The sequence below is a fragment of the Callorhinus ursinus genome, unplaced genomic scaffold (assembly GCF_003265705.2).
Source record: "Callorhinus ursinus isolate GAN/ISIS: 27379988/994484 unplaced genomic scaffold, GSC_fseal_2.0 scaffold30, whole genome shotgun sequence".
Taxonomy (NCBI): domain Eukaryota; kingdom Metazoa; phylum Chordata; class Mammalia; order Carnivora; family Otariidae; genus Callorhinus; species Callorhinus ursinus.
Genome location: NW_027397092.1, coordinates 8,071,729 through 8,143,817, shown reverse-complemented (window position 1 = coordinate 8,143,817; position 72,089 = coordinate 8,071,729). Strand labels below are relative to the sequence as shown.

Sequence of the window (72,089 nt, the reverse complement as noted above, 5' to 3'; positions counted from 1 at the left end):
TTTCCTCCCCAAGGGAAGGCACTCAGTACTTCTTTTGGGACACTTGAACACTTGAACCCAGAGGTCTACTTAATCCTAAAAACCCACATACTCCCTGGATTTTTTTTTTTCAATCACTACTCTTAATTCTAAAAACTCCCTTGAGAGGGAGATTTAATCCTCCCTATGAAAACACAGTAGGTCCCAAATCGCTTGTCACCAAAACCCAAGAATATTTAGAGGAGAGGAAGGTTAAAATACTCTGCCAAATTACTGTAACTGGTGTTTAGCAAGTGAGTGAGTTAGAAATGAATAATATATCAGTCCTTTCAGATTGCCCTCTGCAATCTCCTCTGCCTACCTGCTCTTTAACAACTGGATGTAAATTCTTCCAAGGTCGAGCGAGCGGGAGGCATTTCTCCCTCCGGCAAAGCCCGTCTAGAAGAAGGTGTCTAAGTTCGTTGGGAAATCCACCACCTACAGTTTACTTAACTAAACTCGTCCAAAGGTCCCAGGCCCGGGTCTTCACCCTCCCGACCCATTCTGCCACTCTCGAGATCAGGAGCCCCGTTTCTCAGTTCTCAGGGATCAGGCTTCGGGAGGGAACAGGTGCGCAGTAAGTACCTGATTATGCCACTTCATGGCCCACCAGAACTAGGCGAAAAAGAATAACTTTGGAAGCCATCTGAAAGCAACGCCCGTGTTCACTCTGGCTAATAAAGCGCTACAAATGATGATTTTTTTTAATTAGCATGCTTCCCATCTGAATGAATCGCACAGAACTTGGAAGCCAACATCGACGCGCCGCGCAGCCGCTCGGGTCTGGGCAGAGCGGGCAGCTGTGCCAGACGCGAACGCAGCCCACCCCGGGCTGCAGAGGGCGGGCGGCGGGGAGAATGGCGAGCGCCGCGAGCGAGGGCTTGACTCCCGCCGCTCCAGCCCCGAGGCCGGGAGCGCGGCCGGGAGGGGGAAGGGAGCGAACCGGAGGAGCCCCGGGCGCCCGCAGCCGCCGAGCCTGGGGGGGCTGGGGGGGCGTCTCCCTGACAACCGCGCCGGGGCGCAGCCCAGCCTCAGGCCCCGGGGCGCGGGGGAAGGGAGGGCAGCCAGGGGGACCCCCCCCCCGCGCAGGGCTGGCGACGGCCGGGGGCACCTCCGCCGCTCAGCAGCCGCGGTCCCGCCTCGGGGGCCCCGTCCGGCCGCGACCCGCGCCTACCGTGTATCCCCGCTCCAGGTCGCTCTCCTCGTAGCGAAAGGACGGGATGTAGACCTCCATGGCCGCGCCAGCCGGCCGGCGGAGGGCGAGCGGGGGGCGGGCTCGCGGCCGCAGCTCCGCCCCCGGCCGAGCGCCCCGCCTCCCTGCCCTGCGCCCCCGGGACCCGGACGCTGAGCCGCCGGGCCCGGGAGCCGCCTCCGCCCCCGCCGCGCGCCGCGCTCCCGGGGGCTCGGGGCGGGAGCCGGGAGCCGGGGGCCGGGGGCTGGGCGGCGGAGGGCGCGGGGCTCCGGGGACCTGGGTCCGGGCCCACAGGGCGGCGGAGCGGAGCTGGGCCCGGAGGAGGCGGGGCCTGAAAACCTGTGAGTCTGCAGAAAAGGGGTGTGCGCGCCTCCGCGCCAGGCGCCGGGGACCGGGCCGCACCCGGGCGCTCCCTGCCCTTCGGGCGCTGGCTGGCGCTGCGTTTGCATTTCGCCAGACACTGCTCTGAGCGATTGCAGGGCGGCGTGGAGCTGAAAAGCAGGGGAGGTCCTTGATGCTGTTCCCGATGTTTGCATTTTCGTCTTAACTCTCGGTTGGCATTCACAGCAGTGAACCCTCCCAACTTTTACCAAGACTTTTGTATTTCCCCTTGAGTCCAAGGTCAACGTCTCGTTCTCAGCAGACAAAGCTGGGAATGGTATTATCATATAGAACCCGAACGTCAGCGGGTCACGGAGACACACACTCTGGCTTCTTGCTCCAGTTTTAAAATGAGTAGCTGTTTGCGTGTTTTAACCGTAAGAGAAAACACACACACACACACAAACACACACGAAAAAGAAAAAAAGAAAGAAAAGAAAGGTGAGGGCCGGAATTTGCCTGTTGGGCCAGGACCAAATAACCTGAAAGTATCTAAAAGATGAAGTGATCCACTTAAGGAAACTTGATTATCAGGTTACCTTCGTAAACTCCGAGTTTCTTCCTTAGGTCAGAGCATGGAGAATAGAAACTTGGAGGTGACTTGTTTCACTTGGAGTGACTGGTCACTGCAAAGTGACCTCGGGCAGTGAGCTTTGGGGCTGCAGGCGCACAGAGGCTTCTAAATCAGTGTGCTCTTGAGGCCAGGGGGCATTGCAACTTGGTAGACTCTAAAGTTGATGCTGAGCCCCTAAGTCATGGAGAAGAGGAAGAATCAAGCCCTTCAAGAACTTACCTGATGGGGACCTGTGGAGCCTTCTGCCTTAGCCTCCTCTGAAGACCATCCTCCTCGCCCACACACTTGCAACTCCAGGATCTGCCACTCAAGAACTCCGTGCCTCGGCAGAAAGCTGTGCTGTGACCAGACCACCCTTCCTCTTCTGCGGGTCAGCACCATCTCACTAGGAAACAGCTCTAAGGACACCATGCTGTCTGAGTTCAGAGCCTGGCTTGTGGTTCTCTTAAGCCTCTGGTGACTATCACAATGTACTGTGTGATTTATTTATCTGCATGACCCAGGAGGTGTTAGGGTGTGTAGCTTAAAAAAAAAAAAAAAAAGTTTTTTTTTTATCCCCTGCTTGGCCTGTTGCCTGGCACATTGTTCTTGAAAGCTTTATAGAAGCATTTATTTATTTTTTTTAAAGATTTTATTTATTTATTTGACAGAGAGATAGCGAGAGCAGGAACACAAGCAGGGGGAGTGGGAGAGGGAGAAGCAGGCTTCCTGCCAAGCAGGGTGCCCTATGCAGGACTCGATCCAGTACCCCGGGATCATGACCTGAGCCGAAGGCAGACTCTTAAGGACTGAGCCACCCAGGTGCCCTTATAGAAGCATTTAAATATTCAATCTTTACAAATAGAGTAGAATGCAGCAGGTACTGTAGCAGATACTGTTACATACCATGTCTCAGTACTAAGCTTTTTAATAACCCCATGAGGAAGTGTTATGTGCAGTAGGACTTTAAAGACTAAGAATGAGTGTTTCTGAATATTGTTTTTAAAATAATAATGATGAGGCTCCTGGCTGGTTCAGTCAGAAGAGCATACACCTCTTGATCTCCGTGTCATCAGTTTGAGTCTCACACTGGGTGTAGAGGTTACTAAAAAAAAAAAATTAATAAAAAAAAATTGTGAGTCTTAAAGTTTAAAAAATAAATAAATAAAACAAAATAATAATGGCTGCTGATGGCAGAAGACCGAAACAATTTCCAGATTGGTTGAAACAACTTGTTTAAGTCTCAGTTTGTAGGAGTGCTGGCTGGCTCAGTCTGTAGAGCATGTGACTCTTGACCTCGGCCTCAGGGTTTGAGCCCCACGTTGGTACAGAGATTACTTAAACATAAAATCTTTAAAAAAAAAAAAAGTCTCAGTGGGTAATGTAACCCAGGACTATGTAATCATAAAGTCCTCGCGCTAGAGACTGCTGATCTAGCTTTTAAAATGTTTTCTATACCTTCCTTTCCCCAAAGCTTGCTAGTAGCCTGGCATATACCTTTTTGTCTGGCATGGCTCACCTATTTACCTGTTGAACTTAAAAGGCAGAAATGTGTGGATCCATGAAAATCTGACAGATGGTCGGGGTGCCTGGGTGGCTCAGATGGTTAAGCGTCTGCCTTCGGCTCAGGTCATGATCCCAGGGTCCTGGGATGGAGTCCTGCATCGGGCTCCCTGCTCAGCGGGGAGCCTGCTTCTCCCTCTGCCTCTCTCTCTGCCTCTTATGAATAAATAAATAAAATCTTAAAAAAAAATCTGACAGATGGTCCAAGTGAAGCCTATTTGTCGTATTCTACTAATTTTTGGAGTCTACTAATATTAATATTAATTACATTATTATATAATATATAATTATATCATATAATATATATGATATAATTGTAATATAAATATAGTATATAATATTTATAATATATATTATATAATATGTAATTATATAATATATAACAATGCATTAATATGAATATTAACATTATTTGTTGTATTCTACTAATAGCAGTGTATAATTTAATTTTGCCTTGCCGAAAATCTACATATCTCTCAATATGTGGGTGTGTTCTGGAGGGTTTATCAGCTCAGCCATAAGTGGGATTGATATTATTTCAATGTTATTCTTCCTAGTAATTCTTAGCAGGCTAGGGATAGCAAGAAACATTTTTAAGTTAATAAAGTTTAGCTACCATAATCCCACAGCAAATATTCCTACTCAGCGTCATATAAGGGAGTGTCCTAACAGTGCCAATAATTTCATTACAACTTTTTTTTTTAAAGATTTTATTTATTTATTTATTTATTTATTTATTTATTTACTAGAGATAGAGATTGAGCATGAGCAGGGGGCAGGGGCAGAGGGAGAGGGACTCTCAAGCAGACTCTGTGCTAAGCCCAATGCGGGCTCCATCTCACCACCCTGAGATCATGACCTGAGTCAAAATCAAGAGTCTGATGCTTAGCCAACTGAGCCTCCCCTTTATCACAACTATTCTTTCAAATTTTGCTGGAGGCCCTCACCTGTGAAGACTTTTGCTTAAGAGGTACAGATATTGGGTAGGAAGACAGAAAACTAAGGCTGTAGATGAAATGATCTACATAGAACTGAGTCAACTAAAAAATGATTAGAATTAATAAAAGAGTTTTGTAAGGTGCCATATACTAAATCAATGTATACTACTCAAAAGATTTCCTATAAAATAGCTTTCTTACACACCAACATTAATCAGTTAAAAAATAACATAGGGAAAACCAAAAGATTTCATTAATAACAGTATTTAAAACTGATAATGTCTAAGGATAAACTTTACAACAAACATTCAAGACCTTGTGAAGAAACCTAAAAAACTTTATTAAAGGATGTAAAAGAAGATCTGAAAATAGTTATATCATCTTCCTGAATGGGAAGAATCAATTTTTTATTTTAAAGATATGAGTTTTCACCAACATGATTTATTAAGTTAATACAATTAAAACCCCAACAAGTTAAGAAAGTGGCAAGCAGATTCTAAAATTCATTTAAAGAATGAATAGGTCAAGTTTGAACAAGAAGAAAAATGATTGAGGGGATAAGTTAATTTATACGACATCAAAACATATAAAGCCATAGTACAGATCTTCCTTGATTTACGATGGGGTTATGTCCTGATAAACCCATTGGAAGCTGAAAATAGCATCAAGTTAAAAATGCATTTAATAAACCTAACCTACTGAACATCGTGGCTTAGCCTAGCCAACCTCAGACATGCTCAGAACACTTCTGTTAGTCTCCATTTGGGCAAAATCATCAAACACAAAGCCTATTTTATAATCAAGTGTTGAATATCTCATGTAATTTATTGAATACTGTACTGAATGTAAAAAAAAAAAGATTGTTGTAAGTATAACAGTTGTTTACCCTTGTGATTGCCTGCAGCTGCCCAGCATCACCCAACAGTATTGGACTGCACATCCCTAGCCTGAGAGAAGATGCAAATTCAAAATTCGAAGAATAGTTTCTACTGAATTCATATCGCTTTCGCACCATCATAAGGTCAAAAAATCTTGAGTTAAACCATGGTAAGTCAGGAACAGTCTGTAATGAAATCAGTGTGATCCTGGAACAGAATGAGACAAATGATCAAAGGAACCAAGTAGTCCAGAAACATAACCCTGAATATATGGTGACATAATATGGAACAACAGTGTTATTTCAAACTCATGGGGGTTAAAAAAAAAAATTAAATATATGGTGTTTACATAGTTTTCATAAATGTTTAAATTGTAAAATTTTATTATATGTTAAAAATAAATGGTGTTTAAATAAAAAGTATAATATATAGTTTATGGATAACTGGCTATCCATTTGAAAGAAAAATAAAATAGGTTTTAAAAATGAATTCCATATATAGTAAAAATCTCTATGAAGAACCAAAGCTATAAAACCTTAATGTGGACAAAGTCTTCTTATTACAATATACAAAATGTCAAAGGCATTAATGGAAAGATATTTTAGACTATATAAGGATTTAAAATTACACTTGACCCTTGAATAGAAGTGGGGTTAGGGGCACTGACCCCTCCCTTGCAGTTGAAAATCCATGTATAACTTTTGACTCCCCCAAAACTTTACTAATAGCTTACTATTACCAGAAGGCTTACCCAGAACACAAACCTTCAGTTAACACACACTTGGTATGTTAGATGTATTATATACTGTATTCCTATAATAAAGTAAGCTACAGAAAAGAAAATGTCGTTAAAATCATAAAAGAAAATATACATACAGTACTATACTGTATTTATAAAAAAAAAATCCACATATAAGTGGACTTGCACAGTTCAAACCCATGTTATTCAAAGGTCAACTGCAATGTAAACCAAAGACCGCAAAGTTTAGAAAACATTTAATAAAATGAGAAAGATATTTCAACATGTATAACAAAGGATTAATGTGTATTTTATATGTTAAGAATACATAATTTTTTAAATGGCAGAATAGGAAATGGACACAGTTTGAATAGGCATTTCCCAGAAGATTGCAAATGGACCCAAAAGTCTGCATTAATTATCTATGAACACATAACAAATTACCCCCAAATTTAGCTGCTTAAAGCGATAAACACTTATTCTCTCCCACAGTTTCTGTGGGTCAGGAATCTTGGAGCTGCTTAGGCTACTGTCAAAATGTCCACAAAGGCTCAGTCATCTTTAGAGTCTACTTCCTGGGCCACAAGTTGGTTCACTCACATGCCTGGCAAGTTAACATTGGTTGTTGGCAGGAGACCTCTGCTCCTGACCACGTGGACCTCCCTATCAGCCCCTCTAAATGTCCTGAAGACATGGAGGCTGGCTTCCCCCAAGGCAAGAAATCCACAAGAGCTCAGGGCAGAGGTCACCATGATTTTCTATCGCTTACCCTCAGAAGTCATACTCCATCGTTTCTGTAATATGCTACTGGTTACCCAGGTTGACTTTATTCCATGTGGGAGGGGACTACACAATGGCTTAAGTCTCAGGAGGCAGGAATTAAATGGAGCCATTGTGGAGGCTAGCTACCCCGTAACTGAGAAGAGATGCTCAAATCCAGTGGTAATCGAGGCAATGCAAATTAAATAATGAGGTATCACTTTGCAACTTTTAGACTGGCAAAAATTTCAAAGGTTATTCCAGTATTGGCAAGGATGTGGGGAAATAAGTACTATTGGTAAGTCCGTAAACTGTTAAGTCTCTGAAAGACAAGCTGACAGGAGCTATTACAGTTCTAAAGGCACATAGTCAGTCTACAAACCTCACTTCTGTGTTAACTAACTAAAATTTATTTTTATTTTTTTAACTAACTAGAATTTAAATAAAAACTTAAAAAAAATTAAAAGATAAAGCATTATTTTAGTATTTATTTAAATATTTTATTTATTTATATTTAGAGACAGAGAGAGAGTGCGCATTAGCCAGCGGAAGGGCAGACGGAGAGGGAGAATCTCAAGCAGACTCCCTGCTGAGTGTGAAGCCTGACGTAGGGCTCCATCGCACGACCCTGAGATCATGACCTGAACTGAAACCGAGAGTCGGATGTTTAACCAACTGAGACACTCAGGAGCCCAGCATTATTTTAGCATTTAACAACAACAACAACAACAACAAATAAAAAAAAGAAAGAAAGAAAAGAAAAATAAAGAAAAAAGAAATTTCACTTCTGAAAGTAGTTCTCTATGTGCAGGGCAGGAAAAGTATGTACAAGAATTTGATGGCAAAAAATTGGAAACAAATTCTATCATATTATGGATTAAAAAATATGTTAGTGTATCTATACCATGAATACAATGTTGCTGTTAAAAAACCCCATGTAGAGATTGTTGAGTTAGGATAGCAAATTGAACATCCATAACTAATTTCACTTCTTCCTCCAGCCCCAATAAAAGACAAGGAGCTTTTCCTTTTTTTCAAACCCATAAAAATAGGGAAAACAGGAGAGAGGGAACAGCAACAAGATTTTTGTAAGCTAGAAAGCAGATGGATGAGAAGTAACTGTTTTAGCAAACAAGAAAAAGCCAAATTTAAATGGGAAAGCTGAAAACCAACCTCATTTACACAGCACAAGTCAAAAGACTCATCAACAGGGAAGAGGGAACAGCAGGTACCTCTAGAATGGGAGGTAGCTGGCTAAAATAAGGAAGATGGAGTGAAAGCTGACAATCAGGAAAATCCCTTAATCCCCTCCCTCCACCTCCACACTGTTCTGGAGGGTATGCCCTCAAGAAAGAGTAAAAGAGAGTCTTTGCATTGGAAGTTGATAGCCTGGCTGAGGACATGAAAACTTTTACCAAAAAATAGCTAAGGTCTGGGGTTTGGTGACGATATACGTATCAAATGACGAATGTTGAAAACTTACAGAGTCTTTCAGCTATACCTTTACCTTCCAGGCAGGAAACAGGAAAAGTAGTCTCTGGGAAATCTGAGCAGCCCAAGAGGAAAAATCTGGAAGCACCCACATTAGAAGTTCCCTACAAATTGCCCAATGATATCACTCTTCAGTGACACTCAAATTTCACAGGTCCCATGACTATGCTCAGAGCATCTAATCAGCTTTCACTTCCCACTGCTAAACAGGAAGTTATCCAAAAATTTTTTTTAAGATTTTATTTATTTATTTGACAGAGAGAGAGACAGCGAGAGAGGAAACATAAGCAGGGGGAGTGGTAGAGGGAGAGTAGTCTTCCCACGGAGCAGGGAGCCCGATGTGGGGCTCGATCCCAGGACCCCAGGACCACGACCCGAGCCGAAGGCAGACGCCCAACGACTGAGCCACCCAGGCGCCCGAGTTATCCAAAAATTAATAGATGTCCGAGGAAGCCGTCTAACATGGAAGAGAGACCAAAATAGGAAAATAATTTTGAGGAAACAGACACAGATAAGAAAATAATTTTAAAAGTAAACTGTCACTAATATCCTCAGAGAGATACAGGACTTACAAATAGGAATGGCCCAGAAAACAAAAAAGTACATTCAGAGAGTAGGAACAGGGATAGAATATAAGAAAAACAATGGCCCTAGTCCAGGACATCCAATATCCACATGATAGGTCTTACAGAAGGAGAAGACGAATACAGAAGGGAAGACATCATGAGCAAAACAACTCAAGCAAATTTCCAGAACTGAATGTCATGTTTCCAGATTAAAAGTACCCACACTGGATGAAAACAGACATACACAACAGCAAATCCCTGTAAGATTTCAGAACGCTGGCGATAAAAGAAGATCCTACAGACTCCAGAGGGTGGGCAGGGTGGGGGTGGGAAACAGCTTATACACAAAAGATCAGAAAACAGAATGGCTTTGGAATTCTCAACAGCAACACTGGAAGCTAGAAGACAATGAGGCAATGTCTTCAAAATTTTAGAGAAAGTCATTTTCTCTAAAAGTGATAAAAATTAGGTAAAATGAAGTCTCAAAAGTATGGCTTCTATGCATCCATTTTCAGGATACTCTGTATATCCACCAAAATGAGGGCTGAATCAAGAAAGAGGAGGGCATGAGACCCGGGACGTAGGGACTAAACCCCAGGAGAAAGCTAAAGACACTTCCAAAGCCAAAAGTAGGGGACATCCAAGAAGACAACAGGTCCAGAGAAAATAGAAGTCCCCAGGAGACTCTGCTTACAGAAAACAGTCAGGCTAGATTACCTGATGTGAGTGGTCTTGGGGGAAAATGGACTAAGAGACTATGTGAAGACATGTGAAAAATTAGCAATATATTTTAAAAAATGCACCAACCAAATGAAAAAAATCAAGGCATGTTTTACCTCAGGAAAAAAGCAGGAAGTCACTGAAAACAAGGGAAGTCTGAGAAGCTGTCACAACAAACAGGAACAGAAGGAGACAAGAAGACTAAATGTAATGTGGCATCCTGGATTGCATCTTGGAACAGAAAAAGGACACTTAAGGCAAAAGCTAAGAAATGTGAATAAAGTATGGACTCTAGTTAATAACAATGTAATTAATACATTAACAAATGTACTATACTAATGAAGATGTTAATGGGTGAAGGAGATGGAGAGTAGAGGGGAACTCTCTATATATTATCTTCACAAAATTCCATAAATCTAATACTGTTCTAAAAAATAAAGTTTAAGGGGCGCCTGGGTGGCTCAGTTGGTTAAGCGACTGCCTTCAGCTCAGGTCATGATCCTGGAGTCCCGGGATCGAGTCCCGCATCGGGCTCCCTGCTCAGCAGGGAGTCTGCTTCTCCCTGTGACCCTCTTCCCTCTCGTGCTCTCTGTCTCTCATTCTCTCTCTCTAATAAATAAATAAAATCTTTAAAAAAAAAATAAAGTTTAGGGAGGTGGGAGGGGGATGGGGTAACGTTGGGGAATGGGCATTAAGGAGGGCACTTGATGTAATGAGCACTGGGTGTTACATGCAACTGATGAATCACTAAATTCTACCCCGAAATTAATAATACACTGTATTTTAACTAACTTGAATTTAAATAAAACAAAAAAAACCACAAAGCAAACAAAAAAATTTATTTTTTTAAAAAAGAAAGAAAATCATGATTAGATATACTACAACTTTCCTTGACGAACAATATTCGTATAGGCACAATATTGCAAGTATTAAATACTGATTTAACTGGAAATTGTTAACCTAACTACACTTGAAGGGGGGGTGGCATGAGGGTGTGAGGCAGTCAGATGGCAGAGGAAGGGAACTAAACGTCCATTTGCCATAAAAAAGGTAAGTAGATGATGTCTAAAATTGACAACTCAAAAAATAGCAGGAAATGCACTTTACTTAGAAATAAACGGTAGAACAACAGCTAAAAATAGTTTATCTTTTCAGGAAAGAGACTGGGAGACTGGGGCCATGTGGGGCAAAGAAACAGTCTATTTTGTCATTTAACCTTTCCAATGCTAGTTTATTTTTTCCCCACTCATCGTTATATATAAAATTTGGTTTATACATATTTGTTGATTTTATTTTTAAGTAATCTCTACACCCAACATGAGGCTTGAATGTACAGCCCTGAGATCCAAGAGTCGCATGCTCTACTAACTGAGCCAGCCGGGCACCCCACAAAGACCTCTGCCCCTCTCCCCTGCTCATGCTCTGTCTCTCACTCAAATAAAATCTAAAAAAAGAAAAAATGCCCATACAACACTAACAATATCATTTTTGAAACTTAGGTTTCCTCTGACTACTTTCTTCTTTCAGTGTTATCATTGCATCTACATCTCTCAATTTGTGCCTGTCTCATTAGTCTTTTAAATTCTTATTTTGAAATCCCTTTCCCCTTGACTTTCTCTCACACCCGGCAACAATCCCTAGTTCTGAATGAACCCAACCATCTGTGTGAGGTCCTGCTTCCTCATGACTGAAGAAATGATACTTTCTTTGGTTGGCTTCTCTGTAAATTCATGATCTCCAGACTCATTCGAGTTGTTTTTGTTTTTGTTTTTTAAAGATTTTACTTATTTATTTGACAGAGAGAGACACAGCGAGAGCAGGAACACAAGCAGGGGGAGGGGGAGAGGGAGAAGCAGGCTTCCCGCTGAGCGGGGAGCCCGATGCGGGACTCGATCCCAGGACCCTGGGATCATGACCTGAGCCGAAGGCAGACGCTTAACGACTGAGCCACCCAGGCGCCCCCCGTGACCTCCTCTTGATGCAAATTTATCCTCTCCACAGGGAGCTTAGACGGGGACAGCTCCCCTGGTCTAAACCTCTCCCCTCTGGTGGGGAGCCTGCTCAAAAGGGCTTTTATCCTTGAGGTCTTTGGCCCCTAAGACCCAGCTATCTCTGAAGCCCAGCTGCTTTGCATAGGAACTGCCCAAGTTGGAGAGGAGCTTCCTGGTCTCATCATTCATTTTGGTTCCTGGGTCATCATGGGAGGCCCCTAGCACCAGCGTGCCCTCTGGGATTTCTTTTAAGGAATTTTACTCCAGACATTTCCTGTCAGCACTATTCCTGTGGTTCCGTTCACCAGGGCAATGTTCAGGCCTCTGCCCACGTTGTTTTTCACAGGACTCACGATCACAGGGTTTTCGAAGCACATGGTGGGGGCCCATGACGTTAGCAGCTCCACTGCTGATTTTAAAGGCAAAGAAGTTGTCCAGGCAGGGCTTGCTGAGGCCCCCCCTTGGTCCTTGTGACCTGGATCTCCTCGGAGTCCAAACCCAGCCAGCGGGGCAGAGAGTCTTCATGCTGAAGCTGATGTAGCTGCGAATAAAGATCCATGCAGCGACCAGGGCAAAGATGAGGGCCAGGAGGTGAAACACACCTGACACTCTCATCTTGCCCAGGTGAGGAGCGGCTTGGGGTCAGCGTTAGCCAGGGTAAGGGGCTAGCTTCTCACTGTCCTGCCCATGCCAAGCAGGGACTCTGGCTTCAGGGAAGCAGGGTGGGGAGGGGCAGGGGCGGTGAGGGCTCTTCCAGCCCCATGTCCCTCCTGGCTGAGTCCCTGACTGTCCCCTCAGCACCTGCCGGGCTCTCCTGTCTCCCGAGTCCCCAACCGGCTCACCCTGCCAGCCCGTGGGTGCTCTGGAAGCTCCAGCTCCAGTATCCTTGGGCTCCAGGACCCCCAGACTCATTTGAGTCTTTACCCCTCTTACTCATCTGTTTGTTTTCTAAACACTTATCATTTCCTTGACCTGCAATCTTTTGACTTTCCTGTTGATATCACCCCCTGATGGCTTAATTTCCCTGCTTCCCCAAGAAAAGGGCTTTCAGTCTTTTATTTCCAAATACATGCAACCTTCCCTTTCTTTTCATTCAGAAGTATCTCTCCTTTTTACTGAGACTCTTTCCATCTACTGGACTTCTTAACTTCCATTTTCACCTTAGATATTAGTTTTACCCAGGACTTGTCCTCGGCAAACTAATTTCATTGTTTGTTCTCTGAAGCTGCTTTCACGAACAATCATGGTTTGAAGGGACAGAGCATGTTCACATTTCCACAATGATATACAATATCTAGTTCTGACTTGTTTTCATATTTTCATGTTGGATGTCCAAAAGTACCTCAAAGACAACACGCCCCGAAGAATTTCATCTTTCCCCAAACCTACATCTCCCTCTAAGATCTCGGTTAAACAAAGCAGCAATATCGGAAGTCATCAAAGCCCAAACTCTGGGCATCATCCTAGACAACTTTCTTGTATTTTCCTGATCTCAATCCATTGCTTCAGGGCCTGACACAAAGCAGAGAATGAACAAATATTTATTGAATGAAACTTACCCACTTTTATTTCCATTTGCTTGAACAATCTCCTTTTCTACTTCCACTGAGTGGTCAGACCCTCACCATCACCTGGCTGACTGCTGACCCATCAACCACTATCACATTTTTATTCTCTGTATTTTTTCTTCATTGTTTACTACTTCCTTTGGTCTATGGGACATATTCTATACAAAGTTCTCCACAAACTTCTTGTGGGTGGAAATAAAGTTCTCTCCCTAAGCAAGTCCCACATGTCTGTCACCCTTCTTTCCTTTGTCCCTGGGCTTCTTTGAAGGTCTCTAGCTCATTTCTTTTTTTTTAAGATTTTTATTTATTTATTTGAGAGAGAGAGAATGAGAGATAGCACGAGTGGGAAGAGGGTCAGAGGGAGAAGCAGACTCCCTGCCAAGCAGGGAGCCCGATGCGGGACTCGATCCCGGGACTCCAGGATCATGACCTGAGCCCGAAGGCAGTCGCTTAACCAACTGAGCCACCCAGGCGCCCTCTAGCTCATTTCTTGACAAGACTCATTTGTAGTGGGGATAGTTCTGAACTTTTGTTGGCTGAATACAAACTGATTATAACTAGAAGGATTCACCCCCACCCCCCGCCCAACCCCACTCCATTTCTGACCTTCAGCCACAGGGCTCCAAGAGCAGATCTCAAGGGTGGTGTTCTGAGAGGAAACCCTTCTGGTAAGCCCATTTATCTAGTCAAGCACACACCCATTTTATTCAAGAAGCCCCAAATACTGGTGAAATAACCAAAATGCAGGTATTTCACTCAGCTGGAGATATTACTAAGATATTACTGGATACGTAATAGCTAATATTTATTAAGCACTTGCTACTGCTGAGAAATTCATACCAATTATCTTCATTCCCTTAAGGAGCACCTAAACAAGTACTATTAGTACTCTCCATTTTACAGATACGGAAACTAAGTTTTATAGGAAAATAACGAGCTCAAAATCAATGACGTAGATTCTTGAGCCAGAGTTTAAACTGGTGGGCTAGATGCATAACCACATACATCTTGTGGCTGTATCATACTAGGTTCTACGAAAACTAACAAGGGCATAGTCATTCCTCAAGGGGCATACATACTAGTCAAAGCAGGGAGGCCAGACAACCATCAGCTATAATGCAACAAAGCCATCTGCCAGTATGGTCTGAAAGGCACAAACAGTTACTAGAGTCCTTCTAGTTAGGAGTCTAAAAAGGATGTATGGAAGATGTGGACTTTTTAAATGTGGCCTTAAAGTCTAAAGAATGGATAGGATTTAAACGATTGCTGGCAAAAGGGAAAAGGTTAACTCAGACAAGGTAACATCAACAACAGCATGGACCCAGGGAAGTTTGGAGCATGCTCACAAGACGGGGGCATCACGTGATTAAAGCAAAGGTAAAGGTAAGACCAGGAAAGCAGTAGTTTGAGACCAGATTTTTTATCATTTGGAGCTTTGTACGGAGGTCTACTGAGAATTTCTGTGCATGGTACTATGGTAAGAATTCTTTAGAAAGGTAATTTTAGTAGCAGATTGTTGCAGGACTGACAGAGCAGGGGGAGTGAAAGAATGCGCATTTTGTAGGACACTTAAGACAGTTCTGGTACCTGGTCACAAGATCCAGACTCTGGGAGAGAAATAGTAGGAATGAGATTCAGAAACAGAAATCAACTCAAGTTGGTCTTGGCAAAATAATGGTACCTGAGCAATGTAAACGACAGCATAAAAAGCTTGTTTTATGTCTCAACTTGTTTCACAAGAGGCTGGGAAACATTTTTAACTGAAATTTAGAAACTAAGCTGTTTGAAAAGCCTACTGTGATGCATGCACACAAATATTTATGCACACATACAAATCCACACACACTTATATAGTGAGAACATCTGAAATAAAGATCTAGAAAATATAAGTTAAAATCAAGAGATAACTTGAGACTTGACTATGGAAGTAATAAGGCAATTTATTGTTTAGTTTTGTTAAATTTTGTCTGATTTTAGTTTTTATTAAACAGTTACATAGGTGTGTATATATATATATATATATATATAAATTTAAAATAGAACCTTCTTTTTCTCAAAGTACTCCCTTAAAGCAGTATATCTCATTAACTGGCCTTAATAAAAGATAATTTTCTGTGTATTAACAGTGGGCAGCTTCACCTTAATTGACTTTAATTACAAAGTTTCCATTTGACCCAGTTAATTTAAAAAAATACTTTGAATTATTCAATCCTTAAAGAATTTTTAAAAAAAGTATGTGACAAGAGAAAGGAAGATGATCATTTTTAATTTCTCACATATGTTAAAAAATTAGACAGCAAGCCACAGCTTTCCTGTTTTGTACAATCTTCTCAGGCCCTTCTGAATTAACAGTTTGAAGAAATGAATTCTCTGTATCCAAAGGACTTCCTAGAATTATATATGTTAATGATTAGAACAGGAATCTTGAAAAGCTTATCACACATTTTCAAGGAAGAATGTTCACAGATGGTTAACAGAGGGAAAACAGGAAAAATCGGTTCAATCATAATGACTTAAGCTCTGGATCTGCTCCTCAGGGAAAGGAAGAAGTTGTACTACAGTCTTTAAGTGGCTTCTGGCAACATAGTGCTACAATTTATTCACAGTGGATACCAAGTATCCATTATCTGCAAGGAACTAAACTACAAAGTCTTGCACCTAGATGGTACCTGCCCTTGAGAGTAACACCAGCTAGTCCCTTTTATTTCACTTCAAATTCTTCACTGGATGTGAGATGGTAAATAAACCAGCTGTTGGGACTTAGCCTCCATCTCCACAGGCATTGTTCAAACCTGCACTGTCCAGTATTCTAGCCACTAGCCACATGTGACAACTAATCACTTAAAATGTGGTTGCATGCATGGAGAGGTAATGTAAGTGTAAAATACACAGTGGATTATCAAAGATTTAACAGGAAAAACAGAAGGTAAAATATCACAGTAATCCTTGGTATACTGGATCACATGTTAAAATAATATTTTGGAGCTACTGGGTTTAAATATTTAAATTAACTTTATGTTTCTTTTATTCGTTAAAATTTGGCTAAACTTACCATTACTTATGTGGCTCACATTGCATTTTTTCTTGGTCTAAACTCTGAAGGACCCTATCCACAGATTACTATGACCTCTCTTCATAGCCCTGATTGTAAAAAGCAGAGTGGTCAGCAAGTATTCACATTCCGTAATGCCCCTCTTCTTGCTAATTCTGTCTGGCCAACCATTTACCTTCATTATTACTCAAAACCATATTCTTCACTGTGAGGGTTAGCAGTGATTCTTAACAGATTCTGGATTTTGGATAAGGAAGGGGATGGTGATTCTATTCAAAGTCTTTTTTCAATACTTGAAACAGACACTATGTCACATGGAGAAATACACACACTTCCACACTAATGAATAGGATATGAAAATGCCCACACAGTTCCCAAGCCAGTGAATGGACTTTTTACACGTGTTCTCTTTCCTCCTCACTACCTTTAAAACAAGATGACTTTTGCTCGGCCTATCAGTAGTTACTCAATTTCTGCTGTCCATCCTTGACTCTTGTGAGTCATGTGACTATCCAAGCAGGGAGCTACAGCAAAGAAAGTGAAGTAGCCATCAGCCTCAGAACTAGTCATATTCATTAAGACAGAAGAATGGAAGTATTTATAATTCCCTTAGACATCAAGAAGCATTTTTTAAAAGAATATAGTCTTACTTCTCTATTCATCTCATTTCATTCCTTCAGAAAAACTGGATTTTGTTAAAAGGCTTCTTAAAAAACCACTCATGAAACAACTTGTACAAGAACTTGTAAAACTTTACTAGATCTGGATAATAAAAAAGTTTAAAGAAGAGCAACAAATGAAACAAGGGTATTCTGAGGCCAGTATAAATACATATGCATGTATAAAACGAGCTGGATAGTTGAAAATAGCTTGTCAAAAAATACCATCAGGAAAACATCCTTTTAGGTTTTAGAAATCCTATTTTTACACACATTTTTTTTCTAGCTTTGATTTATTAATAGGTGATTTTGATTAGAATTTGATTTTCTAATAGAGTTAATATTGATACTGAAGTTTGGTATTTTAAGCAAACTATTTTAAAGTAGAAAGGCACTTCAGGAGTCTTATACCCTTGTTTTACAGATGAGTTTTATGTGATAAGGCCAAAGTCACGTAGTTACAAAGTGACAGAAGCAAGACTGAACGCGTGTATGCTGACTCCAGATTCAGCTTGTCCCACGTAATAGGCTTAGTCCTTCTTTATCTGATTTAAGAAAAAAAAATTTAGCTCTATACAAAAGACTATGTTATCAGCACCATTAATGCCCTTGTTCTATTTACTGGAGTGAAAGTATTTCAGTAACATGAATAGATGTTAACATTGATAGGTGGAGGTGGGCTGAGTGTTGAAGATACTAAAAAGGTTGGTAGGTATCAGAGGCTCATATAATTTACTTGATATTTCCAACAGATTCCTTTTTCAGTGAAGACTGTCAAGAGGAATGAACACTGGAACGGGGTCAGCCTCTGTTACTCTCTTTGGCTTGATCAAGAATGGAAATATTTATTATTTTATTTGGAGGTGCTGAATATTCTAATGAACATACCAGAGAGGAATGGAAGATTTTGACTGGAATAACTAAGTTATTAATCTACTGTATTAACTGTATCTTTGGAAATAATGTAACGAGGTTAATAGTAAAACATCGCTGTAGGTTTTGCTCAGTATTAATGGGACAAGATAGCATGTGATATATATTACTATGAATTGCTCACTTCTCAAAAGTTTCTAAGTTATCTCTAACAGAAGCAACAGAAGTCCTATTTCTGCTCCAGTTTCTTCTTCTTGAGGGAGCATATATTATTTTGCATCTTTCCGGATCTTCTTTTCCTGTTCATCAAGTCTTTCTTAGTAACCTATTATGTGTTAGGTACTCTTCTGAGTTCTAGGAGTCTAAAAATCAGTAATGCCTACAGTAGGCTTAACACTTCAGCTAAAACAAGCAGAAGCAAACATATCCTGAGAATACTGATATATTTGTTGTATCCAGTAAGTGCTAGAGAGGACTCAGTTACACATAACCATATGTGACTGCTCTGGGAGGTGGAGCTGGTAAGCTTAAGAGGGGCATCTTGAAGAACACTTCAAAAAATGCAAACTCTGATGCCAGTCATAACTTAAACTTTCATTAGCATCAAGGATTAGGTAACAGCCATCTGAACAAGATACAGTATCAGTAAGAAGGGTGCCAAAGACAAATTTGATTTTACTTCAAATGTGCTTTATGTTATCCTTGGTTATTCACCAAATCATGGGGAATTTTAGCATGGTACCATTCATTATTAGTTACGACCATAGATGATCTAACCTTAAGTTTAAAATGAAAAACAGAAAAGGCAAAGAATAAATTAAATACACACAAGTCTAGGACCTTGAAGATAGAAGAGGAGCAAAATCACAGGACTTGTAACAGAAGCACAAAAATACATTTTTTCCTAATTCCTAAATTGGACACTGGTAATAGGGATGAGAGTAAAACAAGTAAAGGGAAGTATTCATTCTCTCCTTTACTCGAGACAAGAGCATTTCCCAGAGTAGAATCAAAAGATAAATGTTCTTTGGTTTATGATGATTTCAGAAGAAAACTTAACCTTCATTTAGTCATTTATAGCGAAAGAGTTCAGCTTTTTCTGTCAACTAAAAAAGAAAATAATGGATAACAGCATCACCTATGTATATCTAGCAACAAGAATTTCTTGTGATTAAAAATGCTGTTAAAAGATCTCTAACATGTTTACATACCCAAATAATTTGTTACTAATACTTCACAAGAAATATTTTATTACTGTAATCACGAAATCATAATTTCTGTACAGGAATGTATAAGTGAACATTAATGCATTGATAATTCACTTCATAAAGAGGGCGAACACACTACAGAATGTATTGTAAAGAAAAAATACTGTAAAATTTTCTGGCCTTGCAGTGCACTTTTTAGTGCAAGTATTTAAGACACAATAGTGTTCAATTCAGCAAAGTACTGCAGAATGTCATGCCACAGTCCGCTTAGTTCAGAGAGGGTCAGGACATGCAGCTTGTAATAAAATGTCAGAGTATATATACACATATATGTATATAAAAAACCACATGTAATTCATAAAATATAGAGTGGTTTATTTAGATGGTTTTAAATGATTTCACTGTGGAATTCAGCATAACTGGAACAAACATCCAAGATCTTCGTAACAGAAATCTTCTCGCTAGGCAATGGCTTTGGCTTCAGGCAAGAATGCCTCCCAGTATTTTATCAGCTGCGGATCATAACCAAAGATATTCTAATTACCTTTTTGTCATTTACATGCATATATTCCGTCCAGCATATAAAAATGTCTCTATGAGTAACTAACAATGATTAACATTTACTAAAGTCTAGTTCTATGAGGGATCATTTAAATTTCCCTATCTGAAGTCTGTCAATATAATTCATGTATAAATTAATTACTACTGGCTTATTTCAGTTTTTGATGGAAATGATAAAATTTTTAAAAAACCTTATAACTTAAGATTTTCTTTGTTTATGCAAAATTGTATATAGAAACAGACTGTTAATGTAAATTAAATGAGACTACCTTAAATAATAAAACTGCAACGAACCTTTCCAATATAAAGTTTTAATATACCCTAATTCAGAGGATATTCACATTTTATGTTACTCTAGCCAAAAACAATAAAAAAAAAAGGTGGGAGAAAAAAAGTATTGCAAGAAAGGGACATGTGGTCTTCTTTTGAGAGTAGAAGGAATTTGCTTCAGTGTTTCTTCCATAGTCCATAGAAATAGCGAAAGTATAAACTAAAGTTACATTTAAAACAACTCATTTAAAAACAAATTCATATAAATTATTATTTTTTAATGAAGTATTTAAAGACTAAATATAATTTGAAGGTATAATGTCATCTCTCAATTAAAAATCAATCTATTATATATTACATAAGCAAGTTCCTAATCCACATATTTTAAAGCCAAAGAAATTCTTCTATTCAAGACATTAAATAATTTGATTACTCAAATTTATATTAAAGCATACTATTATCTTGTTATAGACTTTAATTAAAATCCATGGTCTTCTGTACTCTAGTTAAGGAGACAAATCCCATCTGTAGCATACCATCACCATCAACTATACACAAAATAAAACAAAAATCACAATACAACCCCCACCCCAGCCTTAAAAAAAAAGCCAGTTCTTAATTTAAGTTCTGTTATGGAAAAGAACTTACTGAAGAATTTACTCAAACAGGTGTGATCACTAGGGAAATAAAACTAGGAAGACAGAAAAAGGGAAACGCTATTCAGCAAGTTTCTCCTTGCCATAATCTGGGAAAAATGTATCCCAACTGGAGTTCAGGAGCAGAAGCAAAACCCACCTGAGAATTTCCAATTTAACTACCATGTTTTCCTCTGTGCTTATCAGTTTACTCCATTTCTTACTCCGTTAAGTTTAAAAATTCCTTTTTTTAAAAAATATTTTATTCACCTGACAGAGAGAGCATAAGCAGGCAGAGCGGCAGGCAGAGGGAGAGGGAGAAGCAGGCTTCCTGTGGAGCAGGGAGCCCGATGTGGGGCTCGATCCCAGGACCCTGGGATCATGACCTGAGCCAAAGGCAGCCGCTCAACCGACTGAGACACCCAGGCACCCTAAAAACTCCTTTCACTGACATCTTTAAAATGAAAAATTATACCAAAAAGTTCTAGAAGAAGTTTGTTAAGTTATAAAAAAAAATTAGCTTACCTGTTGCTGTGTTTGTACTAATGATTCTAAGTACTTGATAATAACAGTTTTAAAATCTTTCACTCGTTCTTTCTGTAGTACAATAAAGAAGAAAGTCTATCAGTACAAAACTAAATTTGAGTTTACTACAAAATCACAGCAAAAATGACGTCATTATACTCGCCTCAAATCTTCCCACTTCTTTTCGAATTGTTTTAGAGATCTGTTCAAAATCTCTTTCTCCTTGTTGTACTTTTGCCTCCCACTAACAGAAACAAACAAAAATGCACATATTTTTAATTCCTGTAAGGAAAATATTATAGAACTAGCTGTCCCAATCATTGACTTAATGTGTGTAAACCCTGAGGAAGCTCAATAATGGCAAAGCCCAATTTAGGATCATTCAAACTTTTATTTAACTTTTCAGTACTAGAAATGCCTATCAGCTTAATTTTCATTAATATTTCACTGTCAGATATACTCAAGATTAAATCAATTACAATCTCCACAGCTTAATTAAATACAACTAAGACAGATGAAAAGATTTTGAGTATAAAATTCACTATCAATTTAGCAGTGTTGGGGTAGTTTTATCATTTCCTTTTGATATCATTAAGTATTCCATAATGTATCAACATTCTGCCAAGTTCAAGAATACATGTTCACCACAATTTATATGCCCATGGAAATACTTTAAGAAAACCATACGACAAACATTTAAAAACATTTTTTAATAGTAAATGTTCGGATTTAAAAAAAAAAAAGTGGAATTATGGTCTACTGAAGACCTACTGGTAAACATAAAGCTCAGTACAGAAACAACAAAACATTGTGATTAGTGGCCAATGGAGTAGCTAAAATAAAATAACTGAAACTTAAAGCAATGAAATGATATTTTCCCACCATGTAACCAAAACAGTGGTACATACTCTTCAAAGAGCAGGTACATTTACTTTTAGTAACATAAAGGTTGTCCTACCTCTTCAATTTCCTTATTGAAGCATGGCAAAAAAAGTGTATAAATTATAATAAACTTATACAAATTTACTAAAATACCATATATAGTACATATATATGGGGGATAATATTGCTTGGAAAGCTAAATGTGGGGCAAGTCTATGCTCTAAAACTATTCTTAGATACAAAATAAGTAATTATCTGAAATCAAACTGACCATCTCAAAAGAACTGTGTAATTATTAAATTAAAGGTTAATTTAAATCTTTTCCTTGTGTGCTTCTTTATCTGTTCCATAATCACGTGGAAGTAACAAAGGGCACTGGAGATTTTAATGATGATCAAAATGTTAAAGTAATTCTAACAGTTCATAAAATTATGGAAAAATGGCTAGTGTTAAATGGTTCAGAAAAAAATGTATGAAAAATTATGTATATATGAATGACTCATGCAAAATCTGAGTAAAGCGATAAGTAAAGCATTTTATATTAATCACCTCTCTTATTTCATTTTTAGCTTGCTGTATTTTATCTGGTTTATTAGCAACCATCATTTTTGCCTCAGTTTCACGTTTTTTGAGCAAAGTAATTTGAGCATCTTCCCATTTCTGCCAGCACTTCATTCGATGGTCAAACACACCCTATAAGTGAATGACATAATGCTAGTAAGTGACAGTTAACACTGAAATACTTTCAAAATACTAGAAGTGCTGTGAAACTGAAAACAAACACAAAAAAACAAGTATTTTACACACTATTCTCATATACCGGGATAATGAAAATAAACATGCCGATATAAAAGAAACGTCCATTTTCATTTGCTTAAAAACAAGAATTAAAAAAGGCTCCTGTGACCAGATGAAATAGAACAGCTCTGAATAAACAAAAACCACATACAAGATGCATTTCACTAGCCTTTTGGGTTTTATATTTGACTTATAATAGGATTTCTAACAGAGTTTTATGCTTTGAAGAAAGATCAATAAGAAAAAGCTGGTATCATAACTACACTGTAAGTTTTCCTACTAAATAATATCGAAAGCAGATTTAAGTGTTGGAAACAGGCCAGAAATTGCCAAAATAAAATGAGAAAACCTGTAAGACAACAGGAAGTGAAGAAAAATGTGGAAGAGATGACCAACAGCAAATAAAACAAAGTAAAGGTATAACACAATTCAAAAAAAAAAAAAAAGAAAGAAAGAAAAGGAAAAAAGGAGAGCTAGACCTATACAAAATGAGCAGGACAAAGGAGCAGGGGTGCTTGTGCGTGCGTCTGTGTGCGTAAACAAACACACCCCCACCTGACTAGGAGGCAGGACCAAATGAAGAACTGGACAAAAAGACCGTAACAGACCAGGTCAACCAAATCCACTAGTCCTTTCACAGGGTTTAGCAAAACAAGAGCAGGTTGATGGAAGAAATGAAATACGAACATGAGAGCAATCAGAATTCCAGGAGAAAAGGGGATGGACAGGATGGGGGAAATTCAGTAGTAATTCCTTTCCTAGTCTGATGCTGGGGACACGTGTATTATGTCAGTACTTGCTAACTGAACAAGTGAGGCAAGCGTTAATAAACGGGGTAAAGAAGCAGAAAGCACTAAACCAGAGTCATTTTCATTATTCCAAACAAAGAACTTTTTGGATCAAGAAACAGTAAATAAATACATGTTCTTACAGGGACTTGCTGAAGAGAAAACTATGGAGATAATTTATTTTAAAAATGTAGGCTTTTGGGCGCCTGGGTGGCTCAGTTGGTTGAGCGACTGCCTTCGGCTCAGGTCATGATCCTGGAGTCCTGGGATCGAGTCTCACATCAGGCTCCCTGCTCAGCAGGGAGTCTGCTTCTCCCTCTGACCCTCTTCCCTCTCGTGCTCTCTATCTCTCTCATTCTCTCTCTCAAATAAATAAATCTTTAAAAAAAAAAAATAAAAATGTAGGCTTTTGGGGCGCCTGGCTGGCTCAGTTGGTTAAGCGTCTGCCTTCGGCTCAGGTCATGATCCCAGGGTCCTGGGAGTGAGCCCCACGTCGGGCTCCCTGCTCCGCGGGGGCTCTGCTTTTCCGTCTCCCTCCACCAACTCATGCTCTCTCTCTCTCGCTCACTCCTCTCAAAAAAAAAAAAAAAATCTTTAAAAACAATGTAGGCTTTGGAACAAATCAAATTTGTATTCAAATACTAGCTCTGTCACTCTATGAACCTGGATAAATTAATTTCTATAAGCCACAGTTTCCCCAAATACAAAAGGAAGAAAATGAGATCTGTATTAGTGGATTGGAAATAAAATGAAAAATATGTAGCAGTGACTGAACCTAGCAGATGTTCAGTAATTAGCAGGTACTATTATGGATGACTTCTAAACACACACACACACGTTAGAAGTGAGTAACTCGAGATTTCTACTAAAAGTGCAAATAACAACTTAGTAACATGGAAAAAGACCATAATCAGATTGCATTCATATCATATTGTGTATTTTAAAAATGTGGACAATAGCACTGAAAACTTCAAATCCACCAGAAACCAAAGTATTTTTTCCAAAGACTGTACATATTTCATATTCACCAGGATAAAAGATGTCCTGGGCAAACTGATAAATCAAAGCACCTTATCTACCAGTACTTAAATTCCACTTTTTCTTCTCACATTACTAAGTATATCTTACTGTCCCCTTTGCTTTTCTTATAGTTACGAGACATTTTCCTTAAGACATTTGTTATTATAAATTAATTTTGCCTCAGCCATATTAACTTGGGACAAAACCACAAAAATAAAAGTAATACAGCTACCATAACTAGATTCAGAAAGTCACTACCATTTAAAACAAACACATCCTCGCCCCTCACTCTTTACACACACACACACACACACACACACACACACACACCCCAAAAAATAATTTTAAGATTTATATTCCTAGTCTTTTGGGGAAGGGGCCATATCAGTTCCTTGTTTATAAACTCCTCTGTAATAACAATTTGATTACTTAAAATATGTACCAGTACAGGGCAAAAGGTAACCAAAATGCACTTTAATTTCATTATTTGCTTAGGTTCTCAATATATATAATAAATTGGCTTTTTTGGTGACACACTAATTTAAACTCATCTGGTCTCTGTCCAATTTATTAACTCCTAAGATTCCAGAACCATCACGTTTATTATGGCAAAGATGGAGGAGCTATAAAAAAAAGGTAAAACTACTAGAAGTCAGGTTATTTCTGGAAGAAAAAAGCAATCTTAGTTCTGTAAGAAATAACTTTTTTTTCGTTTGTTTTCCTACCCACCCCTGGAACACGCACGCGCGCGCGCACGCACACACACACACACGAATCAAAACCATACTTTATCTAAAAATGCCACCTTAAAGATCATAACTGTATGTCAAGATGCTAGTCTGCTCTAGTAGAACCAGCCACTCCTCTAAGAGGGACAGATTTATTACAATGACAACCCACTACGGACCTCCATTCTCCTGCCAATTTATGTTATACATTTGTATGCAAAATGGTCTAGCTTAGACAAGTCTGCAGTTGTGGAACATTTTTCCTGGCCCATCAAGACACTGCAATTTTAATTTTAATTAATATCACATTCCAATTCACTGAATCTGAAAGTATATGGCTCAGCTTCCTGGAATCCTAAAAGGATGCTGATTACTTGCAGCCAAACAACGAGGCTTTTCAACTCCTTGGGGTGCCCATCTACTGGGCTGGTTTAAAAAATATTTGATATATTTTATGAATTTAGATTCCCTAATTCTTTTTAAGAGTTCTAGCGCTAGGGGTGCCTGAGTGGCTCAGCCGTTAAGCGTCTGCCTTTGGCTCAGGTCATGATCCCCGGGGCCTGGGATGGAGCCCCTGCATCAGGCTCCCTGCTCAGCGGGGAGTCTGCTTCTCCCTCTGCCTGCCACCCTGCCTACTTGTGCTCTTTCTCTCTCAAATAAATAAAATCTTAAAAAAAAAAGTTCTAGTGCTAAACACATTGAAAACCATTATCTTCAACCCCTGACCCTACTCTAGTGGTTCACAGAAGGCCAATACATGAGAATGCATGCAACGAGTTTACTATTTAATATGTTAGGTAACAGTGCTAGCCAAAATATGGAGTCCTGGAAATGAAAGGCCATGCACTGTACAAAGAGGAAAGCAGGAGTTTCCTGAACATAAGGCCAGGCATAGGTAATATTGTAAATGGCTGAAATTTATCTTTCTTTAGGGCCCAAATTTCGATTGGTCTTAGTTCTTTCCCTGCTTTGGCTCTACATCTAATTCTCAAAGTACTCTTAGTTTCAAATTTATCATCAGAAAAGTATTTTCAGACACCTGGGTGGTGCAATTGGTTGAGCATCCGACTCTTGGTTTCAGCTCAGGTCATGAACTCAGGGTCGTGAGATCGAGTCCTGTGTCAGGCTCTGCATTCAGCAAGTAGTCTGCTTTGAGTTTCTCTCTCCCTCTTCCTCTGCCCCCGCCCCCCACTGTGCTTGGGCACGTGCTTGCTCTCTCAAATAAATAAATATTTTTTAAAAAAGTAAAGTATTTTCGATATGTAGTATTTCGATATGTAGCTAAGTAGTATTAAAGAGCTTTTAGAAATATATAAGACAAAACACAAGAGAAAATTGGGTAAAGGACATGAAGAGTTCACATACATACAAAAAGAAATACAAATGGCTTATCATCTGTACAGATGCTTAAATTCACACTAACCAAAGAAATTTATTATTTTTTTAGTTTTACTTTTTAAAAAAAAGATTTTATTTATTTATTTGACAGAGAGAGACACAGTGAGAGAGGGAACACAAGCAAGGGGAGTGGGAGAGGGAGAAGCAGGCTTCCCGCTGAGCAGGGAGCCCGATGCAGGGCTCGATCCCAGGACCCTGGGACCATGACCTGAGCCGAAGGCAGACGCTTAACGACTGAGCCACCCAGGCGCCCCTAACCAAGAGTTTTAAACGTATACAAAAAAAATACCTTCATCATCACACGTGGAAGAAAGAACACGTATGTTGATGATAATCTCTTTGGACAGTAATATGAGAATATCTATTGAAATTTAAAATTCATATACTGTTTGGTCAAGCCAAAGTAGAGTTCTACTTCTAGGTATTATATGCCCAAAGAGTTGTTTTCAAAGAACAATATTTACAACTAGACTGATTAAATAATTTAAGGTACTTTTATATGTTATCTAACAGAACACCATGCAAACATTAAAAAGAATGTAACATATCAACATATGCTAGCATGGACGCCTCTCTAAACTGTAACAGATGAAAAAAGTAGGCAAAGAACAGCGCATATAGTGTGTTCCTTCTTCAAGAAGGAAGAGACGGAGGGAGGGAGGGAGGAGGAAAGAAAGAGATGGGAAGAAAAAAGAAAATTAGCTTCATACACATGCGTAGCTAACTCTGTAAAGACACAAGAATCTAACAGCATTTGACTAAGAGAGACTAGCGGTCTTGGATAGAGAACTTGACCTTTTTGGGCTGTAAGATTTATTATGTCCATTTATCACTTTTTCAAATACAAATGAATCAGTTTAAAACAAAAACCAAACCAAACGTAAAGAGCACAAAAATTCCCTGTCATGCTATTCCGTAATTTCTCAACTCCGTGGTGCAGATGACCTGGGTTAGTTTTCAGCAGAACACACAAAACCAACATAAAAGAGCTTTTCTATCTCAAGGTATAGCTTGAGCACACCTCTAACTTCCTTTTAGTCAGTGAGTCACTAATTCACTTCTTCCCAAACTCCATTCCATTTATGTAAAAAGATATTAAATGGAAAAGAACTCCTGTTCATATCAATTTGGAAGTCTCTGGATTAACCTAAGTTAAATGTTTTATTTTTTACTTGTAGACAGCTCTGAGCATTTTAGCGCTCTGTGAACCTGTAAGACAGGGATACTGTATATTATCTCCCAAACTCAGTTGATCGTGGCACCTCTTTTAGTGTCACTGTTATGCTGGGAAACATGAATCCAAGTGTAATTTCGGAGAATGTAAAAATACGTAGGAAGATTTAGGCAGCATGAGGCCGGCCCAGGTGAGGCAAGGGCTCATCACCCAGGACACTAGCAGGCCATTCCCACCAGGGAGTGTCCTCCCAGGTTAGCTCTTCTCAGCCAGTACTCCTTCTCACAGACACTGCCCAGCTTCCCTTTGTGGACCCATAGTTATTCTGAAAGGTGCTCTACTTTTTTACAGCAGCCCTCATGCTAGTGGGAATTCTGGAATGAGGTTGAGAGTGGGTAGGAGAGAAGCAGGAACCATTATTTGTGAACCGGATTTCTGTTTATCACAAGCTGCTGATATACAATGAAGTGTACTCTAATAACTGCTATCTATATTAACTTCTATTTTTAAAACGATTTTATTTATTTGACAGAGAGAGAGAGAGAGAGAAGCACAAGCAGGGGACCAACAGAAGGAGAAGGAGAAGCAGACTCCCCGCTGAGCAACGAGCCCGATGTGGAACTCGACCCCAGGACCCCGGGATCATGACCTGAGCTGAAGACAGAGGCTTAACTGAGCCACCAGGCACCCCTATATTAACTTCTTTAAATAACTAAAAAGAAAAATTAACCACCAGGAATATAAAGAGTAATACAAGAAAACCTGGTAATTTACCAAACCCAAGATATCACCATTCTGAAGTGCTAAGAGCCTTCTAGCAATTAATTGTCACCATTAGCTTGAGAACAGGGATCATAAATATGCAGTGTATCAATGTTCTGACTGCAGATGAATACTAATTTGATCATAGACTTTAGCTAAAAAAATTTTTGCATAAGGAAGCGAGGAACAAGGTCTCATAACTTTCAATAAAAGGTAATTTCCCAGTTCCTCCGCCCCATGATAATTAATGCTCATAACAATAACTGAAAGACGCCGTAAGATCTTAAAGTACCTTATGAAACACAGGATAGATAAAATAACATGCAGTTTAACTGTCTGAATATTGGAGATACCTGTAGAATACCAATTTTCATTAGTTAACTCGATTACTTTCCCAACTACTCAGAAACTGAGCTGTTTATCCTTAAAATTACCACTAGATAAACACAACTTATTATCTAATCTAGTCCCATTTCATCTATAAATACACAGTAACTACACACTTCAGTATATGCACAGAATGTCTGCTTATAGTCCAAAAGCATGCTAAAAGCCACCATTAAACATATTCATGCAACAATCAGCTCTGGTTTTGTTCTGCTTCCTGTTATACCTTTACTAATGATAACAAAGCCCATGACTAGTTTCAGTTCATGCTAGAACGAACAATAAATGCTACCAGTTAGTTGTAAACTTATACATGTAAATATGTAAGTCAATCTGTACTGGTTTTATCTTATTTAGCATTTCTTAGATCTCTTAAAAACATCAATTATATCTACCGTATTGTTCGAGTCATAGTGGAAAGAAAATATTAGGCTACAAATCATCATCTTGAAACCATTACATGTACTGGTAGAACACGGAACTTACACACCTAAATACATGTTATAGCTTTTGGTTATAGCTAACCAAATTCTTCTAGAAGCAAACCACAAAAGTGAGAAGAACTCAAGAAGATTGCAGAATAAAGCTTACTTTCACTGCGGCAATAAGACGAATGTAGTCACTAAGCAGTTCTGAAAACATGTAAAAGTCAGCAAAAGCTTGTTCTTGATGTAACTGGTCTATCTTCTCCTCCACCTCCGCAAGCTGAGACAAAGCTCTAGATAAAGCAGTATGGTCCTCTGAGTTACCTAACATGGCGGCACTTTTAGCAAAGGCAGCTGTGTTGGCTGAAAGCTCTGAAAACAAAAAAGGATTCACTTTTAGTGTTCACTAGTAAAGTTTTTAAATATTGCGATTGTTTTTCTACCTTCCCTCTAAATTTTATCAGTTTGTGCATCATTCAAATAATTATTCTCAAATAATTAACATAAAACAAGCGGTAATTAAAATGCCTTTGGCATAAATGCCAACTGCTCAGAGCTCTACTGAAAGTTAAGAAGAACACTGAAGAAAAATTAAGAAGAACCACTGCCTATATTCCCAGGGGAGGAACTATGTTTAATAATTTAATATAATAATCAGCCTCCCCTTTCTTCCTAAAGTGCTCACTGCTTTTGTGTATTCCTGCAAAAGATAAAAGATTTATTTTTTATTTTTTATTTTTTTACAGATTTTATTTATTTATTTGACAGAGAGAAAGAGCACAAGTAGGCAGAGTGGCAGGCAGAAGGAGAGGGAGAAGCAGGCTTCCCGCTGAGCAGGGAGCCCGACGCAGGGCTCGATCCCAGGACTCCAGGATCATGACCTGAGCCGAAGGCAGCTGCTTAATCAACTGAGCCACCCAGGTGCCCCTAAAAGATTTATTTTTAATATGGAAAGCAATGGGAACACTTTTACAATCAATTTATACTATATTTTTTGGCTTTATACATTTATTTGAAATTGAAAATGTCTATAATTTTTAATGAAAATATTACTTAGCTAATAAGAGAAAAGCCAGGTAAAATTATACATACAATTTATAGAAATCTTATTCTTTCTTTTCTTGGTGTACAACAATGCTTGAACAATGCTCAGTAGAAATACTAAAAATTTCTAAAAGAGATTTTTGAACATTATCATTTCAGATACTTTGAATAAAGAAAAACAGATGTTTACAGAATACATGTCATTGACTAATAACACATTGCCTAGAAACTGCTCTACATTACGTAAAATTCTCTAAGAACCATAAAGCCATTGCCTAAGAGGTAGAGTACAAATGGCAAAAGCTGTTATAAACTACTTTCAATAATGAGTGTATTGGTGAACTTCTGTAATTGTTTTAATGAAACGGATTACTGGTAATGGCACCTACAAAATTACTTATTGAGTATTTTAAGAACCTAACATTAAAATCCTTGTATTCTTAAAAAAACAATAAAAATCTCATGATAGAATTAAAAAATTACAACTTAATTTTTCTATCAATTTTTAACAAACTTCCTCTCCCCAGACTTTTCAATATGGTTGTTCAAAAATGAAGAAAATAATTCAGAGTTTTCTATGAAATACAGGTACACAAAAAATTTTTTAAAGATAAATTTCAAATATCAAATTTTTAATCTGATATTTTTAGTTATATCACTTACTAATAAGACATCTTCACTCACTAAAGTATAAGTATGTTTAACAAAGAGTTAATCAAATGAACAAGTTTTAATCCAAAATTCAAAATATATTTTTATAAGCTCAGGATTTTTCTACTTCTCAACTATAAGTGAGGCTAAAGTGGAACAAAAAAACATTAACAAGATTCAAACAGAAAACATTCTCTTAAACTACTGCTCTCTCTCTTCTATGGTAACCCCAGAATGTTCATTTTAATAAAACTTAAATAAAATATTTGAATTAACTTACAGTGTTAGCACATAAATAACATGGCAAACACACCTTTTCTATGACAGACCAAGGCTTCGACACTAGCATGAAGTTTCCTAAGTTGCTGATCCAGATTTTCAAATTGCTGCTGCTTTTCTTCAAACCACTAAGAAAAAAAAATGAGAAATGGAGCTAATTTAGCAAGAACAAACCACTGTAAATTAGGTTACCAATAGCAAGGCACATTCCTTATTTTAAAGCAACAAATTAACCATGTATAACCATGGTAGTCAACTGATGTGGCTGAGAACTAAACTCAATAAGCAAATTAATACCCTATTTTCTACTTGTACAGCTTTAAAATGCAATTGTTGGGCTCATTAATTCATCTCATTATTCAAGTCGAAAAATCAGCTCTTACTGCATCCGATTCATTCATCTTGATCGTCATTTTGTTGACAGCGTCGGCAGCCTTGTTCACCATCCTCAATATTCCTGCTCCACTCAGAGCCTGTGTGTTAACTGCTCTAGGCAGCTGGGATTGAATGACAAATAAGGGCAAACAAACCGGTTAAAAGCCTGGAGGTTTAACTGGGCACAAAAGGGACTGCACCCCCTCACCAAAAGAAAAAAGAAAAAGAAAAAAAGAAGGTTGTATTTTCTTCACTCTCACACATTTCAATAGTGAGATCTAATTTCTCAAATACACTACTTGTACACTCTCAAAGGAAAACTTAAAAAATAGACTTTCCATTTGCTTTTCTTCTGCACGTTTACATTTAGATGGAACAACACACTGTTTGTCAAAATATATTAAGAAATTGCCAAGTACTTTAACATTGGCCACCTGTTTGCTTGCAGAAATAAACTTGTTTATAAGGAAAGAAGAAGAAAGTCTTGAGAAAAATCTCCTTATGCTCAGTTAAGGACAGTGTGATTCTGTATTTTTCAAAAATTCTGGGATTCAAATAAATTTTTTAAAAGTTCAAAGGGTAGTAATTAAAACTCCAAACTGTGATGAGCCCCAAATGTACCAAACATCTCAAATGTAAGGAGTAGCACAGTCATAATTTAAGTTCTTCTAAGACACACATTTGCATTTCAGAACCTTAGTAAGAATATCAGAATGTAGACATACGAACGCATTCAAATGTCTCTAAAAGGAGGCCCCAATAAAATTATTTCAACGTAATGCCTAAAGCAACAACTTGGGCATTGAGAATTAGACTACCTGTAAGTTATTCTTCTAAATGTGGTTTAAAATTTCTGAAAAAGAAACTGATCATCCTATAATTATCAATGCAGGAAGGTATTGTGCTAGTAATTTAAATAATTAAAGCTAAGTAGAACACTAAGCCAAAAAAATCATTTTATTCCATTTACTAATCCAACTATTTATGGAACATATATTTTTACAAAAGTTATTAAAATAACAAACATAAATAATGAGAACATTCATATCATATGAAAATTTAAGGTAGAAATAATACCTCTGAACTTTCCAGGAACTGCCTTAAATCAGGATCCTGTAGTAAAGTTGGATGCTTTACTGTTCTTTGAAGATACCTAGATTTAAGAAAATATAAAACAATAAAAATTAGGTAATAAAACAATATCCTCAGTCTGCCTTCACATTAATTTATTTATACTTTTAATTAAAAGCAACTTAAGGATTAAAAAGCATTTTATCTTTTGCAAATTCATAATTATAAAAAAAAGAGACATGGTAGGTCATGGAGGTGGGGGATACAGGAGAGGGTGAATAACTTACCAAACTTCACACTGCAAAGTATTAAGAGTTGTAAAAGGGTATATGAATTTGATGAATAATTTTATTTTTTGGTGGAGTCACCATGTTTCCAGCTATTATTTCAGAGTCCCAACACACATATCACTGTATATATTCCAATCAACTATTTTATTATTCCTATTATTACCAAAATGGAGAAAAGTCTACCAGTTTTTTTCCTTGTCAGCAGATTTAAATTATCAAATCAGTTTTGATCCTTATTTGACAAGGGGTAAATTTTCTTTAAAATTCTATTTTTAAAAAGGTTTTGCTAAAAGTTTGAATCATGTTTTTCTTATATGACACCACACAAAATAAAAATGACAAGCACAACACCATTATTAATCACTATTAGCCCAACTTTGTTTTCCTGTAGTAGAGAGTAGAAAAGCCCAAATTTCCATCATCCATAAAAAGAAAAAAGATCCACTATTTAATGATTCTTGTTTACTTATCTAATCCCATTTTTCAAAAAAACTGTTCTTTCCCCAATGATTACATGTGCATTTCAATTACAGTATTTTACTTAAGTTAATATACCTTTATTCTATTTCTGCAGAACAAATCTAATCAGTAACTTCTTCTAACCTCATTATAAGATTTTAAAATACGCCTAAAGTTTCAGAAAAACACTGGTAACTTTCTATAGTCAAATTCTATACAATGGTTAAGATGACTATTTTATCATGGCTTACATGTTAACTTCTGTTTTTATATATTCAAATAAACTTCAAGTCATTAGCCTTGATTAGTAAGAAAATATTACCACAGAAATAGAGCATTTGATATGTGCAAGACAACTACACCGTGGCTTAAAAAATATATATACTGCCTATATTATCAGGCTAAAAACGAGATGCAACAGGAACACTAATTCTGTGTTAAAAGACAATGTTGGTATCTTCCCACCGGAATTTTACTTCCAATTTTAACACTCAAGTTCTTCAATACTGTTATTTACTTGTGTAGACTGTGTACGGCTGAGAGCAGCAAGTTGTTTGTCATAGAAGACAAAACATGTCATACCCAAACTTGGAACATCCCAATTATTTCAAACCTAAATGTAATTACCTAATACCACTTATATTCTAAAACAGCTTTCCAAAGTGAGTTCCGTGGAATACTAGTCTCATGCAGTATTCTAGGAAAAAGAATGGTTTTACAATCAATAAAGTCTGTAATACATTACATACATATTCCTCTGGGTCATAATGGACAGCAGCAGCATGTTAAATACTGTGAGAAGTTTTGCAGGAAATAAACCTGGTTTAACTTTGTTAAACTTTATGTTAACAAGACTCAACTGTCTACAGATTTTCCTTTTTTCACCCTACCACAAATTAATATTCTGAGGAATCATTTTGGAAAATGGTATTCTAGAAAAAGACAGTAAAACTTTACTTCTGAAGGGTTACACAAAAGTAAACAGCAATCAACCAACTCTTTAAAAGTACTATATTTACATAATGTTAAAATTAAGACCAGAAACATAAAAGATTTTTTGTTCCAGAGATAATTACCTTTTAATGTTTTTTCTAAGAGTGTGAGTATGTACACACACAAACTCAGAGGCTTTGGTTTTAACAAAAATATTACACCATTATGCTGCTTGTAGTCATGTACCCTTTTACACAAAACAGTAAGTTGTAGATACCTTTCTGTAGCATTAAATATTCTCTAATGCCATTTTTATTTACCACATGAAATTCTATCATATAGATGTACTATAATGTTATTTTTTAATATTACAATGGCCACTACTTTGCTTTGCAAAGTACTATCACATTCAATGGAACTTTGTTCTTCGAATTGGTTGTACCTAGTATGTCTACTTTGTTTTTCTCAATAGCACATTTTATATGAAAATTCCTTTTGTAAGTGGTGTGTTTTTAAATCAGACAATTAAAGGAACGGATCTGCATTTTTTTCTCCCTTCACAATCTTAATACCATTATCAATTTCAGTATTTCTTACGAGCCATGAAACTATCCTTCATCTTCATAATCCTTATGTTCATAAAGATGTCTATTTTTTCACTTTTTTCATTAAGTTTTTAATTCTAATTCCATTATAGTTTACATACAGTGTTATAATACTTCCAGGTGTATAATATAATGATTCAACAATTCTCTACATTACCCAGTGTTCATCATAGTTAAGTGTCCTCTGTAATTCCCATCACCTATTTCACCCATTCCCCCAACTACCACACCTCTGCTAACAAAGAGTGTAATATTAGTATCAGGTGTACAATTCAGTGATTCAATACTTCCATATTCATCAGGACAAGTGCACTGCTTAATTCCCATCACTTATTTAACCCATCAGCCCATCCACACCCCCGTGGTATGCATCAGTGTGTTCTCTATAGTTAAGAGTCTGTTTCTTGGTTTGTCTCTCTCTTTTCCCTCCCCCCTTACTTGTTTTGTTTCTTAAATTCCACATAAAGTGAAATCATATGGTATTTGTCTTTGGCTGACTTAATTTCACTTAGCATAACACTCTGGCTCCAACCACATCACTACAAATGGAGGATTTCATTCTTTTTAAAGGCAGAGTAATATTCCATTTTACACACACACACACACACACACACACACACACACACACACACACACCCCCTTCTTTATCCACTCATCTATCCATGGATACTTGGGCTAATTCCATAATGTGGCTATTGTAAATAATGCTGCAATAAACATAGGGGTGCTTGCATCCCTCTGAATTAGGGTCTGTATTCTTTGGGTAAACACCTAATAGTGCAATTCCTGGATCATCGGGTAGTTCTATTTTTAATTTTTGGAGGAAATTTCATACTGTTTTCCAGAGTGGCTGTACCAGTTTGCATTCCTACCAACAGTGTAAGAGGGTTCCTTTTTCTTCACATTCTTGTCCACACTTGTTTGTGTTTTTGATTTTAGCCATTCTAACAGGTGTGGTGATATCTCACTGTAGTTTTAATCTGCAATTCCCTGATGATGAGTGATGGTGCGTATCCTAAGATAGATTTTAAATTAATGAGTATTTGTAAATACTCACCATTTCAGTAGTAAGGTCAGAGAGGTTATAGATATATAAAGGATGGATGCAGAATAAAAAGGAAAATAAAGGAAGAAACATGAAAAGAGGCATGGGGAGGAAGAGAAACACTAGAAGGAAGAAAGAAATGGAAGACATAAAGGAAATGACGAAAAGTTAGTATCACACTCAACGAGAGGTAGTCAGTTGTAGTTGTTTTTCACATTTGCTCCAAGGAAAGAATCACTGAGGGTTTTAAGCTCCTATTTACTCATTGAAAATAAAACAAAATAAAGCAGGTTATACAAAATTCAGAGGAACAAAGTTAAAAATATTTCTCTTGCTTGAAACTTAAACACATGTGCTAACAATGAGAGAACAGAAAGGCAGAAAAAGCCTCATCTTTGATGACATTCATTTGTTCCTTCAGCAAATATTTATTAAGCATTTACTAAATGTCATTTTCTGTTCTGAACACTCGGTTTATCAGTAGAAACTGTATTTTAGTAAGAGAAGACTGATAATAAACTATAAATACAATAAACACATAAATTATATACCATGTAACAAGTTGGCAGATGCTGTGGAAAAAGAAAGGATAGAACAGTAGAGCAAATGTGATCAAGTATATAAGGTATACTGGTGGCAATTCAAAGAGAACAGGTAAGAATGAAGCTAATCATCAGAAAAAGACTTCACTGGAAAGAGGACACTTGAACACACGAACTTAAAAGAGACAAGAGAATTAGCAATGCAGATACCTGGGGACAAAAGCTTTCAAGCAATGGGAGAGCCCAGTGAAAAAACTCTTACGGTGGGAAAATGCCTAGGATCTGTGAGGAGCAGCAAAACATCAGCGTGGTCTGGAACAGAGTGATCAAGGAGCGTATGAGATCAAGGAGGTAATAGAGTGAGCAGTGCCCGTCATGTGAAGTTCTGTAGGCCACTATAAGGACTCTGGCTTTTACTGAGTGAAATGGGGAAGGGGGCATTATTATCTGATTTATATTTTAAAAGGATGACTCTTATTGCTGTATTAAAAGAGTAGAGGTTCAAGGATGGAAACAAAGAGGCCAATTAGGAGCCTACTGCAGTTAATTCCAATATTTGGACTAGTATTGTATTGGTGAGAAATGGCTGTATTACAGATATCAGAAAGAAGCAACAAGATTTCCTGATGAAGTGGATAATCCTAAGTACTTCCTGATACAAAAGAGTAGACTAATTAACCTATGCTAACTGTTTAGGCCAAGCCAGTGGAATTTTTGGGTTGTTGGAGTGAACACAATCCTGACACATCATAAGGTAAGTAAAAATGTATTTAAGTTCAATAACCTGCCCAAAGTCACATGGTACAGAGTGTGTAGTGGAGTACAGGCTTCAACAAAAAAAGGATGCTAAATCCCTTTCATGCAACTCTATACTTCTGTTTATATTTGCAGAACTGTATCCTTACCTATGATATAAACTCAATATGGTCTTAAGGTAAAACGTGAAGCACTCTCAAGTCTTAGGGACATTCTTCCTACAAGTAGTTTCTGCTTACTTTAGTGAGTGTGCCCAGGAGAGTAGCTTTCTTAACCATTCCCTTTCTCTTCCTGTATTTTATTACTAGATGTTCATCCTTTCACTCAAGACAGTCATCTAGATTTTCTGAGTGGAACCAACAAATAAATACATAAATAGTTATAGTATATACGTAGTATATACAAAGAAAAATACTTCCCTGTCCTACCAGACTCAACTAGGTTAGGTATCCCACAGATAAGCCTATTCTCTAATTTTTAAATTTTAAGAAACCTGCCTTTAGAAAAAGCATCCCAATTCCTCTGCTTCTAGACCTTTACACCTAAATTTTCTTTAGTCATGATTTTTAAGGCAAAATGACTTTCTCCCTCCTATCACACGGTTTCCTTTTTTTTAACCTGCAAAGTCCACTAAGGTAGCATTTAAGAAGTAACATTTATCACTGAAGAAACTACTTTCAAATATCTAGCAGGTTAAGTCTCAGTATTTTACAACTCTCCTCAATGTTTCATATTGCATAATGTTATGGTAAGTACTATGCAATGCAGTCAAGTTGCAAGAAAGGTGAATGTAGAATCAAATTATATGCCCTAGGTACAATAAATCTTCATTAAGTTCCTTATCAAGCATGCCATCTGAAATATTTCAAATTTACTCATAGAAAAATAGGACTTGAAAGGTTTCTCAAAGGGTCATGGTTACACTTCCAAGAAGAACTAATAAGCAAAATCAAAACCAAACATTATCTACCCTTTACTCTTAAAAACATTCAGTCTATGACTTCTTTCATAACATAAACAATTCTAATGCCTAACCTAAACTTCTCTTGATGCAGTTTAAATCCTTTTCCTGAGTAACTGCAATTCTCACAGACATAATCTCATCCTTTAAGTCCTCCCTAATATTAAGTTGCATATTCTTTAGCTTTCTTACTGTAAATTGTTCAAACCTTTTTTTCTGTGGCATTTTCTTAAAATGTAAACAAATTATAACTAAAACCCAGAAATAAGGTGTCTTAAAATATAGGTGAAAAAATAATGTGTATCCTGGAGATAAATATACTAGTCCAAAATTCAATTAAAATAACAAACCAAAAAAACCTATGAAGTTAGAAAATTTTTATGTCTAGGTGGTTACCAACTTCTGTTCTAAAAGTTGGGCTTTAAGAGAGTTTCAAATTCATTTTCTCAATTTTCAGCATAGCAAATAAGGAATAAATGTTAAGATTCTAGGATTGGGATCCTCCCATTCATTCCTCTTTTTACTCTGTGACTTTGAAGACAAGTCTTCAAAATGACAGGAAATGTGTCAAGTACTCTAAAAAAGGGTAGAGCAAATACATCAGACTTTAAGTATACAGTCAACTCAATAAATGACCAATACTATTATGCACTCAAGTCAAAATCAATTATACAAAATTAAAGGAGAAAGCGCAAACCTAATTTTTTGTTGTATTTAATAATGTTCCTAACCACGTAATAATTCAAAGGAAAAATTACTTTAAATGAACTATAATTAGCCAAATTATGCAACACAGAACTTGAATACAGGCAGAACTTCCTAAGAACCTAAATATTACTAAATACTAAAAATTCAAAAGTTTATCAATCTTTTCGTATCTTTTTACAAGCTTGGCAGTTTTTTACTTCTCATGTGGACTATAGTTATGACACATTAATTCTTTTCTTTTCTTAAGATTTTAAATAATCTCTACACCCAACAGGGGCTCGAACTGACAACCCCAAGATCAAGAGTCACGTGCTCTACCGAGCCAGCCAGGTGCCCCAAGATACGTTAATTCTATCCCCAACTAATTCATGCCTTTATAGTCCTGCTTATGTCACAGGGTACAAAAATGGTATTATTCTGTTACATACACTATTGCTAAATATCAATCCACTGTGAGGATTAATAAAAGCAGAACACAGTATTGTATTGTTAAAAGAATTTTCTTAAAAGTATAAAACACTCTTAGTATAACAGTCATGAAATGGTACTGTGAAAAAAATTAATCATTAAAATACAGTGTGCCACATAATGGAATTAGACTCCTATTACTGAAATAATGCACAGCTCTCCACAATTACCTTTCAAGAGCTGCTCTCCGTTTTTCTACAAATTCAGTGGATGATGAGTCTTCTTTACCCACTTTGACCTTGGTCATGCCTTTGAAAAAAAATAGAATGAGACACATGATAACTTTATGTTATTGTAAACATCTCTTAGTCATTTCTGCATATTTAAAATACACTTTAAATTTGAACTTGACAAAAGCTCTAAATTTATCACTAGTATCATACTTCTGAGGAATTAAAACTCATGCTATATTAACATCTCAACTTGGTAAGTACAACACAAAACCAGATAGAGCAGAGGTGAGCTGTGTCTGCAGTCTTCTTACCCGTTTGGGTTCCTCATCTGTTTGACATACTACACTCTTGGTAAATTAAAATGTGTTTGCATTTCAATATGCATAAAGAGATTCACATTAGCAAATTTAAGCTCAATTAATATTTTCTTTTCTTTTTTTTTTTTAAGATTTTATTTGACAGAGAGAGACACAGTGAGAGAGAGAACACGAGCAGGGGGAGTGGGAGAGGGAGAAGCAGGCTTCCCCCTGAGCAGGGAGCCCAATGCGGGGCTCAATCCCAGGACCCTGAGATCATGACCTGAGCCGAAGGCAGACGCTTAACTGACTGAGCCACCCAGGTGCCCCTCAATTAATATTTTCATTTCTTATAAGCAATAATTAAGGTTCTTTAGTTTGGGGACTAGAAAAATAAGTGTAATCCATGAATTTGCTAAGTATTTTCCCCACTACAGAGTCTGAGAACATGATGTTTATCATAGCTGGTTTTATAATAGTTGAAACAAGTGCTTTCATAATTTAAAAAACTAGAATCATGTTAATCATTTCTGTAATGGCAATTTCAATTTTAACACTACCATATCAGACTGCAGATTCTTTTTCCCTTGTTCTTTTTCCTTTCAACATCAATTCTGTAGAAATAAAATACTGACATAGGCTACAACATGGATGAACCTTAAAAACATGCTAAGTGAGGCGCGCCTGGGTGGCTCAGTTGGTTGAGCGTCTGCCTTCGGCTCAGGTTATGATCTCAGGGTCCCACATCCGGCTCTCTGCTCAGTGGGAGGTCTTCTCCCTTTTCTTCTGCCCCTCCCTGTGCTCGTGCTCTCTCTCTCTCAAATAAAATCCTAAAAAAAAAAAAAAAAAGCTAAGTGAAAGAAGTTTGTCACGAAGACCCATTCATTGTCTAATTCCCTTTATATGAAATGTCCAGAATAGACATATCTACAGAGAAAGTAAATGAGTGGCTGCATGGGGTTAGGGGCTTGTGGATTAGAGGATGATGGCTAAGCGGTAATAAAAATATTCTAGAACTGTGGTGGTGTGTACACAACTCTGAATATACTAGAAGCCTTATATACTACACTGAATTACATACACTTTATAATTTTTTTAAGTAAGCTCTACACCCAACATGGCGCTTGAACTCACAACCCTGAGATCAAGAGTCACATGCTCTACCAACTAAGCCAACCAGATGCCCCGAATTATATCCACTTATGTGGATTATATCTCAACAAAGGCATTAAAAATAGGATTATGTAAAACCATGTAATTCTTATTCAGGCTGGTACATCTGGTAAATAAACATATCACCCGATAATGTTTTGTTTAACATAGTTACAACTTTGAAAAAGAAAACCCAAACACCTAAAATTATCTATCCTGAATGGACCAACTGAAGTGGGATATTAATTATTCAACATATTGTTTCCCTGAAATATCTTATCACTTTCCCTTTAAGGATCTTGTGCTCATGCTACTTCCTACAAGTAACCAATACAGGCCAAAGCAGCAAATAAAAAACACTCTAGTCAGTTAACTTTTAAAACTTTTCAACTTTGTTGTTCTTTTCTAAAAGCTTAGTGAAATGGTGTTTTTGAGTTAACTAATCTTATAAAGGGGTAGCAGTTTTGGGCTAATGAAAAGACTCCTCTTCCTTCAGGGGTAGTTAACAACTTTTCAGCAACAAAGGCAAGTTACCGTCCCTTTTCTGCTACCTCACTTTAAGTGTTCATCACTTGAAAACCGCTGCCTACATAATCAAAAAGGCCTCCCATATTTCAACAGTTTCTTAAGACAACCTATTCATTTTTATTAAAAAAAAATTGATGGCCAGTATGAAAAAATGACTGCTTCTGTATTTGATTGGCTGCCAGGAAGTTCACAGATCAATTTTTTATCCACCTTTAGTGACTGTTCAGACTTTATGCATACATTTTGAAGGAACTGTTTACCTTGACTTCATCTTACTATGTGACTGTTTATTTTTCTTGCTAATTTCTTTACTTTGATCTTTTAAAAAAATTGCCTTATATGTAGTTGTCTCAAGTCCTTTTTGGAATAAAGTGGTATATAAATAAATAATTTTAAAAACTCAATCCACCTTAAATTACATTAGACAAGTCTACAATAACACAGCATTAGATTATTTTTAAAATTGGAAAGTTTTTTATTTTGGATAAAAAATAAAAGCAAACCATAACAATAATTTAAAAATACCAAAATTAGAGGCAGACTAGAATAGTGATTAAGAATATAAGTTCTAGAGTAAGATGGCCTGTATTCAAAGCTCAGCTCTGCCTCTTAGTAGCTGAATGGCACGGAACATGTCACGTAACCTTCATGAACCTTAGCTTCCTTACACCTATTAAATAAGGACAACAGTAAGTTAACTTCATAAAGTTGCTATGAGGATTAAATGAGAGAAAGCACATTATTTAGTACAGGGCCATAGTACAGTAAGCTCTCAATGTTAATTAGTCCTATAATTTAACTGATAGCCTTACAATGTAAGAGGCTATCTTGGCCATGTATATGGATAATACAAACAAAACTGTGTGACTGGTCCCTAATAACCCTTTGAAGGCTGTCAGAATCAGTTTCAGAAAAGGATGCTCTCAGGATTTAGTTTCACACTTCTACTTTAAATTTACACATGCTATTTGTTATACTGTAATAATGTGTGGAAGGTTAACTAAGGCAAAATATTAGCCTGAAACATAATAAACGTGGGCATTAAAATTTACTTTTTCAATTTTCTTTTGGGGGGGCGCTCACTGTTTAAGGACTAGATTAGCATGTTAGCCACCAAAATGAGAAAAATAATTTTTTCCCTCTGATATATAAAAATAGTTGCACAACTAAAGTCAAAGGAAGAAAGATAATAATAAACAATTTGTGATACATGAAACTTAAGTTCCCTACACAGAAGGATGCCAAAAGATACCACTGCAAAAGTTCAGAGGTAAAAGAAATAAGATTTACTAGGTTAGCAGTTCTCAAAGTATGGTGAGAATACCAGAAAGATTTCTGAGACCCTTTTTTGTATGGTTGTGGGGAAGTGTGCACCAAAGGCTATTTTCATAATATTAAACTATTGTCTTTTTTACTCTCACTCTTTCATGAGAGTTCAGTGGAGTTTTACAAAGGTTGTAAGGTGTGTTATATCACAACAGAATGTAGAAACATACAGGAGAACGTAACTATTTCCTACTAAGCTGGAAATGAGATTTGGAAAACTGTAAAAACAAAAAATAAAGCAAGCCACTCTTATCACTAAACTTATTTTTGTCTTACAAATACTGAGTTTACTACTATTTCACATTTTTTTTAAAGTTTTTTAAAAATGTCATGAATTTAAGGAAACTCTACCACTAATGTGGGGCTTGAGCTCACAGCCAAGATCAAGAGTCACATGCTCCACCAACTGAGCCAGCCAGGTGCCCCTAAAAAGTTTTTTATAATTAAAAAAAATCACAGAGAATATAACAAATGCATTTAAATATATCAGGTCTCAAAATCATTAAAGATAGCAATAAGTGCTTTACAAACAAAATGTTTAAACAAACCCCACAATTTAAAGATCAGACTCATTTTTTTATTTTCTGAATAATCTTACATACAAAGACAAAGTATGGTAAATAAAAACTCCTAACTGAAAACACTGGGAAAAACTACAAAATTTTAAGAGATGACAGTTAATGGGACAACAAATCATTCTCTTTTGTAATTTTCTGCTTTTTTTTAAAAAACTGAAAAGATTTATTTATTTTTAGAGAGCATGCGTGCACACATGCACCCAGAAGCTGGGGGAGGGGAGGAAGGAGAGGGAGAGAGAATCTCAAGTAGACTTCCCAATAAGAATGCAGCCTGACTAGGGGCTCCATTTCATGACCTTGAGATCATGACCTGAGTTGAAATCAAGAATCAGAGCTCAACTGACTGAGCCTCTCAGGTGCCCCTCCCTTACTTTTAAAGTAAGCTCTACACCCAGTGTGGGTCTTGAGCTCACGACCCTGAGATCAAGAATCGCATGCTCTGCCAACTGAGCCAACAAGGTGCTCCCTTCTGCATATTCTCACCTAAGCCTTTTATTACTTGTACAAGAGGAATTTTTTTTTTTTGAGATTTTATTTTTAAGCAATCTTTACACCCAATGTGGGGCTCCAACTTACAACCCCAAGATCAAGAGATGCATGCTCAAACTGACTGAACCAGCCAGGTACCCACAGGTAGAAATGTTTTTTAAGCATTAAAGTGAAGCATGAAATACACTAACATGATAGGTCTTAGAAGATCCAGACTGGATGGAATCTCCTTTCTGGACAATTTATAGCTGAAAGCCAAATACCCCCATCTCTTAGAAAAATGTTAATATGCTATTAATATTAAGTATCTTTTGAGCGTTACTCAGTAATATGACCCTAAAATGTTAGGGTTTTCAACTGCTTTCAACTTGGCAAATTCTAACCCAATATTTAACAACATTAGATTATATAAATCAAATCCTAAATTGATCCTATATAAATCAAAATCCTAAGATGTTAGAAAATAAAACTATTAGCTTATACATTCCTTAGTTGATGTATGATTATCATAAATGGTATATTTATTAAATTCAGTATCACTGGACATTATGAGTTATCATGATAATGAACGATCATAATATCCTAATCTGTATAGTTACAACTGAACCAGTAACAGTCACAAGTCCATACTTACCTACTATACTCTTTTCTGGAGCTGGTGGTACAATATAACCAACATGTAAATACTTGCTCGCTAATTTGCTATGCAAACCGAGAAAGTCACTGAATCTTCTTTTCACTGAAAATTCACTCTTACTGAACATGGAAAGAGAAGTCTACAAGTGAAGAAGAGGTATTTCACATTCTGATACAAAGCAGTTTTTTAGAAGTTAGTATCACATTAACTGAACATACACACACACACACACACACACACACACACACACACACACACACACACACTCTGGTTTACTTTGCAAAAGAATGCACAGTAGCTAATGTGCTGATAAATTTCTAACCGAAAAAAAACCTACATTACCCATTTTTTTTTTTTTTTTTACAGAAACTTAAAAAGACACAATGTTTGCTTGACTCTATCCTTGACTCATCTCATCAACTCTATTTATGTTAATGACTCTTAAATCGTTCCCTCTGGCCCAAATCTCTGAGCTTCAGTCCAAGATATCAAAATGCCCAAGGGATACCTGCACTTAAATCTTGCTGCCACCTCAAATTCACCACATCTCTTGCTGGAACATAACCTCCAAGCGAGAAGGGCACCTGTTTGTATTGTTTCCTACTAAACCTCCATGCTTGGAATAGAGCTGGAGCCCATGGTAAGTGTTTAATGAATATTTCTTCAATGAATTAATAAATCTCACACCCGTCCAAACTGTGCTGCTTTTTCTCTGCGATCCCTCTGACAACCACGGAGATCCTCTAGTCAGTGACTCAGGCGTCTCTCCTTCAGTCCTTATATCCAAGCCCTAATGACTCTACCTCCTCCTACACAACTCAAGAAGCCACCATTCTAGCTTCAGAATCAATTCCTTAGTATAAAATATCACTTCTCACAGCTAGGACTGCTGTAGATCTCCGTCTTGTTTTAAGATCAAAGGCCTACAATCCTTTAGATACTGCAAAGGAATTCACTGGAAATCCTGACCTCTACTTTTTGCTCCCAATTTAGTAGTCGGTGAGATCTTTCTAAAACAAAAATCCAATTGTGCCACATGCGTGCCTGAATCTCTTCAAATACTCTCCATTATACTAAGGATAAAGCCCAAATTCCTTAATGTGGCTGTTTATAATATAGGGAGGCTACCACCAATTTTCAGTAGGCACCGCTTCCTGCAGATCCTGGAAAGCACAATTGTTTTCTTGACACCTCACCTTTGTAAAAGCAAACCCCTTTGCCTGGAACAAGCATTCTCCTTTCTCTGTGTCCTGCCCCCCATCACTTCCTCTACTTTTGTCTATATTAAGTCCCTTCCTGCATACCGCCATATAACACTTCACCTCTACTTTAGAGAATATTACACTTAACAAACTGCTCATAACTCACTGTAACTACTTATTTGAAATCTCACTGGATGGTAACCTTTGTAAAGACAGGAAATCCTTAAACCTTAATCCCTGTTGTAAGCTCATACTACATAACAGGGTTCACTATTTTTTTTAAAGGAGCGAAGACTCACCTTTGTTGTTACTCTATAAGCCATGTAAGCATTCATGCCATCACCTATAAGAAAAGTCAAGCAATACTATTAAAAACAATAAGCTTAACCACACACACAAAAGGGTAACTATGTGAAGTAATATGCTGACTGACTTGTGATTATCAATTCATAACGTGTACATATATTAAATCATCACACTGCACATCTTAAATATATAAAATTATTTAAATTCAATAAAGCTAAAAAAAAATAAAATGAGAAACAAAAAAGCCCCACAAGCTTAAAAATGAAAGTATCATTTTAATACTTAACACTGCACTTATTAACAACCAAGGTACTTATCAAAAAGAAGCAAATTTAAAATATAGTAAATATTGACCCACCAACTTTCTCTGGATCTGATACACCAATTTCTATATCAAAAACATCTCCATTTGCTTCTTCTTCAATCTAGAAAAGGTAATTTTTTGATGTTAAAGATTCCACTTTATATTATTATAACACTAATAACTTCAATTTTTACCATCTATCTTTTATGAGGGTCGTTGTCATAACAATTTAAAAAGCCACTCAGCACTCTGTTTCTGAAAAACAATAAAGCTTTCACATTTCCTTTACAATATTTAAACAAAAACAAAACACACAAATACACATATACAAAAGGGTCATCTGGAGAAGTTACAGAAAGTCTTGTTTTCTCACAACTCCTCAGATTTAGTCTTCTGTAGGAATACTGCAGAATTTTTTTGTTGTTCTTCTCTAAACTGAGTCTTCAGATTCAGATCATTAAACTAACACCTTAATTATTTTTAATATTAGCACTTTTCAAAGTTGTATCTCTACTCTTTAATGACCAGGAGGTAGCTATTACTTTTGCTGGTAGAACGCTACATATCTGTAGAAATAATACACTTAGAATCTTTAGCATCATGATTTCTCTAATAACCTAGTAAACACATGCTCTTCTTGAAGCCAATGAAAGCATTTATAAAGTTCATTGAAGAAAGCAGTAAGGAGGAAAAACAATTAACCCTGTGAGACTGAAGAGAAGCACTTTTTAATGCCATTATAAATAAGCAATCCTAGGGGCAGCTCTGTAGGGAAGTCTTGTTATTCTCAAGAAGAGAGCATGGAAATTGTTAAATACTGAAACTATTCTGGAGTAGTATTAATAGCCTAAGGCTATCTAAAAGAAAATGAGTTTTTCTAACCATAATCTTTTTGTACATAATCTTTTTCTTGTACAGATTTTTAAGAAACTAAACCTTATTTGAATTGTAACATAAACTATATAAATCCTAAGTATACAGCTCAGTAACTTTCACAAACACCATTATTCACAGGAAGGCCCTCTTGTGCTTCCTCTCCATTCACAACCCATCCTGTACCTTGCCAACATAACCACTAACATTTACTGCATGATTCAACAAATAATGTCACTTTATTAAAGTTTTTAAGGCACTTTCATACATTTTCTCATTTGACTAACACAGAAACTCTGAGAGTCATAAATAAGCATCATGAGATCACAAATGATAAAATCCTTAAGAAGGAAAGTAATGTGCCCAAGTCACTGGGTTAAAATGTGATGAAGATAAAATTAGAAGCCAAATCAGCTGACTTCTTTAGTCCAATACCTTTTCTCCAAAGTGTCTAAAGGCTTTGATTAGAGATGACTAATAGGAGAGTGATGCTGGGTGGGGGAACAAAAAGCTTACTAATTACATATTAATTTAGAATACAAACATTTTCCCATACCTCCTCCCTGGATCTATCGAAGATCACAGGAGCAGACATACTCTTTGATTCAATTCTGGGAGCAATGAGTGTAGTAGGGGTCACAGGTGTGACTGCAGGAGAAGGTTCTGAAGACAGGATAGGTTCCCTTTCTGGACTATCCAGAGAAACTTCTTCTGTGGCTTCTAGATACAAATTAAACAAGTTAGTTTAGGACACTGATAACAAACCCCAATAGTCTATTTGCAGTTAATGAGTTATGAAAAATATTTTTAGACTACCCACAAAAAAATCACAATAAAGTTATTTAAAAATACTTGTTATAAATAGTTTAATGAATCCTTCCTTAGTTGTTCATCAATACTTTAAAACCAACAGTGACTGTTGATTTTAGGAAGAATTATAGTAAGTCAGCATAATTATCTATACTAGTGGTAGGGATAAAGCTAGTAGGAAAGCAATGATGTGGATAATTCCACATTCATTTGTGCTGGGTTTGTAATATATCTTATGCCTGGGGTAACTTACCTTTCAAAATTGTTTATTCAGGCTAACATGATTATTTTATACATACAAACACAAATTTTATGGCAATAGGCTGCCCAGAACAATCCCAGCTGGGATTAAAAATCTGTTATGCAAAAATCCACAAAGCTAGCAATCTAAAGCAATTAACTGCTAAAGATTACTGAATATTAGTTGAAGACATGAATATGACACAAAGCAAACAGCTGTTTAAGTTTTAATTTAAAATGCTCATCCACTTGAAAGATCTAAAATTAAACATATTTAAAATCAAATCAAATCAATAAACTGATTGTCTACAAGCTATGTAACATTGTGCTAAATGCAATGGAGAAACACAAAGAAATGTAAAATATCATACCTGCCCTCAGGGAGTTTATAATCTAGTTGGGAAAATAAGACACAAGCATGTGGAATGTTAAATAATAATAAAAGACAAATAATAGCCAAGAGAACAATAAAAAGAATGTTAAAAGATTTAATTGCTATATGAACTACAGAACAAACACTACAATTTGAGACGGGAGACAATACTTTAGGCTGGTGAAATCAGCAATTGTTAATGAAACTGATCTGAGAGGATCTGAATGGGTAGACAAAAAATGAGGAAAGAATTCTAGGAAAATGAAACAATAGCACAAATAAAAAGCAAAACCAGAAAAATGAAAATTACATTCAGTGGCCATGAAGAAAACCACAGTTCTGCGGGATTATAGAACTGGTAACAAGAAAAGAAAGGCAGGGCTGTAAGGGAAACAGAATCAGACCAGTGGTTTCTAACCTGAGGTTCTTAGATTCCCAGAGGTTTGGGAAGGTAGTAATGGCAGTCAGTGATCCATTTTAATACCTCAAAAAGTATAGCAGTAACAACATATTTACCTGAAATAAGGTAAATAATGTTAACATTTACATTTAAATGTAAACAGGTCAACATTTTATCAATCTACTCTTACTGGTTTTCTCATGTTAATGAGATCCTTACTTGACGTAACTCTCTTTATATTTTTATAGTAAACCAGAAATCTTTCCAACTGTGGTAACCAGAAGGAAAACAGATGATAGATGTAAAATAGACAATTAGACAATAAATGACCCTAATGTAAAAAAACTAAAAGCCATCAGGCAGTTAAGACGGCTAGTATTTATTCGTTCTTTAAAAAAATGAAACCAAAGAGCAACGTAAGAAAATAAGAAAGCAGTGTAACAAAGCTAGGAGGTGTGAGATCTATTATCTATAAACAAGCAAAACAACAAGCAGTAAACGAAGAGAAATCTAAAATTCTCTAAAAGAGGCACTGCTATTGGCAACAGACCCAGAGACAAAGGGAAAGGCATATTAACTTTATTGATGTATCAGGACAGATAAAGTTAACTTTAAGTTTTCAATCACATTTTACTTCACTGAGAACAGATTTTGTGTTCTTTGCAAGGACTCTGATAGGCTGTTTCATAAATAATAAGAAACCTCAAAATAAGAAAAGCTAAATATGAACTAAGTAGCTAACCTGGAGGAGGAAAATGAAAATGGGTATTTAGATTCAGCATCCTAATACAGTCTGCGGCTTAAAGTCTTCTCATAACTTTTAGCTAAGTAAACTAACATACTACAAATTCACAAATCTTAATTTAAACCAGACCTGCAGGTTCCAGGAGATGCCCCACAGGTTTTAAGTATAAAGATGAACTTTTCCTGGGAAGAGATACTTTGAGGACAAGTATAAACTGATGATGTCAATGCCAGGGAAGAAATATTTCACTCATAACATAGATACCAAAGAATTTTTTAAACAAAGGAATACTCATTAAACTTACAATTTGTATCCTTTGCTGAAATGTGTAAGTGAAGTAAGCTAAGGACTCTGGCAGAAACAAGATTTAAAAGTCCAGGACCATTTCAACATTGGCAATTTGCTCACCCTCACTTACTCCTCTATGATCCTTTCTTGATGTTCGGTAAAGCTTAGTGTGAAGGATGTAACAAATAGTGGAGGGGCTGTGTAGTCAAGTCTATTTGGTGAAGGCTCTCCAAGTAAACCAGTAACAGTAGTATGTCACACTCAAATTTTCTGGTACCATGTCTAACAAAAAAGTACCTGAAATGCTACCCAAAAGGTACCAATACTATCTAATCTCTTCATGGTTCTAAAATCAAAATGGCTAGATCCTTAGAGCAATATTGATATTCTCTCCTCTAAGATAGGGGAAATAAATTAAGCACATGTTATTATTACCTGACAGTAGTCTTCACCATCCTGATAACATATGCTACTCTTTGTTATGGTTTCTAAGAATCATACTCCTCCATGGAGGAATGACATACATGCTTAAAGGCATTAAAGTAAGAGGCAAGTGTAGTATTAATCCATTCACATAAAAACGACCAGATTAGGTCTTAGAACATCTAACGATGTCATTTTGAAATACACCTGAGTTTAAGATAAAAGATTAAACATAAGAGGCGCTGGGGTAGCTCAGGTTAAGCATCTGAATCTTGATTTCAGCTCAGGTCATTATCTTAACATTGTAAGATCGAGGCCCTCCCCACTCCCAAAGTTTCTATGTTTGTAGAAAGCAAAGGAAATAGAAACAGATGACTATGTTTATTTTTCAGTCCATGTGTCTTTTTTATTATTTTTTAAAGATTTTATTTGTTTATTTGTGAGAGAAAGAGAGAGAGCGTGAGTGGGAGGAAGGGTAGAAAGAGAGAGGGAGAAAATCTTTAAGCAGATTCCTTGCTTAGTGTGGAGCCCGATGCAGGGCTCGATCTCATGATGCTGAGATCATGACCTGAGTCAAAACCAAGAGCTGGATGCTTAACCGAGTCACCCAGGCGCCCCCTCTCTTTTTTTTTAAAACAAATACTAACGCTGGCGACCATAACTGAAAGACAGTATTTAGTATAGATTGCTAGGTAAAGTAAAACATGAAAAAGATTTTTCTAATCAAGTCAAGTGGGCAAATATCTTTGTACAGTCCTCACTTGGCAAACTGATCAGTTGTGCATACTGTTAAAAAAAACAACAAAACCCTCACATAGTTCTGTTGTTAGCTTCAGCACACTCCTTATGTATAAATTCTAAGATTTCAAGGTGAAAGGGTCTTTTATGAAATGGATAATCTGGAACTTCTATGTATAACTCTATACTATTAGAGGATTACACACAATTTTAGATTAGTACCCACCAAGGAGAGAAAGCACTCATGTCATCTTTTAGTTTAACACATAAATGCCATAAAAAAACTTCTAAGGGCTGCCTGGGAAAAAGTCCATAAAAGAAAACAAAAACGAATATTACAACTTTGGTTAAACGGTAAGTTGTTAGGTAGCTACTAACTAAAAAATGAATGGGAAATATGATTGGTACTTGGTATGGTATTTTAATTTTTCTGACATGAAATACACGAATTCATCTGTAGTAAAAACTTTTCATAAACCTAATCAAGCAGGAACTCACATGGACCTTTGTCATAGAGAATCATATCTTCACACATATTTATACAAAAAATAAAGAATGGTTCAAATATGCAACTACTATAAAAGCTGAGGACACATTATTGAATTTTAACCCAGTGAAGACCAGTTCAGGTAAATTAAGTTGTTAAACAAGATTCACTACTTTAATTTTTTGAATCATTAATTCTAAAAAAGATTTGCCTTTCAATACCCAAACATTAACTTTTACCCAAGTTTTAATGTTAAAGTAGATATAACTGTTTTGAAGAGAATGCAATTTTTTTTAAAAGTAGGACTACACCAGATCCTGCTCAGGAAAATAAATTCCTCAACCATCAATTTACTCACCCAAAAGTGAATCAAAATATAACAGGTGGTAAATACTGAAGTATTTTATTAAAACAAAGAGATTTTAACTGACTTTAAAATCCAGAGTTCAATTTTGCTTGTGACACCTGTAACAAAGATTACAATCACTGGTATTTCTCAACAACCATTAGTTTTTTGAGTGTAAGTACTGATCAAAACATCAAATTATAATATGTGATTTATTTTCAAATGCTTAAAACCAGAAAGGACTACATATTTAGTTCTCTCAATAGTCTATATTTTTCACAAAGTGATCTAACTGGAAATTTCCTATCATTCCAAGTTGGTAAGAACTACCACTATACCTTACACAAAATTTCAGTTTTTCAGGTATTTAGAGAATATCTTGTAATAGGAGATAGTAGACTATTACTAAAAAAATTAAAGATATTCATAATTACCTGCAAAAAGATCTTCTCTGTCGTCATCTAGCACTACCTCTGCAGGTTTTGGACCATTTGAGTCTGGACTCACATCTTCTGCAGGAAGACTAGCTGGTTCTGGAGATGATGGACTTGACTGTTAAAAAAAAACAATAATAGATGATGGATTAGCAGGTTTAACTGTTATAATTACATCTCTCTACATTATAGAAACAGAACATTCTCTTGATAAAAAGGGAAGAAAGAACAAGAACAGCTATTCATAGTACCTCCTCTAAGGGTAAGAATAAACCAAAACCACATTTTTATTCATTTTCCTTCTTAACAAAAGGGCACTTAAGATTAAAAAAATCTTTTCCAGTCATCCCTTTAGAGATACTCATTTGTCATGCTGAGTTACATTTAACAAAAATGTAATGTTTTACAGCCATATATAACACTGATTATTTTACAATAGTAAAAAAATCAGATCTTGAAAACATGTTGCATGTATAATAAGTTCAAAGTATTCCTTTATTGTTAACAGAAAAATTTAACAGTAGCTGAATTAAGTCTACAATTATTATAAAATTTTCATGGTTTAAACTAAAAATACGCAGGCACCTGGGTGGCTCAGTTGGTTGGGCGACTGCCTTTGGCTCAGGTCATGATCCTGGAGTCCCGGGATCGAGTCCCACATCAGGCTCCCTGCTCGGCGGGGAGTCTGCTTCTCCCTCTGACCCTCTTCCCTCTCGTGCTATCTCTCATTCTCTCTCTCTCTCAAATAAATAAATAAAATCTTTAAAAAAAAAAAAACTAAAAATATGCCCTTTTCCCAAACATTTACGTTTCAACTGAGTTTAGGGACCGTTTCTGTATTTCTTAACCCTAAAGTATAATGAGTAACATAAGAGAATCTAGATTGTGAATCTTTTAGCTTTATTATAGTTTTCTTATAATAGTTAAATCTGTCATCACTAGGCCAGTTCTTTAAAAAAGTTGGGGTGGGGGGACCAAAAGACAATCGTTAGCCTGAAGATACCTGGTATGAGTAACATCAAGTTGGATCTTCAGGAATACAGTGAGAATCACAGAAACAGTTACTGGAGAAATGTAATAGACTATTTTTCTTCTCTTACATTATTTAAAATGTATATGACTAAGAAAGCAAAAATTATAATACTGTCTGGTAAGGTTTTCAATATATGGAGATAACAGGTGAAAACTATAACATAAAGGAAGGGAGGTAAATGATTATAAGGGCAACCACATACATATGTAAATATAATATACGTTAAAATATATGTATTATAAAACTATAGAGAGGAAGGAAAGATAAAGCAAAAAACCCAATAGATAAATTAAAATTACTTACAGACATTACGGTAATACAAAAGAAGGGAGAAAAGGGGAAACAGAAAAAAACTGAAAACAAATAAAATGGTAGATCTAATCCAATTACACCAATAATTACATTAAACACACCAATTAGAGAACAGAAGTAGCTAGGCTGGATATAAAAACAGCAATACAGAACAATATGCTGCCTACAAAAAAACTACTTTTAAAAACACAGATATTTAACAGTAAAAGAATGGAAAAACTATGTCATGCAAACAATCAAAAAAGAGATGGAGTGCTACCTTAGCATCATAAACTTCCGATAGAGTATTATCAGCAATAAAGAGGGACATCATATGATAAAAGGATCATCAATTTACCAAGAAATCATAACAATGCTAAGTCTGTGTCTAACAACAGAGCTTCAATATGAAGATAAAACTGAACTGAAAGTATAAAAAATTAAAAATCTACAATTATATTTGGAGACTTCATCACTCTTCTCACAGTAATTGATAGAATAGATAGGTAACAAGGCAAGACAGAGTAGACCTGGAAAAACTTTTAACCAACTTGACTTAACATTTATAGAACACTCCAATAGTAACATCAGATTATATACATTCTTTTCAAGCACATACAGAATATTCACCAAAAGAAACCATATTCTGAGCCATGAGACAAATGTTAACACATTTAAAAGAACTAAAATCACAAAACATTTTCTAACCATAATCAAATTAAACTAGAAATTAATTTCAAAGACATACTGAGAAAATCCCCAAATTTTGGAAATTAACATAGTTCTAAATAACCCATAAGTTAAACAGTAAGTCAGAAGGGAAACTAGAGCATAGTTTAAATTGAAAGAAAACAAAACACAGCATCAAAATTTGTGGGATACAGCTAAAGCTTTGCTTTTAAAGAGATATACAGCTAATTAATACTCAAAAACAAAACGAAGCAAACAAAAAACAGCCAAGTTTCAAATCAATGATCCAAGCCTCTACAAACAATAGAAAAAAAAGAAAGCAAAAGTTGATTTTTTGAAAAGATCCCAAGATATTCTCTAGCAAGACCAAAACAAATGAATAAATAATTAAATAGAAGACATAAATTATCAATACCAGGAATGAAAAGGCAGGGGCAACACTCACAGACACGATCACAGGATAAAAGAGTATTATGAAAAACCTTATGTCCATAAATTTCACAACTTAGACTGAATGGACAAATTCCTTGAAAGAGCCATACTACAGAAGTTCAACAAGAAATAACCCTGTATCTATTAAAGATAATGAATTTGAAGTTAAAAGTCTTCCAAAAACAAAACTACATGCTCAGATGATTTCACTAGTGAGTCCTATCAACCTTTAAAGAAGACATAAGACTAATTCCACGCAACCTCTTCAAGAATACAGAAGAGGAATACTCGTCTCCAATTCCTCTAATGAGACCAGTATTTTGGGTACCAAAACCAGACAAAGATATTACAAGTAAAAGAAAATACTACACAAATATCTATTGCAACAGACATGAGAACCTAAACAAAATACTATCAAACTGAATGCAGCAACATATAAAAAGGGTTTTATGACTGTGACGGGCTTATCCCAGGAATGCAAGGTTTATTCAGTGTTTTAAAATCAATCAATATAATCCACGTTATCATTAACCCAAGAAGAAAACTACATAATTATCTCATTAAACGCAGAAAAAGAATCTGCCAAAACCAGCCTCAATTCGGTAATACAAGATTTCAGAAAACTAAGAATAGAACTTCTTTAACCTGATGAAGAACATCTACAAAAAAACTTATGGGGCACCTTGCTGGCTCAGTCGGCAGAACATGCGACACTGAATCCTGGGGTTGTGAGTTCAAGTCCCATGTTGGGTGGAGAGATTACTTAAAAATAAAATCTTAAAAAAAGAAAAAAAAAACAGATAACATCGTATGTAGAGAGAGTACTTCCCTCCGAAGTTCACAAAAGGGAAAATGATATCCACTTTCACCACTCCTATCCAATATTATACTGATGGTCTTAGCTACTACATTAAGGCATACAGATTGGAAACAAAGAAATAAAACTCCAAATCACAAACAGTATGATTATATACATGAAAATCCCATGGACGCTCCAAAAAAACTAGAACTAATGAGTGTTTAGTATAGTTGCTGGATAGAGGGTCCATATGCCACCAATGAGCAAATGTAAAAAGAAACCATGAAATAAGTATAAACTAACAGAATATGTGCCAGAGCAGTATGCTGAAAACTACAAACACTGATGAAAAAAATCAATCAAGTAAACCAAAAAAATGGAAATAGCAAACCTATGGCTTAAAGGCTCAATATTGTTAATATGCTAATTCTCCCCAAACTAATCTATGGACTCATCACAATCCCAAATCAAAATCTGAGGTGGAAGTTTTGGTAGAAATCAATAAACTGATTTTAAACTTTCAGGCAAAAGTAGTAAGAAAGCGAAAACAATTTTGGAAAGAAAAAAGTCAATGGACTCACACTACAAATTTCAAGACTCAGTTACACTAAGACAGCATACAACTGGCAAAAGGAGTCAGTAGATCAGTGAAATAGAATGGAGTCCAGAAATAGATGTATACACATATATATGCTCAAGTGATCTTTGAAAAAGATGCAAAAATAACTCATCAAGAAACCTTTTAAGTTTAGCTTCTAAACTCAGCATAAAGCATATGAGATTCAATGATGATGTATATATTGAAAAATACAACCAACCAACTTGAAATAACATTTACAGACCACTCCACCCATCAACATCTGACTATATATATAACCTTTTGAAGTGCAAACATAGTATTTACCATAAAAGACCATATTTTGAGCCATAAAACAAACCTTAACAGTGTGATTATTTTTTAATAATTGGTGCTGGAACAACTGGATATCTATATGCAAAAAAACCCGTAACTTGAATTCACATGTAAATTACATGAATCCTAGGCCTAAATTTAAAAGCTAAAATTATAAAACTTCATTAAGAAAGGATTTCATATGTGACATCTAAAGTACAATCAACAACAGCAAAATGATAACTTAAACTTCATCCAAAAAACAAACTTTTAGTCTGTGAAAGGTAATGTTAATAGCACAAAACAACAAGCCACAGATTGGGTAGGAATATTTGCAAAACACACATCTGGCAAAGGATTTGTATTGAGAATACATGAAGAATTCTCAAAACTCAATAAGGAGATCCAAATTTTTAAATGGGCAATAGATGTGAAAGAACATCACCAAATATGATTTTCAGATGGTGAATATGCACATGAAAAGATCTCAACATCACTAATCATTACAGAATGTACATTAAAACTACAATGAGAACACTACAAACCTGTTAGAAGGGCTAAAAATCACTGTTGTGCTGGTAAATGTTTAGCAACCATGTCTTTGAGAGTGAAGACTCTGACTGACAGCTTCTGCTGATTTTTGTGGAATAAACATGCCTGCTGTGGCTGATTACCCCTCACTGAAAGTGGACTTGGGAAGATACGCACTTAACACCATACAAATACAATAGACATATAACCTCAAGAGCATAAGAAATAATAAAATTCCGTAAGGGAATTAGTAAGTGACAAGCTTTGAATATTTATTACCTTCATTTTTAAAAAAGATTTATTTATTTAGAGAGAGTGAGCAAGTGAGTGAAGGGAGGGGCAGAAGGAGAGAGAGAGAATACTGAAGCTGATTCCCCACTGAGTGCAGAGCCTGACACGAGGCTTGATCCCAGGAGCCTGGAGATCAGGACCTAAGCCAAAATCCAAGAGTCAAGCCGTTTAACCAGCTGAGCCACCCAGGCGCCCCACCTTCATTTTCAATAGAATTCATTTAAATATGTTTGTAACTTAATTTTAACAATGGCTGTGTTTAATAACCAGTTTACAAATTCTTGACAATTTAACAATCACTTCTTTCAAGACAATATAAACCAGCCTAAAGCTCACCACTACCTAAAATAAAAACTGACACTAACAAGTGCACACAAGATGTGCAACAACTAGTATTCTCATTCATTGCTATGGGAATGTAATGATACATCTGATTTGGAAGAATTTGGCAGTTTCTTTCTTTGCTTTCTTTCCCTTCCTTCCTTTAATCTCTTAGAATTTTATTAGATTTCAAAGATGGAATGAACAGAAACCTGACCAGAGACTAAAATAGACAAATCTAGCTGCACAAAAGGTTCCCTGGGGCAAGCTTTCAAGATTCAAACGTTCAATAATACATAGGGTAACTCTCTGAATAAGGGTAAAATTTCTGTATTAAAATAACTTTTATGACACCACGAAATACAGTGACATGCTTTTGTATCGAAGCATCGTGCTTTTTAGAACATGAAACCATAGATTAATGATTCTCAGACTTGGGGAATAGTGTCCTAATGGGTATGTTCCTGAGTGGTATTATTACTATAGCCATTAACTCATGAGACTAAAAGCAAATGACTTCACCTCTCATAGACCATTCTGGCACAAGTATGGCAGTTTCTTACAAAGCCAAACATACCATATAACCCAGCAATCCCACTTCTTATTCACCCAAAAGAAATGAGAACTGTGTTCATACAAAAACCTGCACATAAATATTTATATTGACTTTACTCATTAATGCCAGAAGCTGGAAACAACGGAACAGTCCTTCAACAACCGTGATACATACACACAATGGAATACTAAATTCAGCAATAAAAAAGTAATGAACTACCGATAACAGACAACAACATTTGAATCTCAGATACTTTACGCTAAATTAAAGCAGCTAGACTCATAAAGTTTCATACCACATGATTCCATCTAACAGATCAGTGGCTGCCAGAGATTAGAAGTGGGAAGTGTTAACTATGTGAGAGAATTTTTTTAGGTGATGAGTGTTCTGTATCTTGATTGAAGTGGTAGTGAATTTTACTAAATTGAGGTTAATTTTGCCCCAAGTAAAAACTACCATCACAGAAGAAAAAGAAAAAAACCACAATTCCATTTCGTAGGAAAGTGGGTATTTGTAAAATTACATTAAAGGGAAATTTTATTCTTAAGAAAAAAGTCTGCAAGAAAGTAACTCTACCTCAAGCAACTACATTTAATAGCATTTTTTAGAGGCACTAAAAATAGTTCATTCTAAAATCCTTAAATTTAATGGTTTTAAGGGAAAGTGGTCAACTGAGTGCTACTGCTTCATAAAAGTTTTTAGTGATTTCCAGTGCTCACTCCCTTTAAACACCTGATCACAAAATGTTTCTCTGAAACAAAGGTAACTCACATTGAAATTTTCAGAAAAATGAGTACATTTAAAGTTGGAGGTCTACCCAGAGATCAGAAAACAGAATTAAGAAAACAACTTATACACTATTACTACCTGTTGTGTAGGCACAGTACATACTAATTTAGTATGTATCAACAGTCCCTTGTCTTACTCTACTTATTCTCTCTTGATAATTTCAACCAATTTCAGGATTTCAAAGATCATTTCTATGCAATTAAATCACTCCAGTGTTCTATACCGTTTTTGTGCCACGTGCGTATTTCAAATACACGTGTATCACCTGGTATTGTAGGTGTCTGTTCACACAGCTGTGTTTATTACATTGACTCCTTTCATATACTCCATAGGGCAGGGACTAGATGTCCACAGTCTGGTTTAATGTAATCACTCAATAAATTCATGACAGATTTCTAAATCAACATTTCTAGCCCATCCAGCACTTCTAACTGCTTCATGTTCTCTTCACTGGTGTAATGTATCCCTAAGTGAAATGAAACTTGTAATTCCTTTGTCAAAGGATCACCCGAAGAGAGGGAGACATAAATGATGTCTTTAGATGTCTAACTTTTTATCTACTGTTCCATCAATTTCCTTTTCTCCTTTACTATTTGTGCTTTCCTTCTTGAGGTCTTTAACTTCAGGCTTAAAATAGCCTCCAACTCATTAACTTACCAGTAATACCGTCCACTCAAATTTACCTCTCAGACTGCTAGCACATTAATCTTCCCAGGTGATCATGTTAACTGTCATAAAAATCTTTCATAGCTCTCACCCACCTACATAACAGATTCCAAAGCCCTTCACAATCTCACCACATAGTAAACGTACATCCTATATTCAGCCACCCACAGAATTTTTTATGGTTCCCTAGAATATGGACTGACCCTTGAGTGACCCTTGCTATTCTCCCACTTGGAAATTTCATTACCCCTTCAAGGTCTCTCTTAACTATTACCTCTTCAATGAGCTTCTCTCAACCAAGAGAAGCATTTACTGTTCATCTACTATGTGTCAAGAACACTGATAGGAATTATAATCTCCCCACTGTTTCACTGGTACTTTCAGTGAAGACTGATGTATTTTCAGACCATATAAAGACCACCTGTATCAGAGTTTTCTGTACAACTCTTTATTCTGTTCTCAAAGACTTGTAGGAGTTGGCTGATATTTGCACTCTGATTATCATATAAACAGTAGAGCGGAGGGTAAATAACCAAGTATTTGTTGAAATCAACGAAGTAAGATATCTTCTGAGCATGGGGTTAAAGAAAAAGGAATTTTAAGACCATCTGGAAATTCAATATGAAATGCTCTATCACATCTTCATGTGACACAATTGTCCCCCCATCTAAACTTCAACTGACCCTTGTATTTGAGGTTGGTATGAGAACCAGGTGTGAACATCTATGGTCAAGCGATTTTCAACAAGGGTGCCAAGACCGTTCAAATGAGTAAAGAATAGTCTTTTCAACAAATGGTTCTCAGACAACTGAATTGCCATGTGCAAAAGAATAAAGGTGGACCCTACCTCATGCCATACACAAAAATTAACTCAAATGATCAAAGACCTAAAAGTAAGAGCCAAAACCAAAAACTTCTTAGAAGAAAACAAACATGTAAATCTTCATAACCTTGGATCTGGCAGGGGATTCTTAGATATGATAGTGAAAGCATGAGAAAAAAAATTTTAAAAATAAACTGGACTTTGTCAAACAATTTTTAAAATTATTAAGGACACCATCAAGAACATGAAAAGACAACCCAGAAAATGGGAGAAAACATCTGCAAATCATGTATCTAATAAGGAACTTGTACCTAGAATTATATAAAGAATTCTTATAACTCAGTAATAGACCACTCAATTAAAAAATGAGCAAAGGATCTGAATAGACATTCCTCCAAAGAAGATATACAAATGGCCAACAAGCACATGAAGAGGTGCAATATCTTTGGTTACCAAGAAAATGCAATCAAAACCACACTAGGATAGCACTTCACACTCATTAAGATGAACAGAACCAAAAAAAGTCATATTAACAGGTGTTGGTGAGCATATGAAAAAACTGGTACCCTCACACATGGCTGGTGGAAATGTAAAATGGTGTGGCCATTTTGGGAAACCAGTCTGGCAATTATTCAAATGATTAAATGTACCATAGGACCCAGTAATTCTACTTGTACACAAATGTTTATTGCAGCATTACTCACAATAGCCAAAGCCTGGAAACAATCTGTATGTCCATCAACTGATGAACGGGTAACAAAATGTGGTATAGCCACACAATGAAATATTATTCCATTCCATTCTGTAAAAAGGACTTTGAAAACACTATGCTAAGTGAAAGAAGCCAGTCATGAAAAATCACATATTATATGATTTCATTCATACAAAGTCCAGAAAAGAGAAGTCCACAGAGACAGAAAGTTAATTAGTGGCTGTTGAAGGTTGGGGACAGAGAGACTTGGGGGATGGGGGCAGGGGGTGATAGTTTTATTTTGAGATGATGAAAATGTTCTGTAACTGTGGTCATGATTGCACATATCTGTAAATACACTAAAAACCATCAAATTGTACACATTAAATGAATGAATTGCATGGTATGTAATACCTCAATATAACTGTTTAAAATAGAGAACAAGACATATAAATTTCCTGACTTTATTTTTTTATTAAAAATTTATTTATTTGAGAGAGCATGAGAGAGAGAGAGAGAGAGAGAACGTGCAGGGCGAGAGGCAGAGGGAGGAGCAGACTCCCCGCTGAGCAGGGAGCCCTAGGTGGGGCTGAATCCCACGACCTGGGATCAGGACCTGAGTCAAAGGAAGATACTCAACCGACTGAGCCACCCAGGCGACCCGTTACTATTTAAGGTGTTGTCTTATTACTCCATACTGCTTTAGGGCAAGCACCTTTTAAGCTTAGGGCTGTATCATTTAAGTAAAAAGCAGTATTCCTAAACAATTTAAAGCTTTGCCTCTCAGGTACCAAAAAGAACATGCTTTCACTAGATTCTTTCTACTGCTCACTCTATTCCTAGCCCCCTATGCTAGGGGCTACCAGTGTCTTGTTTCACAGAACAGAAATGAACACTAAGGAGTTTTAAATATGCTTCATTAACTGAATTTGGCTTTATGTGACTGTTCTTAATTGTGAAAGGAAAGGAGTCTAATACTGTGTTAAAAATATACTCATACACTAAGTTGTACGGTCATTACAAGCGTAACAATGATGACAGTGAAAATGTCTATAAATTTATTTTTACCTATACGGATTTCAATTGATTTTTTCCTCCAAATACCCTCAAAGGAAAAAGTTTCTACATAAATAATTTTAAAAACTCTGACTTACTTTTTCCTTAAAGACATCAATTTATGTCTTTCAATTTACAGCTTAGGTAATAACTATTCAAAGCAGATGATCTGCATCAGAATCATCTGGGGCTTAGCAACTCATTATTGTCTATGGACCAGAAGCAAAGTCATGAGGAGTTTGTTAAAAACGCATAATAATAGACTTATCCCAGCCCTACAGAATCATAATTTGCACTTTAACAAGATCCCTGAGTAACTTATGTATAAAGTTAGAAAAGCACTGATCTAGAGACATCTGCATTTCAAACGTGAATCCCCTGGTTTCTCCAGTGAGGTTTGAGAAGCACTTTTGAAAACAAAAGTGGAGTTACTAAAAAAGAACATTCCTTCAGAGCACTTTTGGTATACTAAAAAACACTGCTATATATCCTTCCTGTAACAGTTTGGAAAGCAAAAAAGATTCTGAATTTACAAATCTCAGTTATACTAACTTAAAGTTAATAACCTGAATGAATCTATAAAAAAGGGGGTTTAGATAAACAATCAAAACCAACTTTATTTACAACTTTCACAGTGCACTAACCAAGCTCAATTTATTCATACTCAAAACTTCTGTAGACTTTTATTGGAAAAAAAAAAGTCAAATACCTTATTAAAAAGTCCCAACCAAACGGGAAATACAGATTATAGTTTCTTTTACTCAACTCCTAAAAACCTCAATTAAACAGGGATGGTTAGTGTTCGAAGTAGTCAAGTTTACACAAGGTCAATAGTTTGTTTCGATCCTAGCTGGGGGAAAACCTTTGCAGCCCTCAAGGAAATACAGGTCTTAGAATCCTGCATAGACACTAACGCTCATTACATTTTAAGATAGTTATACAGTACGTATAAAGGGCTAAAAACATACTAAACCTAAAAGGATGTTATGCAAGACAATTTTTACTAATTCTTAGGATGCTGTTCAGACAATGAATCCAGCAAACATTTACTAAATGGAAGTATTCAAGACTGGGAGGAACACAAAGATGATCAAAGCACTATCAGCCCCAAGAAGCATATAATCTGAGGAGAGGTGGGGGTTTGACTGAGAACCTGTACACGCAATTTGCAGAGTATGGTCAGTGTGGAAACTGGTTCCCGGAAGTTCCCAGTAAATGAATTTCGAATAAAGGCTATTTTACAGTAATTTCCAACTGTTTTGGTGGCTACATGCATAAGCCAAAAAAGCTTACTAAAAAGCACTTTATAAGGAAATACAGCCCAAGGTAAACAATCTTCTGGGCAATTTGCATACATTTTAACACACATACACACAAAAAACTGGGCTATGAGGTGTGGGCGCCCTCACCAAATGCAAAGCAATTCAAACCCGAAATGGATCTAGGAGGCCAATACAGTTAACAGTGTTTCCTTTGACAAAAACAGGAACACTCAACTTCAGAGATCGCTGACCATGCGAGAAAAGAGGAAAAAGGGAGTGAGGATCTGTTTTTACTTCTCCGTGGTAACTTAAAAAAAGAAACCAACAACGAAACCAGCATCTGTCTGGACTACTCCCACCCTTCAACTTAATATTTTATAAACACTCTTATTCTTAAAAAGTCTAGGAACTAAAGACGACAAAACCGGTTAAATGCATTTAACAGTAGAATACTGAGGCACCTCCCTTAAGGGGAACTAGCAGTCCATGAAGGGTCATGACTGGGAAAAGTGCATCCACACGCTCCCTGCAGAGCCACGGCCACTCAACACTCAGTTCAGTGCTCCCTCCCTTCAGGGGCACACCCTCTCTTGGGAAGGGAAAAGCAAGCACCTCTCCAAAGGGACTGCGGAGGTCGCCGGGAGGATGGTGAGGTTTATACCAGGACTCAGGGCAAGCCCTTCCCTGGTCTGGAGAAGAGGTGCAAGTGACACCGAGGAAGGCCAGCTGAGCGGGGAAAGGGCGCTGAGATGCTCGGGCCGGTCCCTGCCCCCCCAGAGAGGATCAGGTCGGCCCCCAGCCCGCGCGCTGGTCTCCTGAGGAAGCCTAGCCGTCCAGGCCAAGCTCCAGCCCAGTGACAGGTACCTGAGGTGGGGCCCGCGTCACAGGTGTCGCCCCGAGCAGGTTCCTGCAAACCCGGGGGGTGGGGAGAGACAAGTCCGGGCAGGGGAAAGGCACCTAAAGGTGAGACGCGCGGCAGTAGCGGAGCGCAGCACCCACGGCGACGCGGTCTCACCTCTAGGGTGGACACTGTGCTGGTGAACAGGTCCTCTCCGTCCTCCAGCTCCTCAAAGTCGGTGGGCTTCGCGTCCCCCAGCGGAGGAGGCTCCCTCTCGGCCGCCATCTTCGTTCGTCCAGACGACTGCGCGAGCGGGGCCTCGCGGACCTGTCACGTGAGCACGCACGGCAGTGCTGGCGCGCCGGCCGCCCCGCTCCCCCCGCCCACGGGCCCGCCCCTCGTGGCCCCGCCCCCGGCTTCGTGACGGCACCCGCCCCGAGCGCGCCGCGCTCAGCTCCGCCCCTTTGCTTCTCCTTCCACCTCTGCGTCTGGAGTCTCGGCTGCCTTTCACCGCCCGCTTGCCGGCCAGACTTGGGTGGAAGGCTTTGGGGCTTTTCTTACCCTCACCTTCGTAGCACGTCTAGGCCAAACGATTTCTCGGTATTACCAGGTTTAAAACTGGGATTACCACTTTTCCAATCTGCTTTAGGAAGTGGAAGAGTTTGGGGACCAGTCTTTGGGCTTGGATTATACACAGACTGAGGGCAAGATTGAGGACTGGTGGAAGAGAGACACCTCTACGCTGTCCAACAGAACCCTCCGACGTGATAGAAATGTTCTGTATCAGTAGAGTAACCGCTGGCCAAGTGTGACCACTGACCCCTTCACGTTACAATGAGGAGCTGAGTTTTAAATTTTAGCCGCATGTGGCAGCTCTAGATAATGAAAAAGCCCTGAATAATTTGTTGTCTGAGGTTTACTCCAACTTCCTCATGAGCCACACAATATTTTTCCTCCATAAAGTAAGAGAAAGGCGGAGCAAATAACAGGAAAATCAGTGGATGATTGCTAAGAGCGTGATACTTAATTCCCTCTGCCAATTACTAGCGCTTCATCATTGGACGGTCTCTTGACTTTCCGGCTTCAATTTCCTTAGTAGCAAAATGGAAATGTCACTAATCCTCCACTCACTTCATTGCACAGGATTAGTCTCAGGATCATATGAGAAACTATGTGAAAATATTCTGAAAGCTAAAAAGTGCTATGTTAATGCAAGGTATGCTCATGGAAAATTAAAAGAGGGCATCGCAAATAGCAACCTTAGGTTATAATTTTGCTGGAGGAATAAAAAGCTTCGATAGGATTCTTTACAAATTAAGTACAAACTCGCAGCCCTCACTGGCCTGGGAATTATGCCTGGCTGCTACTGGCTATGCGCAAAACTTAGCATCTCTGGACTTATTTTTTTAAACTGCATTGGAACAGGGTTTTCTACTTGGCTAGGATTGCTTCTGCTCCAAATTTCTTTTTTTTAATGATTTTATTTATTTGACAGAGAGAGACACAGTGAGAGAGGGAACACAAGCAGGGGGAGTGGGAGAGGGAGAAGCAGGCTTCCCGCGGAGCAGGGAGCCCAATGCGGGACTCGATCCCAGGACCCTGGGATCATGACCTGGGCTGAAGGCAGATGCTTAACGACTGAGCCACCCAGGCGCCCCAGTCTGCTCCTAAATTTCTAAATTTCCATGATGATTATCAAGAAACATTTGCCCAAACCATGATTAATTTAAATAGTATACCAAGGTTCAAAAGTTGCTTGGGTCAGCTTGATGCATAGACTAGTTGTCGCTATCATGCTACCATCATCATTGCTTTATCTAGAACCATTGCTGTGTTCCTGTCTGGAAGAATCAGGCTGTTGAGGCATATTCCCAGGCCTGCACCCCACCAACCTACAAGCAGTTTGGAGTCTGTCAATAATCAGACAATTCAACCTCTCCTGAAAGCTCACAGCCTGGGTTGAGGTGATTTTTCTCTGCATCCCTAATTTTTGCCTGTGCCTCTGTTTATTGCTTTACTACTTTCTATTTTCTGCTATGGTCATTTCTATTCCCAGCTTATTTTTTTTGTACTGCATATCTGAATTACTTGAAATATAGGTCCAGCCACTTGTGACAGAGAACCACATTAAAAGTGGCTGTTTTGTAAAAGGAAGGTATATGAAGAACAATCTCCAAAGGCTGAAGGGCCATAAGACCAAAGAAAAAGGCCGGACAAGTCCAGCTTGACAAAGAAATGGTTTTTTATTAGGGGGACTTACAGACAGAAGCCTGTCTTCAGTGGCAGCAAGATGAGTAGATCTCCACAACCCCACCTCCTGTGGACCTGCTTTTATAGCCCTAGAGGCTGGGGAGTACTTGCTGGGGGGAGAATGTTTGGGAAAACAGGTGTGTGTCACAGTCATATCTCCAAAGCAGATCGGGGATATTATGCCCTGAGGGTATACTTAAGGGTGTGGTTAAACAAAAAGAAAGAATGTGTTGGGGGTGGGTGTTGGTGGGGCCCATGCTCAAGAAGGCTTCAGGTCACAGAGGGGTCATCATGGCAGGTCTGTCCAAGATGGTGTTAGTCTGGTTCACAGAGCAGCTTAAAAAAAATGTAGTTTAATTGTCCCTCATATAGGACCAGGAAGGCTCCATAAGATCATCCAGGGATTATAGGTTCCTTCTGTTGTTCTACCCACCCTAGGGTGTAAGCTCTTCCTCATGGTCCAGGGCCTACCTTGGCTCACCACCACAACCACTTTCCAGCTGGCAGAAGAGGAGTAAAAGGGAAATGGAACGCTAACCCCTTCCCTTTAAGGGCCGAGTCCAGAACACTTCTGTCCACATCCCTTTGAGCAGCGAATTAGTTACATGGCTATCCCTAACTACATGGCTATCCCTAGCTATTCCACTCCCTAAAAACTAGAGGTTCTCATACTCTGGAAGAAATGGAAATTAGAGTAGGGAACCAGCAGTCTCTGTTATTTATTTATTTTTTTTTAAGATTTATTTATTTATTTGCCAGAAAGAGATACAGTGAGAGAGGGAACACAAGCAGGGGAAGTGGGAGAGGGAGAAGCAGGCTTCCCGCAGAGCAGGGAGCCCGATGCGAGGCTCGATCCCAGGACCCTGGGACCATGACCTTAGCCAAAGGCAGATGCTTAACGACTGAGCCACCCAGGTGCCCCGGCAGCAGTCTCTGTTATAAAGCATTCATCTACTCTTCCTGGTAGCATAACTGCATTTCCTTTTGGGTGACCATTCCTTTCCCACCCTCTGCTGGAAGTCTCCTCCAACTCAAGAATGGAGGGCGTGACCCAGGCTTAAACCAAATAGCACAGACTCCCTTAGTCCTAAGGATTGGTGGGAAGTCAGAATTGGCTGTATTTCCCACAGACTCTTCAGCAGCTTTGATTGTCTTTCTTTCCCTATTCAACCTGAATTCCATGAGCCAGAACTCTAAGAATTGTCCTTCCATTTTTCTCAGCTGTTTCTCTTCATTGGTTTTTTGCTCTTCTGTTTAATCTTCTCTGAAGTCCCAAATTCAACCACCAGCCTCTCTAGTCTTATATCCATATTGCTAAGACCATTTGATACATAAACCCCAACCTTGATGGAAGGTCCTGAAGTCCATGATCTTCAACCCCAACTCTACACTGCCTGGATACCATTATTTGTTTCTTTGCCAAATCCTTCAACTGTTCTTTCCAGAAGAGGTTCTAAAAATTTATTTTCTCTTAAATGTCCTATCACCTTTTCTCCTCATTTTCATCAGACCACTTAACATCCTCATTCAGTGACAAAATAAAATCTGCTAAGTGAATCCTTTAGCATCAAGCACAGTTAAAATTCTGTGTTCTGCCGTCACTTGCTGTGTATGTTTCTTTAAAAAAAGATTTTATTTATTTAAGGGGGGGTAAAGGCAGAGGGAGAGGGAGAGAGAGTCATGTGGGGCTCAGTCTCACAACCCTGAGATCATGACCTGAGCCAAAACCAAGAGTCAGACATGTAACCAACTGCACTACCCAGGCATCCTGTGGTGTATATTTCTATAACACCTACCATATTGTACCGTGATCATGACCTCTTTTCTATAACCCCTAATAGTCTGGAGGATTATTGCATTATTGCTATTTCTTTTTTTTTATAATTTTTTATTGTTATGTTAATCACCATACATTACATCATTAGTTTTTGATGTAGTGTTCCATGATTCATTGTTTGTGCATAACGCATTATTGCTATTTCTTAATTGACTTTGGATCCTGGGTAGCCCTGTATTAGTTACCTATTGCTGTAAAACAAATTACACCAAACTTAACAACTTAAAAACACAAATGTATATTTTCTCACAATTTCTGTGGGTCAGAAATCCAAGTGCACCTTAGCTGAGTGCCCCTGACTCTGGGTGTCTCACAAGTCTGCAATAAAGGTAACTACCAGAGCTGCAGTCAACTCAACATTCAACAGGGAGAGGGTCTCTTTCCAAGCTCACCTGGGGTGGCTGGTGGCATGCGTCAAGTTCTCACTGGCTGTTGGCTGGACATGTGAATTCCCTGCCACACAAGCCCCTCCGTAAAGCCTCCCACACCATTTATCAGCCTCCTTCCCCCAGAGCAAGGACTCTAGGAAAGAGAGAGTGGGAAAGCACCAAGAAAGGACAAGGGAGGGCGAGCAAGACGGAAGCCAGAGTCTTTTTATAACTGAGTCTCAGAAGTGGCATCTCGTTGCTTTTGCTGAATTCTGTTTATTGAGCGTTCACACTTAAGGGGAGGGGCAAAACAAGGGTGTGACTATCAGGAGGAAAGGATCTTGGGGGCCATTTTAGAGGTTGCCATAAACCCCCATAGTGTCTACTACTCAATAAAATAGATACCTTCAATGAATAAATGAATGAGTACGTGACTCAAAAAAGAGGCTTAGTGGAAGATATAACATACAGGAGGTAAAGCAACTAACACAGCAAGGATCCAGACAGTTTGGGCTGCACAACCCTAAGGATCATTGAAGAAACAGGCAAAGGAAGAAGTGCTATGAAGAAAACAGAAAAGCAGTCATCAGAGAGATAGGAAGCAGTCTAGGAGAGAGGGTTACACAGGAAGTGAAAGGACAGAGTGTGTGGTTGTATCAAATGCCTTGAGTATATTAATAAGGTGTTAATTGAAAAGAGTGAATCATTACTGAGTACCAAAAAAAAAAAATGGGTAAAGCAAGTTGTGATGGTTAATTTTATGTGTCAGCTTGCCCAGACCATGGGTGTCCAGATATGTGGTCAAACATTTTTCTGGATTTTCCCAGATGTAGTTGGGATGAAATTAACATTTAAATCAGCAGACTTTGAGTAAAGCAGATTATCCTGTATGATATGGATGGGCCTCCTCTAATCAGTTCAAGGCCTTACTAGAACAAAGATTGACCTCCCCTAAGCAAGAAGGAATTCTGCCACAGACTGTCTTTGGACTTGAACTGCAACTTTTCCCTGGGTCTCCAGCCCGCTGGTCTACCCATCATATATATATATTTTGGACTCACCAAGTCTTCACATTTGCGTAAGCCAATTCCTTAAAATAGATCTCTCTCTGTATATATAGTACATCCTGTTGGTTCTGTTTTTCTGGAGAACCCAGACTACTATACAAGGATAGACTATTCTTTCAAGACATATAAATAGAAGGAATGACAGAATAGGTCAGTAGCTTGCTGAAGACACAGGTTTATTTTTTTGTGCATGTTTGTTTTATTTTAGAGAGATTTACACATGTTTATATATTAGGGAAAGAAGTGAGAGCAGAGCAAGAGGCTGAAAATTTAGAGAGAGATTATCAGAAAGAGATCTGAAAGTATACGGGAAGGAATGGCATAAACAGTAAGAAGTAGGAATTTGCCTTAAAAAAAGAAGGTATACTTCTTCCTCTGAGAACAGAGAAAGGGGGGGTGGTCAGACTTCGTATTAGCTATTGTGCATCAAAGCCACTCAAAACTCAGTCAATGAAAACCCATTTATTATGTCTAAGGAGTCTGCAGGTCAGCAGGGTGGTTCTACTGGACCAGATTTGGCAAGTCTTGTCTTAGGGGTTGTTTGTATTGTATTGTACCTGTGGCTGGCTGAGGGATTGACGAAGGGCTGACAGCACAAGGCTGGTCCTGACTAGGCCATTTCAGCTGTGCTGCATGTTCTCTAATCCTTCTAGACCAGGCTTCTTTTCAAGGCTGTGGCAGGGTTCCAAAAAAAAAAGAAGGTGGGGACACACAAGAACTTCTTCAAGCCTTCACAAAAGTCCCATAGCCAAGCCCAGGGTCACAGTGGGAAGGGACTACAAAGTTGCAGGGCAAAGGGTGTGGAAAATAGAAGCCATTAATTTGGGCCATTGATGCAATCAGTCTACCACAGGGTGGATACATTCATACTCTTATTTGTAAATAGTACAGGAGCAGGAAATGGAAAAAGTCCACACCCAAGAGCAATATTTTCTTTCCCCTACGGGGAAAGAGAGATTAATTTCTAAGAGAAAAGAGGTCAGTATCAACACAGTTGGCATGAGAAGATTGAAGAGTATTTTCAATAGATCTGTGAAGATTTGGAGAGAACATTCACCAGGGACATATAAGGAATTGGCAAACATTACTGGAAGCCTAAATGAAGTGGAGACCATATGTTTCTGGTGGCAATAATCCCAACATTTGTGTTATTTTCTCCTGTCTAGCATTGGAGGTGTAGGAGTGGAGGTGGATGGTTGGATTGATTCAAGGTTAGACATTTTTAGAATGAGCTTGGCGGAGGGCTAAGGCAGCTAAGGATTCTGAGGCCTCTCAGAAGATAGGGGTGTCCTTGGGGCACCTGGGCGGCTCAGTCCTGGGATCAAGCCCTACATCTGGCTCCCTGCTCAGCAGGGAGTCTGCTTCTCCCTCTCCCTCTGCTGCTCACCCTGCTTTATGTTCTCTTGCTCATGCTCTCTCTCTGTCAAATAAATAAGTAAAATCTTAAAAAAAAAAAAGGGGGGGGTGTCCACAAATAGATGGTTTCCAATGACAAGGAGCAATAGCAGGTAGCATCTAAAGATGGAAGAACTGGGGCACCTGGGTGGCTCAGTCAGTTAAGCGTCTGCCTTCAGCTCAGGTCATGATCCCAGGGTCCTGGGATTAAGCCCCACATCCGTCTCCTTACTCAGTAGGGAACCTGCTTCTCCCTCTCCCTCTGCTGCTCCCCCTGCTTGTGCTCTCTCTCTCTATCTCTGTCAAATCAATAAATAAAATATTAAAAAAAATAAAGAAGGAAGAACTCTTTTCAAGGGTAATTAAAAAGTGGT

The 72,089-nt window shown here is 37.5% G+C and overlaps 2 protein-coding genes, 1 long non-coding RNA gene and 1 pseudogene across 8 annotated transcripts in view; 1 reads left to right on the top strand and 3 right to left on the bottom strand.

Moving 5' to 3' along the window:
- SNX24 (sorting nexin 24) overlaps window positions 1-3,708 on the bottom strand; it is a 155,283-nt gene extending 151,575 nt beyond the window's left edge. For 2 of the 6 annotated variants that reach the window (XM_025860918.2, XM_025860917.2), the window contains exon 1: window positions 1,193-1,310. In XM_025860918.2, the coding sequence (XP_025716703.1) occupies window positions 1,193-1,252 (60 nt within the window). In that variant the 5' untranslated portion in view covers window positions 1,253-1,310. Of the gene's footprint in view, window positions 1-1,192; window positions 1,311-2,384 lie in introns of those variants that run through there. The other 4 variants (XR_012374187.1, XM_073878582.1, XM_073878581.1 and 1 more) reach the window with 4 other exon arrangements.
- Window positions 2,482-7,740, top strand: LOC141370281 (uncharacterized). Its single transcript, XR_012374188.1, has 3 exons — window positions 2,482-2,621; window positions 5,550-5,692; window positions 7,540-7,740. It is a non-coding gene; the product is annotated as an uncharacterized lncRNA (long non-coding RNA).
- A 4,023-nt stretch (window positions 7,741-11,763) lies between these two features.
- LOC112815136 (protein FAM3D pseudogene) lies at window positions 11,764-13,589 on the bottom strand (annotated as a pseudogene).
- Window positions 13,590-19,503: 5,914 nt separating this feature from the next.
- SNX2 (sorting nexin 2) lies at window positions 19,504-65,134 on the bottom strand. The gene is made up of 15 exons (XM_025860818.2): window positions 64,976-65,134; window positions 52,838-52,955; window positions 48,110-48,273; window positions 46,735-46,801; window positions 46,370-46,413; window positions 44,866-45,007; window positions 39,860-39,938; window positions 32,929-33,004; window positions 31,860-31,973; window positions 31,511-31,604; window positions 29,669-29,874; window positions 22,572-22,715; window positions 21,304-21,384; window positions 21,141-21,212; window positions 19,504-19,661 (listed from the first exon to the last, which is right to left on the bottom strand). Exons 1-15 carry the CDS (start codon window positions 65,081-65,083, stop codon window positions 19,611-19,613), a joined length of 1,560 nt encoding a protein of 519 aa, XP_025716603.1. The 5' UTR covers window positions 65,084-65,134; the 3' UTR covers window positions 19,504-19,610.
- Window positions 65,135-72,089: the final 6,955 nt, after the last annotated feature.

Coding starts and splice junctions, on each gene's coding strand:
- SNX2 (XM_025860818.2), bottom strand. CDS start 65,083: ATGGCGGCCGAGAGGGAGCCTCCTCCGCTGGGGGACGCGAAGCCCACC. Junction 31,605..31,859: donor AGATGAATGAATCGGATGCA/GTAAGAGCTGAT, acceptor TTTTTTTCTTAG/TGGTTTGAAGAAAAGCAGCA. Junction 21,213..21,303: donor AAGAAGTGGGAAGATTTGAG/GCGAGTATAATG, acceptor ATTGTACTACAG/AAAGAACGAGTGAAAGATTT.